A 55,657-nucleotide genomic window follows, 5' to 3' on the forward strand; every position below is an offset into this window, starting at 1 on the left:
CATCTCAATTCTTCCTCTATATTTTAAAAAATTTGCTCAATCTGGACAAAAAAAAAAAGCAAAAATAAGGAGTTAACTTTAAACTATCACTTGTACAAACTGCATTGAGACAGCTGGATTAGGCAATGTCTCAGAATAGGGTATTCTCCTGTAATAACTGAATCATAATTTCACAGTGTGCTACTTAAAAAGGTTTAAGCCCTGATATGTGGGTTACAGTACTCCCTCCCACAGGCCAGATTATGCCATCTGTGAGAAAAAAAACAGTATATCTGTGTGTGTGTGTGTGTGTGTGTGTGTGTGTGTGTGTGTGTGTGTGTGTGTGTGTGTGTGTGTGTGTGTGTGTGTGTGTGTGTGTTGGTGTGTGCGTGTGTGTGTGTGTAGCTTTCAAATAAAATTCTGAGTGTCTCATTTCACTCTTAATCCAGGTCATTCCTACTGTGATGTTAATAGCCTAAAGGGGACCGACACACTCCTGTTTATGCCAAGTAGTTGATCTGAGGTGAAGTGATAACACACACATAACAGACACCCATACACACAAAAACATAAGGAGCAAAAGTTAAAGAATGCACAAAACGAACCCTTAGAATTGAGAATGCTATGCAAATTTTAACCACTGTATATATTTAAATTTTCTGCTAATTAATCACTGTGTTAAAACTGTCAATAAAATTTTTTACTGCTTATCAAAAAGTGATTAATGGCGTACTTGTGTCTGTGTCACACTAAAGTTAAACTTTTCATTCGGTCTTGATTTGATGTCAAAAACTTGAGGTTGGCACACGAATATCCGATTCATAGAAGGTTGACTTGTGGCCCTTAAAAATAGGACTAATACATCCTGAAATAAAATACTGGATGCCATGGCGACTGTGATTGGATGACAGGAGTAATCTGCTGACTAAATCCCCTCATGGCTCAAGCTGTGATTTGGACCGGAGATTTGTTTTCAGAGTGAACTCCGCCCTGCAGAGATGACTGTCAACGTAAAGTACACTACAGAATGCAGCAGGCCAGCAAATAGTCTGTTTAATTTGGAGGAAACAGCTTGGACTCGACTTTGACAGCTTCTTCCCTGCGTGCTGACGTGAACAAAACGAGCCAACCGGCAAGCCAACGCTAAAGCTATTCTATGGTAGGACAATCATGACCAAGTTTTCAGCTGCTGCTAATGTAGGTCTGTTGTTACAGGTTGTGTTTTCTGTATTAGTATAAGAAAAAACTTTTTTTTTCCTGTACAAGTAATTAATAAAATAATTTTAAAAACTGAAACGTCATACTCCCACCCCCCAGATTCTGTGATTGAAAACATTTTTTAAAATACAATGTTATCATAGAATTGAACAGTTTTATATTTTAAGTGATCCGTTTGTTGTTTCAGTGAACTTTTGTTAAATGTTACTTGTCTAAATAGGAAGCCTGGGTTATATGGTTCAGCTAAAGCTAAAGCAGTCTAAGGAGGACAAATTTAAGTTGTATTTTCCAGGGTCACAAACATGAACATGCTACAAAGCAGTCCTTTTGTCCTTTGTCCATTCAGTTATTGGTTATTAATTGATCATAAATAAATACATGAGGCTGAGCTAAAATTAATTGATAATATGCATGATAATAACAAACTAACAGACAGCCCCTTCCTTTACTCTAACCAACAATATAAGCATGTAGTTTTTTGGGAATTGAAGAATGGACCTCTGATGCTACACCAAAATCATTCCCTCAGTGTCAGTCAAGCATTAAATGAGCATCCACTCCATAATTTAACATTTTCTTTGAGCTTCAGAGCTGCAAAAACAGCTGTTAAAATTACATATGGTAGTTTATGTTCTTGTTGTTACCAATATTAACAATGTGCTGGCATGGCCATCCCTTGTTTTCATCTGATATAGATGTGTAAACAGGAATGCAAATTCGCTGAAAAAACAGTCGCACAGTGCCTGTGTTAGCTCCCCTTTTGTCACAATAAGGTTCCTGAATAAAACAGATGTTGCAGCGAGTACGTTAACCTCTTTGCAAAAATGGACAATTACATACAATAGGCGTACCACTTTGACAGGTAGTGATAAACTGGGACATTCAACAGCAAGTGGCCCAATGTACAAAGCAGCAAATATTGAAAAAAAATCCTCAAAGGTGTCATTTTTAATTTGTCTCTCTATTATATGTTCCCCACACACTTTTTTAAATTGTAAAAGCATGGAAAGCTAACAAGCATACTAATGCATTGTGCATTATGCATTACAGGGTTGCTTTTTAAAAATAAAGACACATTCAAAGTGAGATTATTAACTTAATTTGAGAACATTAGTGACTACGTCGACTTTGTGCATTAATATGTTGATTGTTCTAGTCCACAGGTTGCAGTAAGCAGTGAGCTGTCAGCTCTGTCCTCTGACTCCAAGCAGCTGGGGAGATGTGAGAAGGGGTCATGCCTCTGGTGAAGAGGAACATTGAGCCTCGGCACCTGTGCCACAGTGCCGTGCCCGATGGAGTTGGCAACGAGCTGGAATGTGTAACCAACAACACGCTGTCCGCTATAATTCGACAGCTCAGCAGTCTGAGTAAGCTTATAGTTGATCAGATTCAGAATAAAATATCAATGCGTCTTTAACCTGTGCTCATTACATGCAACCAAGGTGTTGCCACTATTAAGCAAATCGAAATTTCAATCATAAGGAAAATTATACAATAAAAAACCTAAACTAACTAAATATTCAGGGCATAATTACTTCAAGTTGTGAAAGATCGTTAGAAGTGATGGGGTGGGAAACTAATTTGCACACAGTGATTTTTAGCTTGATTTATTATGCATTTAACAGATCGATTTGTCACAACTAATACATAATATGGACCAAAGTACTTGGCCTCCTACACCTTACTTCTAGAGGAGCTGCTCAGCCATTGAAACTCAGGCCATGAAGCTCCCAGCACAGTTTTTGTGCTGATGTTAATGCTAGAGGAGCTTTGGAGCTCTGCACTTTCTCCCTGCTCTGTAAATTTACATGCCACTTACAAATGATCGTGGAGTATTTAGGAAAGAAGGCATTTCAAAAACTGACTTTTTGTAACAGTAACATCCTGTTGTAGCACCACACTCAAATTCTTTAGGAGGATTGACACTTTTGAAGACTGCTTAATGCTTGAATTTATACATCGGTGGCAATGGGACTGAAAATACCCAAATTCAAAGATTAAGAGGTGTGACCTAATCCGTTGGCTACATAGTGTATATCAGTCCTGTAACACAACACAATGCGCATTGAGTTTTCTGGGGATAATAATTTGACATATTGACATATACCCTCTATGTCATGGGAGTGCTTATGTTTTCTTAATCCTTTAAAAGGGATTATCAGATAAGAGTGTCACTTAATTGCTGGCTTTGAATGAGGGGAGAAACAAACAAAGAACATATTTTAAGGGTGTCACATTTGTCAGTGTGTGATTTGTTGCAGTCGTTGCAAAAATGCATTTCACTCTGTACACAGGTTTGTGCAGAAGTACAGTGGTTAATGTTAAACATGTTGTTGCAATGTCTATATCCTAGAACATATCCTTTGATAGTTTGTACATCCGTGTGTGTGTGTGTGTGTGTGCGATTAGTAAACTTACCGAAGCTTAGAGCTTAGCGTACAGATTTGTACAACAGCACGATAAGATGGAAAGTAACTGGGCGGAGACACAAACACAGGCAGTCTAATTATAGCTTTTACATTAAGCAGACTAGAGCTGTTTGAAATGTGCCCCTGACTGTGTAATGGAAACAAACATTTTGAGCAGTTTAATTTAGATAGTTGATATCAACACTCTGCCTTTAAGGTGCCATTATCTTTTAAATGTTATTGAGATTTGACACACCTTTCCATTTATTGCTTTTCCTCTATTCTCTCCCACTTTCTTGCTCTGGTTGCAGGTAAGCATGCAGAAAATGTTTTCGGGGAGCTTTTTAATGAAGCCAACACCTTTTACGGGCGCGCAAACTCTCTTCAGGATCGAATTGACCGCTTGGCCGTCAAAGTCACTCAACTAGACTCCAGTGTGGAGGAGGGTTAGTTCATTGGGTATCAGTGAATCTTCTTCTGTTTGTTGCTATGGTTATTCCTACACGCTTTATATCAAACTTTCCTCCTTAATTTTGCTTTTTTAAAGTTTCCCTTCAAGACATAAACACGAGGAAGGGCTTCAGAAGCTCGAGTGTCCAGGACCAGCAGGTTTTATCCAAGAGCAGCCTTCCTAGTGCTGTAGCCGACATGTACAACAGCAGCGACAGACCTCCTCCTCTCAGCAACCTCACTGCTTACAGGTGCTGCACTGTTTTTCTTTCTTTTTTTTTACTGTTCTAAAGTTAGATATCTGTCTTCAGTTAATGTTGGAAATTGGTTTTTAAATACAGAGAGGATTCTACTGATGCAATGAAATACTACTCTGACCCGTCATACTTTTTTGACCTGTGGAAAGAGAAAACGCTTCAGGACACAGAGGAGAAGAGGAAAGAAAGGCGGAGGCATAGGGTCAGAGTGCATTTTACCCATCTTGTTTACGCATTTACGTATTTACTTACTGACTGCTTACTCAAACTCTGTATTCCTGTTGTTTCTACAGGAACAGAAGCGATGTGTGGACAGCAGCACCATTCAGCGTGAGGTGAAGAAGGTCAGAAAGGCACGAAACCGCAGGCAGGAGTGGAACATGATGGCGTTTGATAAAGAGCTCCGTCCAGATCACAGACATCCACAGAGTCTCAGGCGGGGAGCATCATCTGAGGGCTCCCTTTCGCCAGATGGGAGGTTAGAGAAGCTACCAAGATTGTGTTTTGGATAGGTTTTCAATGTATTTTTCTGTATAATACAATGCTACAGAGGGAATTAAAGAATTTCCCAAATTTGGGACTAATGATGTAGATCTTATTTTATCCTAGTTGTATTTTTATGGAGAAATTTGTAAAATTATTGTAGATTTCTGATACTTTTAAAATAAAACTTAGCAGATGGGGGGGGGGGGGGGGGGGGGGGGAGAGACTTTGATAGTTGTACATCCGTGTGTGTGTGTGTGTGTGTGTGTGTGCCCAAAAGGAGGGGTAGATCCGTTTTCACAAATAAGACCTTGTGACCCAAATTGTAATGTCTTTGTTGTGTAAAGCGTCGGCTTTGATATTGTAACAACAAATCTACCATCTGGATCTGCATCTGCATGACAAATTCTCTTTTACTGTTTATCCAGGCCTGACCTCTTAGATTACCCCATCCCTCCAGTGCCTGCCCATGCTGCTTGTAACTCTGCCAAGTCTCACGATTACGTTCCTGGGAACACGCATCCCTCACCACCTGTGGAGCATGAATACCAAAGCATTGATGTCAACTACAAGAGAGTAACCTATGCCGCAGCAGAGCCTCGTGCTGCAGACCGAATGAACGGTTCAATTCGTCTCCCTGCAGATTACAAGTATGTGAGAGAAATTGAAATATAATATACTCTTTTTGAGCATCTGCAACTTAATCCTCTTTCTTTTACTGTCACACAGGTCTATCCCACCACCTCCTGCCCCCGGCCCTCCAATCCCATCAGCCCAGACAGCCTTTGGTTTTCCACTGGGTGCACATCCTCCAGCGCCACATAATGGCGTTGGGCACGCGGGCCCGGGCTGCCCACTCCCACCAATACCTCCTCCAGGGAATCACACGGTCCCTCCACCCCCAGGTCCCCCACCTCCTCCTCTCCCTCCGCCATCTGCACCCTCACACCTAGCGGGACACAGTGAAGGCTGCAGACGTGAGACCAAACCTGTGAGAGACGCAAGAAGTGACCTGCTGTCTGCCATCCGCATGGGTGAGTCAGCGTGCTTAGACGCAGTTGGCATTGCTTCCACCTGGTCAGATGAGCACAGATGTGAGCAGCTAACACTCTGTGCAATACAGACATATAATATTCTGTCCTCTCTCTACATGTGTGTGCCCTCATTAGGCATCCAGTTGAAGAAAGTCCAAGAGCAGCAGGAGCAGCAGAGCAAGCGGGAGCCGGTGGGGAACGACGTAGCCACCATCCTTTCCCGACGCATTGCAGTTGAGTACAGCGACTCTGAGGAGGACTCTGAGCTCGATGAGAATGAGTGGTCGGACTGACAAAACACTGAATTGGTCTTTTCTCCACTGGATCTTCAGCACAGATGAAAGAAAACTGTGAAACACTCCATCTAGCTCCATCTAGTGGAGTCTTTGTACCAAGCCACTGCTGCCAAAATACCTCTACCTTGTGGTTTTTATTTCTACTTTCATAATAAATATTTCATGAGCAACTGAACCACTAATCTAGCACATCTACACAGTTTGCACCATTTTGTTTTGTAACAGGTAAATATCCTCATTTCAAAACAGAGTCAGTGTGTGATAAATCACACAGTTGGAAATGTGACCCATTAGTTTCTTAAGATTGTCTTTGTATACTGCTTGTTCTAGCAAAATGTCCTTACGTGATGACCTCCTATCTTTGTCCAGCAGCATCCCAGCGGAGAGCATTTCAGTGTAAGAAAAGCATAGGTATAAATAATACATGTTACCATTGGCTGACCTCCACATAGCTTCTTCAGTTTCGAGGTCTTTGTATTAGGCACGCTGGCTCATTGGCACACTACCTAACTAGCCAGCTCAAACACTCAAACATACAAGTAGAGCAAGCCTGTGCTTTCCCTACTATGACAAGTTATGTGCTGTGATATAAACAAGCACTGAATCATACCATAATATTGAAAGATTCAAGGGTTTTTGTTTTAATTTAATCTTCCTAATCTCACACTTAATTCTATTAGTTTTGTAATAGCTACCTCAAGTTGTAACAATTTCTCAGTTCTGATTGTGTGTATGAAAGTATCATGTCTGACATTAATTCTATTTGTTGTGATGTGTCTTTACAAATACTGATATATCAATAAACTTTCCAAATTAGCAAGAAAATCATGCTATCATTAAGTCCTTGTCTTTTTTCTTCTTTTTTTTTTTACTTCTTTCTTTTTAACTTAAACTCCACTAGAGAGGTCAAAACCCACTTGAAAATTATTTATGGATTTTTGCACAACCTTAATGGGGACGGGCCAGTGGGTCAAAAATATGTTGCAGAGACATATGATGAATACACATAATGACTTTGAATGACCGTAAAGACAAATATGACCTAAGCAACCCTGCAGACATACAAAGTAGCCAAAAAGAGGCATAGAGTGGCTACAAAGAGATTAAAAACAGGCAAAATCAGACAGAATATCATAGAATTTGAGCAGAGACACGAAAATATGGTCACACAATGACTACAAAATGATGGAAAATTACCTCTATCAGACAAAAAGGAGTAATATAATACACAACAAAATCAAAATTACAAGTAAATGATCACAAAGAGACACGAGATGGCTAAATTCACTGATCAACTGAGAACTAAAGTGATATGTAAATTTAAGTACATAAAAAATGATAATCAAAACAGTCAATGTGCAAATGTGCAAATCATTAAAGGACTTCATATGAACGTATGATTTATATATTTTATCTTATTCTTTCCCAGTTAAATTTACCCTTCATTCTAATTTGTGTTGTACAGTTATTTCATTTTTAACTTTAATTTTTATATTTTATTTTATTTTATTCCTTCCTAGTTAACTTTACCCTTTTTAATTTTTCATATTTATTTCCTATCTTATTCATAGCCTTTTCTTCTTTCTTTTTTTTTCTCTTTAGGTCACGAGCAGTTGTCTAAGCATTTCACTGCATATCGTACTGTGAATTACTGTGTATGTGACAAATAAAATTTGAATTTGAACGCACCAAAACTGGTAACACTGCCTTGCACTCAAATATTTTTTTTTCATTTAATTACCAGTTTTTGAACAATAATTAGGTGATATTTAAATAAGGAATGAAAAAAAATTACTGTGAAAATTTTTCAAGTTACAGTACCTGGAAGGACAATGAGGTGATTCAAAAGTTTGTGCTCTCAAAACTGCAACCAAATCAACTTTACAGCCACTTAAGTTACAGAAACCAAAACCGTTTTTAATTCTACAACCAATTTTTAGCTTTAATTTTATAGGCTATATCATAGTTTCAATAAAAAATATAATATAATATTAAAAATGCTAAATTAATTATGGAATATAACTATTTAATAAAATAAAGAAAACAATGAAACAACGAGGCCTGTAAATTCATTCACACCCAGCAGAGGTCACCCGATGCCAAAGTGTAGCTCAACGGAACCTGAGAAACTGTTAACTGTTAGACGCCATGTTGGCTCTGTAATAACTGCCAGCGTTGCAAGACAGGAAGCGAGTTGAGCCGCAATGGAGATGTTTTCGTCCCGTGACAGTGTGCTGGTTGGCAGGTGATTAGCACAACGAAGCTCCTCCTCAGTCTTCTACAGTAGACACAAACCTGGACAGCTGACCATTGTAATAAGGTATAGTATTTATACAGGCTTTGTAGGGTTTTACATTCCCACCAGCTTGCCTTTCAGTTATGGGGCAAATTTCGAGTGTAAAATTCTTTGTTTAGCTTAAACTGTGAACGATGACGATGAAGATAGCTAGTGTGTGCTAACTAGTCACCTGACTTATACGTGCACACGCTCAAATCAGCTTTACTCTCAGCCTTCCGTATGGAGGAACAAACAAGCTACCATCTGGCCAGGAATGGCAGCGCTGACTCATTTTACCTCATCTTTAGTATCTGATGGAAGGAAAATAAAGCTTTAGCAGAGTTAGCTCACGACCTAACAGTGTTAGATGTGGTCATTCATTCATAAGAGAAACCACCAAGTCACAGTGCTCGCATAATTCTCCCTGTCACATTAGCATCTTAAGTAAGTCTGGAAAAATAATAGTAATACAATAACTCTACACTGGCTAATGATTAAGTATTGCACGATGTCTTAAACTGTGTGTGAGTGTTATAAAATGACTTGAAAGCATATTTTGTCCTCTGTGTGCCCCTCAAGGAATTTAGTAAGATATAAACTATCAAGATGGATACCTCAAAACTTCCCAAGATCCAGGATGAGGACCGAGAAAGCCAGTTTGGATATGTACACGGTGTTTCTGGACCAGGTCTGGTTTATTCTCCTTGTCTTTTAAATGGCTAGAATCTATCAGGTTGAATGTAGTTAAACATAGTATGGTTGCAATGTTTAGCTAAGTAGCTGACAAATTAAGGAAGTTGATCACATGATGACAAAATCATGACATTTTCTGTTATTACCAAGCAGGGGTAACAGGGTATAAACTGGGTATAAAACATGTCTAATCTCACTAAAGAATGCCTCTCTTGCATAGCTGTAGAGTATATAGTTATCCTGAACTGCATGACTTCTGCTTAAGGATATCTTTGGTCTGTCACATATGTTCAAGCTATAACATTTGTCATTTTTGTCTTAATAATCTCTTTGAAATTGTCCCAGTTGAAAATATAAACAAGTAAAACTTTTGATTGTTTCTTAATCGTTTCAGTATCAGTAATTTTCTTTCTTGCTATTGCCATCAGTGGTGACAGCTACCGCCATGGCAGGAGCAGCCATGTATGAGCTGGTTCGAGTCGGTCACAGTGAGCTGGTGGGAGAAATCATCCGTTTAGAAGGGGACATGGCAACTATCCAGGTCTACGAGGAGACATGTATCCTTTCTGCTGCCGTGTTTCGTTCCTTTTTTGTCAAACATTAAAAGTAAAAAAAACAAAAACAAATCAGACTGAATTGCATTAAGAAACGCTGCTTGGCAGATATCACATGTTTCAGACATTTCGTGGTTTGTTTGGTGACCCTAACTTGATCATACAGCTGGCGTGTCTGTCGGGGACCCTGTCCTGCGAACTGGAAAGCCCCTGTCAGTAGAGCTGGGACCGGGTATCATGGGCTCCATCTTTGACGGTATCCAGCGCCCACTAAAAGACATCAATGACCTCACTAACAGTATTTACATCCCAAGAGGAGTAAACATTGGTGCTCTCAACAGAGACAACAAATGGGAATTTACGCCTGGGCAGAACCTTCGGGTAAGGAAGGCGCATTGTTGCAGTGATGAGTCCTTCAAAGTCTTTTCTTCTTAAGTGTGCTGACCAAAAATGTGATCCCCTCGCCAGGTCGGCAGTCACGTAACTGGTGGAGATATCTATGGTATGGTATTTGAAAACTCCTTAATCAAACACAAGCTAATGCTTCCACCTCGTAGCAGAGGCACCATAACCTACCTGGCTCCCCCTGGAAACTACGACATTTCAGTGAGTGTTGCATTTGAAACAAAGTGCTTTTTATTTTGGATAAAAACAAAACTGATTTGGGTTTTTTTCTTGCATTCAGGATGTGGTTCTGGAGCTTGAGTTTGAAGGCATTAAAGAGAAACTCAGCATGGTGCAAGTGTGGCCAGTACGACAAGTCCGCCCCGTCACAGAAAAACTACCAGCTAATCATCCACTGCTGACCGGCCAGAGAGTTCTGGATGCACTTTTCCCGTGAGTATTCATTTGCTGTGCATTATGACATCTTTATTTAATATACGCCGCTTAACAGATTTATTAAACCGCCTGTCATAAAAACAAGAAAACACTAATATTTTTGCAATCTTTCAAAAACATGTTTAAAACAAACTTTTTTATAAATCAGTAAATTTGAAACTATTTTCAGCATTAAAAATATAATTTTGTTTAAAAATTGTGCACATACTGGTGGATTAACCATTACTTAACCATAAAAAAAAGGATTATAGTCATTATCAATAGTGTTAATTTAGGGCAGTCCATAAGCCTTACAGTGGGTGGTGGTACTGCATGTACTGCATATCACATATTATGAAAAGTGGGGTTTTCACTGGTGGATTGTTTAGTTATTTATTACATAGTGAGACCATGTGGCTGTTGTGCTTTACAGCTGTGTGCAGGGTGGCACTACTGCTATACCAGGAGCCTTTGGATGTGGAAAGACTGTGATCTCGCAGTCATTGTCCAAGTACTCCAACAGTGATGTCATCATCTATGTCGGCTGTGGAGAGCGTGGAAACGAAATGTCTGAAGTGCTGCGAGATTTCCCCGAGGTTTGAAGATTACAAAGCTTTCGATTTGTTATCTAAGTTTTTTTCTGTCTACTGTAACAAACGCACTACAGCATCACTTTTGACTCGCTTAACTAAGGCTGTTGTTCACACTGCTCTTCCCACTAGCTCACTATGGAAGTTGACGGCAAAGTTGAGAGCATCATGAAGAGAACAGCGCTGGTTGCTAACACCTCCAACATGCCTGTGGCTGCTAGAGAGGCTTCCATTTACACAGGTATAAGCTGCCTACGTTATAGAGAACTGAGTCATTGTTAACCTTAACTTTTGCTACATACTTAAAAAAAAAAAAAATTCAGAGTAATTGAAAAACTTAAAACACTCTAAAATCCTATACTTTATGAAAGTAGCTAGTAGTGAGCTAGTGTGTATTTTGTTGTTTTTTTCCCCTCTTCCTGCACAGTATTTTGAAAGTGTCATCAAATGTCAAACTTTTGCCTGTGCAGGGATCACACTGTCTGAATACTTCAGAGATATGGGCTACAATGTGAGCATGATGGCTGATTCGACGTCTCGATGGGCCGAAGCTCTGAGAGAAATCTCTGGAAGACTGGCTGAAATGCCTGCTGGTGAGTTCAGTGGTCACAGTCAAAATCTCAAAACATGTTTGTTTGTTTTGTACCTGCTGATCTAGATTAGAGATCAGCAGGTACAAAAGTCACCTCCTACTGTAGTTCAGTAACGTTTATTTCAGGGCTTTTTTTTTTTTTTTTTTTTGTTATATATTTGGTTTGTGTTACTAATTCCATTTTGATTCATGTTCTAAAGCACTTTCTTTTTCATTTAACTAGTGAGGATGTACTATTAATCAGGACTTCATTAGGTAACTTCAGGGTTAGCTCTGGGGTTTCTGTACTATGAAGGTGGTTTATTTCTTACCAGGGTATACTGTCAAGGTAACTTATGTTGTGAATTTAACCTGTTCTGGTTCTAGATTAGAGATCAGCAAGTACAAAAGTCACCTCCTACTGACCATTCAGTTCTCCAGAAAATAGTGTCACTGTTCCTGAAGGATCATTTGGACATCTGTGTGGAGATAGGAGGGTTTGAAGTCTTTCAATAGTGTCTAATGTTTACCAGTTTCCCTGATGAGCATTGGTAATAAATATATATTCTTAGACAAAACATATTTTCCCTTTTATGTAGGCCTGCAATTGTACAGTACTTTTATTGTTCTAGAAGTTTTAATATACAATCCTAAAACAGGATGGCTACACTGTACTTGCAGACCTTCTATCAAATTTGTGTGTAGTCTAAGCCCATGTTTGAGTTATTTAATCTTTACTCTCAGATGTTAAACAACACTGGAGCTGCAGCTGAAGGCAAACGTAAGAACATAATATCGCATAATATCAGGATGTCGAAATTAAAATGGCATATATGAAAATGAGAAGAATTGCAATGAATGAATCGTTTTAAAAACATATAGATGTAAATAATCGCATTGTGTATGGCAATGTTCGTGTTTCCTTCAGATTGGCCCACCTATTAAGAAAGAGATGGGGTGCATATATACATACATACATACACTGCGATTGTTATAGTAAGAAGAAGATTGTGATTGGTTGCCAACACCACCCTTTTCCTGTGAACGTGCAGAGGAAACACTGGGTTAACTTAGCAAGATGATAATTAGCTTTGTCTGACTGCTTATCCTGAGCACCAGTGCTAGTGTAAGTGAGTCCAGATAACAGAACGATACCCTGGGTATGTTGAACTCACTTCATAGTACAGTTCATTCAGATTTTGTTAAGAGCCTGTCACACAGTAGGTAAACTCGTGTGAAGCATTTACCTTTGTGTTGCTGGCTGCAGACAGCGGGTATCCGGCTTACCTGGGCGCCAGACTGGCTTCCTTCTATGAGCGTGCTGGACGTGTGAAGTGCCTGGGAAATCCAGAGAGAGAAGGCAGCGTCAGCATTGTAGGAGCGTGAGTTCACATTTATATAAGCAAGTTTGTGCTTTTTGTTTGTTTGTGCACATTCTGTAGATGGTCATTGACTGCTGCACGTCGTTATATTGAGATTGCTTCGGTGGGAAAATTAGTTAGAAAATGTAAAGTTTTTCATGTGAAACCTTTAAATAGAATCCAGCAGGTGATTATTTTATTAGTAAACTTTACCTTTAATACTGTGAACTCCTTAGTGTGTCGCCTCCTGGTGGAGACTTCTCCGATCCTGTCACTTCAGCCACACTGGGAATCGTTCAGGTAAGTAAAATGTAGAAACTTAATGCAAACATTTGACCGAATTCACCTTAAAGTGAAAGTGTCTCTCTTTTACACTGTCCTGTGTTTTTGTTGTTGTTTGTAGGTGTTCTGGGGGCTGGACAAGAAGCTGGCTCAGAGAAAACACTTCCCGTCTGTAAACTGGCTCATCAGCTACAGCAAGTACACACGAGCTCTGGATGAATATTATGACAAACATTTCCCAGAGTTTGTTCCTCTTCGCACAAAAGCAAAAGAGATTCTACAGGAAGAAGAGGACCTGGCTGAGATTGTGCAGCTTGTTGGCAAAGTGAGTCAGTTTATATTAAATGGTCTAAAACTGTCCCCAGCGGCTCGATGGATCGAACCCAGAATTTCATTACCATAAAGCAACAGTGCTAACCACTGCGTCACTGTGCAGTCTGTGCTCCTTTATGTGTGGAGTTTGTATGCTCAGTCTCTCTGGACACACCATCTCTTTCCTACTGTCCAAACACAAGCATGTTAGGTTACAGTATTGAGCCCTACTCTAAAAGACATTGTCACAAATTAAACTCTGCCTCTGAAGCTGAATTTAAAAAATAAATGTTTAAAGTTGAAGTTTTTAACGTAATTATAGCATTTTCTTGTGAGATACAGAATATGACGTCACAAAGTTGATTATTTTGTGTTTGCTAACTAGTCACATACTGGATAAAACTCAGAGACTAAAACTAAAACAGTTTAAGGGCGTCACTTTTCTGTTGCCCCTGGCTGCTGCGATCACTTTCTTTTTTTTAAGCTACATGCACTCAAATGGGAGAATCCACCTTTTGGTAATGCACTGGTTTATCCATTGTTGTGTTGTGTTTACAGACTGAGTGACATAATCAGCTGGCAGAGCATGTCTCCTCTGTTGAATACTGCCAGGGCGGTGCAAAAGTGACCCTGCTTTTCATTTTAGTTTCCATGTTTTCCACAAAAACTAATAGACTAATGTAAGTCTATTGGCAGCAACCAACAAATTGACTTAGTGAAGTAATATTCTGTACTGCCACATGATGGCGCCACAAATGCTCTACTGCAAACACTCATTTTTTAAAATCCAGCTTCACGGATAGTGTTTAATCTGTGACAGTTTTTTAAGTAGTGTTCAAAGGTGTAAATTAGCGTTAATGCATGTAGTGTTTTATGTCCATTTTAATGACCAATGAATTCATGTTAATCACCACAATTTTTATTCAGTTTGAATGCTTTGGAAGTTCTACGAGCTCTGTTACTATGGACTCTAAATAGGTTTAGATCTGTTGATCAGTTTTACCAGATGAAGGTGGGAGATGGAAGAGAGTGAAGTCTGTACATGAGACTGAAGGAACATGTGTTGGTACAAAAGGCCCAGTGTAACAAATGCAATCTAATTCTTAATCTCCTTTCTTGTATATTTTTTCTAAGCCAAGTTAGTGGATACATTATATGTAAAAAAAAAAAAAAAAAAATGTTCTTCTGTCAGCGCTGTAGAATGCTAAAAAAAAAATATGTGGCAATGACTAAAAAAATATAACAAGAACTCGTCTGGTTTTGTTCCCAGGCTTCACTCGCTGAGACTGATAAAATTACTCTAGAAGTTGCTAAGCTCATTAAGGACGACTACCTGCAGCAGAATGGTTATACTCCCTATGACAGGTGAATACAAAGCACTTACATTTAGACAGATTACATTGAAAGTCTTACAAGAACCTGCTGACTCTTGTAATTGTGCATTTTGGATGTTGTGTTTTATGATATTACTGTAATTCCCATGAAAACAGGAAAGGGTATTAAACAACATGTGTGTAAATATTCTTTTAGGTTTTGCCCCTTCTACAAAACTGTTGGCATCCTCTCAAACATGATAGCGTTTTACGACCTGGCCCGACATGCGGTGGAGTCCACAGCTCAGAGTGACAACAAAATCACCTGGGCCATCATCAGGGAAAACATGGGGGAGATCCTGTACAAAATCAGCTCCATGAAGTTCAAGGTACACATTTGTTTCTCATGTGGCAGGAGATGTTTGGTTTTGTTTTGTTTTTTCTTTGCCATATTGATCATCAACCCCCTTAAAAGATTTTGTGCCTTTCATGTATCGTTCAGGATCCTGTCAAGGATGGTGAAGCAAAGATCAAAGGAGACTACGCCCAACTGTTGGAGGACATGCAGAATGCTTTCCGAACCTTGGAGGAATGAGTTTCCGACCTCTCAGTCCGTCTCTCAGATATCCAGACCCCAGTGCAGTGCAACATAGTAAAGACTGTTTGGCCCATGTTCTGAATGTCTGCCACAGTCACATAGTCTTTTTTTTTCTCCTTGATGTTTACGCCCCTTAAACATTCCATGACGTACACAAATTGTATTTCATTTTGCTGATTTTCGACAAGTTTCCTCATAAAAAAAAACAGTACTGAAATCCCCTTAGGCTGTCTCAGGATATTACTTAAATAAATTCGCCCCAATCAAGTGCTGCACTCGCACTCCACTAGTAGCTGCGAAAAAAGAGTTGATGTCTCTTTACCCCAGATGTAACAGTGATCAATGCAGATATTTAATCAAATGGGAACATGAATGTGGATAAAGGGACAGAGGCAGTGTATTCAGGGGATGTGAGGAGTTCTTCCATGTCTTACCTCTAAAGTGTGATTGTGATGCTGTGGAATATATACTTGATATTATGTGTAAAATGTGAATGAATGAGTTTGTTGGTTTGTGCTGTAAAAGAAGTGTTGCTGTTTTGTCCATGGTACATTATTGTCTCCCTAAATAAATGGGAAATAAATAAAGTAGATGGTTTCAGTAAGATTTTATTTCTCATATTTCTTTTAAAACATAAACCAGCAGTTTGAAATCTTTCAAACTTTCATACACAAATTTTGATAATTGATGTAAGAATCGGTCATTGGTGCAACCTTATAAGCACACCTCAATTCAATAAAGGACTCGTTACTGTAGATGGCGCAGATAGATTTAGACATATGAACAGATTAGCAGCGAATTATTAGCCCTCGTATGAAATTTAAAGTTTTGTCAACATTTTCTCCAGTGTTTTTTTTTTTTTTTTAAATAAAGCAAATTAATTTTCAACATAGCATTTGCAAACATACTAGTTTTCTTTAAAAAGCATTAATTGGGGTCAGTATTATAGCTGAACATTTTGTCACCACAGCACAAATCAGTGTTGTGTAATGATGTGCTGAGTTTTAAACGGGTTGTCTTCCGGTTTACACAAAGTATAAAAACTTCAGCGAGGGTTTGAGCTGTCACTGAAGAAAACGTAATCGTAACAGTAACCAAAGAAATCGGTTTAGACTTGAGAAAAAGAATTGTTGATGCTCACAACGAGGAGTTGTATATGTAAAGTTATTAAGTGTCAAGAACTGGAATTAGAAGCATCATCAAGGAATTCAAAGAGAGCCACACAGTATTGAACAAGTGTGACTCTGGAAAGAAAACTAGTGAGAGACGTGTCTAAAGACCCCAGAACAACCTTAAAAAACGTGAATGACTGAGCCAAGTTGAAAATTGTAGTCTTAAAGAAGACAATCACCAGAGCTGTGTGCAGGAATGGATTTCAAGACTACAGACCAAGAAAAACTCAACTTTTGCACATGAGACACCTTCAAGCCAGACTGAAGTTTGCTAAGAACAACCTGGAGAAAGACTATCTATACTGGAAGCAAGTTCTTTGGTCAGATGAGAAGACACTAGAGCTCTTTGGCCACAGAGATGCTGCTTATATTTTTAGAAAGGCGGGAGAAGCATACAACACAAAGAAGGCCATCCCCACAGTGAAAAGCAGTGGTGGGAGTATTATGCTGTGGGAATGCTTCAGTGCATCTGGAAATGGAGGATATGCCAGTTCCAGATGCCACAAAACTGAGTCACTTAGTCTTCCTATACAACAACAACCCAAAACATACGTCGCTCCTGGTGAGGAACTACCTTCGAAAGACCAAAATGAACATTACTGACTGGCCTGCACAAAGCCCTGACTGGAATCCTGTTGAAAATCTGTGGTAAACTGAAGACCATGACAGGAGATTATCAAATCTAGAGGAACTTGAGAGATTTACCAAAGAAGAATTGGCCGGGATCGCTGTTATCCTCTAAAAAGGATCGAGAATTGACTATAAGCATCAGTGATTTTCCATGATGTTTGCAGCAAACCTGCAAAGTAAAACGAAAAACTGGTTCTTCTTTTCTCTTTGTCAGTTGACAAATAAAGATAATTCATGTTATTCTCTTTGAAAGCATCTTAACTCGATATGTGATGCTTTAGTACATTAGAGCACAAATATACAAAATATACGACAAGGAGATGGACTGATTATTACATTTATTTGTCATACTGCATTATCAGCATCTTAGCAGTTTGCTGATGCACAATCTTCAGCATTCACTGTTGGTTCAGTGTATTTCTCTAGCATTAAACCCTCTAAAATAGATTAGAGTCGCTATCTCAGGTTCCGGGCTCCATTAGGACTAATGGAAGCGTAACCCGCTGGAGAAAGAGCAGCAGCTTTTCTCTGCATTGATTCTGTCCATCCAGTGCAGACACCAGCCTATAGCTCATAATGCACCTGCCCTTCTTTCTCTTATTCTTGAATTAGTAATGATTCATGGGGCAGTGTGTGTAAAGAGGACATTAACAAATCTGTAAATGGATTTGCTTATGTGCAAGCGAAAGTGGCATGGACTTTCAAGGCATGTCTAACTTTTTGTTTTGCCACATTGAAAACAGGATAACCATTATTTCATTATTTAAACTGTTCTTAGTAAAGGTCATACTGGCTATTTTGTCTCTGATAAGATATCTTATGGGTCCTAACGTCTGTCTTTCAGGTTCCAGTGTTTCCTCTTTCACTGAGCTGCAACAACATTTCATTTTAAACTTGGTTTATGCTGCAGAGTGACCCAGATCAAGCTCAAGTTGGATAAACTGTCTGCTAAAGTGTTCATAAGCATGAACATGTGTTGTAACTGATGTGAATAAGGACCTTGGCTCCAGGTGAGAAAAGAGAACTTCCCTGCATGGGTCACTGAGCGCACCGTTAGGGTCGGTATCCAGTGTCGTCGCACGAAGAGTGCAATGTGTCCAGCGCAGGGCTTTATGAGCCTAAACACAGAGGCCTCCTCCTTTGATTGCGCACAAATGCACTCTTCGAGAGTTTTCGGTGGGTGAGCCTCAAGGTCAGGTTGCTTGTGGGAGGAAATATGATGCCAGAGGGTGGGGCTGCCCTGTGGATCATCGCTCAGTCTCTCATCTTTGAGTGCCTGTCATGTTTCTCATACGCACCCTCGTTCGGCTCAGCGTGGATTATCAGGGCTGCTGTTGCAGCTTTTGAATACCTCAACACAGCCTCTCAGCTGTGGGCAGAGGTATGAAAAACTCCTGGCTCTCTCTGGCTCCCTCAACCAAATGAGGGAGGGCCTATATTTGTCGAGCACGCCAGTATTAAAATCTAAAATGATAGCTGATGGAAGCTGTAAGGCAGAAGCAGGCTGAGTATCCCCGAGAACTACTTGTGAACTATTTAATGACATGTGAGAAAGATAGTCTTTGGAAATGTGAGCTGGCAGATGCAACACAATATCAAGCTACTTGTCAGGACTTCAAGTTGCCTTCTGTTGGGACGCTTCCACCATGGGAATGCAAGAAATGAAAACCATCTCACTGCACTGATTCGGTGTCGCCACAGCACCATCGGGGCAGGGACATGCCAATTTCCTTTTTCATCACAAATGACTGATGAGAAACTAGGCTGCGCTTTTCATTTTTTCCCCTTCAGTCACTTGCAGAAGGAGCCTGGTGACAAGGGGTCATCTTCTTAAGCATTTCTCTCCTCATTGTTTGCTGAGGATGGCGTAGCTCTCGTGTAGAAACTGGGGATTTTTTTGAGCCAACGTAGCTTGCTGTTTTTGTGTTTTTGCATTGGAGACAAAAGGTAAGTCAACACAATAAATCTTTTCTTTCTGAGTGTCCCTTATTAACAGTTAACACCTAGAAGTGTTAGATAGTGCTAATTAAGTTATTTCTGAATAATAATGATCTTTAGCAGACAACCTCAGATTGCAATAACTATTTTTGTCCTTAAAATTATTTTTTTCTGGAAATTCCTGTGTAGCTATGTGTCAGATGCCACATAATAAGGCTATAACCACAGATACAAATCACACTAATGTAATAACTCACACAGACAATAACTCAAAGACATCTCAGAGAGTTTAAGTCTTCGGTTTGCTGGCCCAGATAGTTTGTCCCTGCGGACACCGTGGCCTTGTTTCAACAAATTACATTAGAAGCTCTTGGGGACATAATAAGACTGAGAATACTCTGATTATGGAAATTATATGTTTTTTTAAACAGGGATCTTTTAGAGTTACAAGTACAGGTCATGTACGCATTGCTATAATCCGTTTAGTACTGTATTTGTTACTCTAATATATAATCTAAATATAAATGTGCTGTTATAGTATTAATAACATCAACAAGTATGAACACAAATATGCTATATGTGTTGTTCTACATTGCCAGGTGTCTTTTCTGGTATGTATATTGAGAATAAAGAAATAGCCAGAGTATTTGGTCAATAAAGCTGATTCTGATTATATTTTTTGTATTTACTTATCTTTTACACTTGTTTATGCATATTTTTTGTAATAATTAAAACATTTTGTGATTTCTTGTATTAAAAATATAATCTTCAAAACGGATCCTAAATTTGTCAGCACTGTTGCTAATTCTCAAAAGCAACCTACTTAGACCCCAGTAAGCTAGGGTGAGAGCTGTGTGTGAGCATGTTTGCTTTTCTGTGTGCACGGCAAGTTAATTGTGAGGTCTTTCAAGGCCACGTAAGGAAACAAGGAATCAATAAAGGGTCTTTGTTTGGATAGTTTTTATTGATCATGACAGGATTACCTGCTTGTGTTTTTTAAGTCATGTATCATGCAAACGCAGCACACTGTAACTGTGTCATCTGTGGCATGCAATGACTTTTTTTTTTTGTTAAATCTCCATCTTTAGCAGGCCATTATGCAATGGCAGAAGTTAAAGCCGCCGGAGCCAGATGATCCTATTTGTTGCTGTGAATGCAATCTCTACCAGTACGGATGTTGCTGTGACTGCGAGGATCTGGATGAAGCCTTTAACAGGTATGAAGGTGTGAAGAAATGGGTGAATAAACTAATAATCAAGGAGTGTGTGCTGTATGTGTAGTACTGTTGTTAGAAAGCTACACAAGTAGCCGTTGTTTGTGGTCACTAAGAAAGGTTGGACACAAACCAGATACAAAGGAAACAGAAAATAGTGTGAGATTTTATGCTATTAGTTTATTGGCTTTCTAAAGAAAGCGAGAGGAGGTGATACCATTCTCATGTCTGTCAATGAAACATGAAACGAATGCCAACAGCTGGATAACAAGCTTAGCTTTAAGACTGGAAATAGTCCACGCACCCACACTGGTTTACTGGCAATGTCTCGCGGCCAAGAAACAGATGAAGTTTCTTTCTTTCTTTTTCTTCTTCTTTGTTTTGCACAGATAAATAAGATCAAGATGAGCCTTAGCTGTGCTGGTAGGGAGTCTACTGACTTCTAATAAAATGAATCAAACTTTCAAAGAGAAAAGCAAAGATGCAAATTTACCATATATTTATTGTGATACCTGAATTATCATGTTAAGTCTTGTAGCAGGATGCTGTTATTTTTTTATTTAGATCTTTGAATTATGTAAATTCTTAATAATTTGCCACAAACAATTAACTTTACTTCCTAAAATGTGCCAAAATTCACTTTCTTTCTTTTTTTTATTCCTTTTTTATTTGGCAGGCCCCTCTTATCGGTTAGAGCGGCTCTAAAGGTTTTCTCTGAGATTACCTGAGAATGCAAAAGTCATATCTTTCCTATTATTCTAGAGTCAAAGCAAACTCTCGTGTATGTCTCAAACCTGAAAAAGCCAACTATGAAATAATTTTACCTTGCATGCAGCTCAAGAAGTTGAAAATAAATTCCATCAGTGAAAAGGGAAATGATTAGACACATGAATAAACATTTGTCTAATTATAACTCTATGACCACTGTTCTCTGTAGGTGGCTGAAACTACCATCTAAAAGTACATTTCAGTCTCCTGTATTTGGTACCATGGCTGAAAATATGGAAATTTCCCTGATCCCGGCCCTGCTGATGCTGCCTCTCCTGCTGAAGGTTGCAGCGTTGCACTACCTGCTGGGTATAACCGTCCTGACAGCTCTGCCTGGCCTGGTGCTGTGGTACTACTATGCAACGCACCGAAAGAAGAGACGCACCCTCTTCTTCCTCACCCTCGCATTGTACTCTCTGGCCTACATGTATTACCTCTTCATCACAGAGATTTTACCGCGTGGGGACGTCAGCCAGCTGCAGGTGTGCACCGTGACCTCTGGGATGATCTTCACTATAGTCTCTCTTATTCACACCAAGAAAGGCCCAGGATTTGTGACTGCTGCCCTTCACGACTCTCACAGTCACAGTCAGGAGGATAAAAAGGAGTCGACACAAGTAAATGATGGATCTATCCAATCAGCAGCCTCTCCCTCAGGGACACCAGCAGAGCTGCAAACCCCAAAGGAGGGCCTCGGAGCCAAGTGGAGCAGGTGTCCTTTGTGCAAAATAATGCGACCACCGCGGGCTGGTCATTGTCGAACCTGTGGCTCATGTGTCCAGCGTTTGGACCACCATTGTATCTGGTGGGTCTGACTTCACGTCATATTTATATATTTCCTTTGTAAGCAAAGCATTGTGTGTTTAATATTCAGTTTAGGTTTATTCAGTTGCCTCAAGGTGTTTTATACTGTAAGGTAGATTTTCTCTCGAAAAACCCTCATAATCAAATAGTCCCTGCTGAGTAAGCACTATGCAATGGTGGGAAAGAAAAACTCCCCTCTGAGAGGAGGAAACCCCTGGCAAATCGGGCCCGGGGGCACAGACATCTGTCATGACTGGTTTTGAAGGTATTGGAAAGAGAAAAGATGTAAAACAAGAGAAAAGGGAAAACAGAGGGAACATGGAGCCTGGAAAAGCCACAAACTAAGGGAAAGATAAAGCAAAAATGACTTTTTCATCCCTGTCGGTACTGTCACTGCAGTGTTTTTTGGAATAATGGAGGCAGGTAAGGAATTTATAGAATAACATGATAATAATTAATTACAATAGCCCAGCCAAGAAGTAATGAATGTATGAACTAGTTTTGTGGCATCATTCTGAGACTGTATGGTTCTAATTTTATATATTAATGTGCACATGCAAAAAAGTGTTACTATATATTTGTGTCATATGCGCATTGAAGGACACATCCTGGTCAAAAGCAACTTCCAGGCTTCTCATAGTGTTGCTAAAGGCCCTGATAATGCCATCCAGAGTAAGTGTCTGGTTAACATCATATTTCTAAGATTTATTAGGGCCGAGTGCATAACTTTAGTTTTATCTGAATGTAGTTTTAGAAAATTACAGGACATCCACGTCTTTATGTCTTAAACTATTAGTTTCATTTTTAGGTTGTTTGGCAGCATAATTGGTGGTCGGGGCCTTTCTGCTGAAATAAACAACGAAATTAAAATGAGCTGTTGAATTTGTGGGTCCACACATCTTGTGTTGTAATTAGATTAGGGGAACGAACCTGAGCAGAAGCTTGGACCAGGGGGACGTCACATTCACAGCTGATCAGCAGATGAAAACTGAACTCTCTTTTATATTTCCCCACACTAGAAAAAAATAGAGCTTAATTTTACCATTAGATCATAATTTAGTAAACACACGATGGGCCTCATCAGGCCATAAACGCATCACATGTCATCAAGTTTTTCATAATCAGTTCCTTTTGACAGATTTTGATAAACATACTCCAAAACTCATGCAGATGGATTTCGATTTTCTTATTAATATTATTATTTTGTTTTGGGGACATCTGCAAATTAGATTTTTTTTTCTGTCACACTGAAAGTCCTCTTGCAGAGCGCTCTGCCAAGAGGAAAAACGAATGGGCTTATAATGATAGAATAATGTAACAAGATAAATAAGGTCACTCAGTCACTTCTAAACTAATTAAAATCCATAAATGTAGCAGTTCTGTCATTTTATATACAGCGTGATAGTGAGATACACATGTAACCTGGTCTCTCTGGTGTTGTGTGTCCCTGTTGAGATGTTGTAGGATAAACAGCTGTGTAGGACAGGCAAACCACCGCAGTTTCCTGCTGACCCTCTCTGTGTTTGTGTTGACCTCTCTGTACGGGATCAGTTTGGTGCTTTGCAGCCTCTGTCCTCATCAGTATCTAATGACAGCGCTCTTCTACTGCCCTGGCGTCTACACTCAGTCTAGGTACAGCACTCTATATGTTTTTTTTTCTGCTGCAGCCTTGAAATTGAATCACTTTAATCGTTAAATAATTATTTTAATTCATCAATGACATTTTTGATTACTGTTTTTGGCGTGTTTTTCTTGAATTTGTCCTGCCAGTATGAGAAGAAAAGGTGGGTTATGTTGCAGTAATGACTTGTTCTCTTTACTTTTACAGCACAGCACTTTGCTTTACCTGTGCGTGGTACAGCAGCATTGTCGCAGGTGGACTGCTTTACCTCTTGGTGGCACAAGTTCTCAATATCAGCTTTAACGTGACGGAGCGAGAGGCTCAGCTGGCTCTGAGGAACAAAACGGGCCAGAGCCGCCTGTGGGGACTCGTTGTTGACACAGGAGAGTATTCTCGTGGCTTCTATCAGAACTGGGTTGAGTTCCTCACCATGACAGATGCTTCAGTTTCTCCTCGGTCCAGCCTTACTGACTTGGTCTAGTTGTACTTAATACACGGTGACATCGTGGTAATAGACTGTTCGTGCTGCATGCATGAAGAAGTCGATTTCATATTTCTTTTTCAATACATTCCAGGACTGCGGTACTAATATGAACATGTTTTTAATGACTGTTTAAAGATGCATACATGTGTTTGGGGTTTGGATTTTTAGCACCATTTTCTGTTGAAGCTTTTGACCTGGACACATGCAAGACAGTCTGTGGATTTTGTGCCTTTTATAAAATTTAATCAAAGACTGCAGACATTAAAGCCTGCCTTTTTATACACCTGCAGAAAGTAAGAAGGAAATATGTTGTCTTTATAAAAAAATAATAATCTCACTGCATGCAAGTCAAAAAAATCTAATAAACTTCAAAATGATACAAAAAAAAACATTGAGTGATTCTGGAGTTCAAATCAAAGAAGATAAACCAGAAACAAAACTGCTGGATTCAAGACTAGATAGCTGTCCTTTACTAATTTAATATCCAGTAGCAACGTGGTTTGGCCTTAAGATGGCATCAGAGGGAAAGCCAAAGAAAAGCAAATGGTCACTTTTGCCCCGTTCTGCAGACATGCACTCAGTAAATACTGACACCACTGTACTGGTCAAGTTGGAAATTTAAAAAGAAACATCCATCCATCCATCCATTCGCTTCCGCTTATCTTTTTTCAGGGTCGCGGGGGGCACTGGAGCCTATCCCAGCTGTCATAGGGCGAGAGGCAGGGTACACCCTTGACAGGTCGCCAGTCTGTCGCAGGGCTAACACACAGGGACAGACAACCATTCACACTCACATTCATTCGCACATTCACACCTAGTGACAATTTGGATTATCCAATTAACCTATCCCCACAAGCTGCATGTCTTTGGACGGTGGGAGGAAGCCGGAGTACCCGGAGGGAACCCACGCAAACACGGGGAGAACATGCAAACTCCACACAGAAAGACCCCGGCCTGATGGTGGAATTGAACTCAGGACCTTCTTGCTGTGCGGCAACAGTGCTAACCACCGTGCCGCCGTGCTGCCGTAAAAAGAAACAAATATATATAAAAAATAATATAAAAAAAATAATAAGAAGGCAAGAAAAACGAGTTATAGAAGGATCTGCATCTGTGAGAAGAGGCCTAACTAACACAGAACAAAGAGGCGAGCTTAGCTCAGTGTAAGATGTTAAAATAATGTCTAAAATATGTTGCATGTGATGGTTAGAGCAAGAACAAAGTTCATCACCTTGGACACAATAAAATGTGTGTTTTGTGCCTTTCTTCTCTGCAGTGTGCTGCATTATTGTGTTTTTTAACAAATGTTTTTTGGTCATGACTGTCTCACGATGCCTTCAACACTGATCTACAAATATAAACACACATGCCAATCCTTTCTCTAATTATTCTGTTATAGATAATAATAATAATAATAATAATAATAATAATAATAATAATAATAATAATAATAATAATAATAATAATTTATGTAAAATTCTGGAATGTCAAACTGTTAAATCACTGTTCTCAGTCATATAGTGTGAATTGAAAATGAAACCCCATCTATTCTACTGTAATCTCTAGTCTCAATTTTCATTTCACACTGTTCACTAATTAGCATTATTTCTCATAATCCACATTTTGGGTGGAGCACATCAATAAATATTCTTATACCGATACATTTCTTCCATTTGAAGGCATATTTTTCATCCCTATAACTTCAGTGCCAGCACTTTCAGTCAGTCACCATGAACAGCTTTTCCTCTGCTGCCACCCTCAGGCCACTCTGTGCTTAACATTAACAAAAACACCCAATAACATTTATATTAAGTCTGTTGCTCGGTCAGTTTGTGATGTGTATCAATGTCTTAATTCTAGGTTTAAGCAACCAGTCTCAGCAAGGGGTTAAAGTAAGTTTAAAAATACAGTTTCCTTAAAACAAATAGAATTCAAACATGGGGGGGAAATCTAATCACAAAGAAAAAATATCTGTGTTCCTCACAAAAGAGATGAGTTGGTGGGCTGGGGACAGTTGTGGTTGCTTCCTTAATGGCAGTCCTCCCACAGCTACCAATATGGGTTGAGTTGGTATCACACTTCATCCTCAGTCAGCACTGCCTTGAGATTTGGGCCACAGGAAACATGTCTGCACCAGAAACACAGAGGAATGAAATCTGTTTGCTCCTTTCAGTCGGTTCACAGCATGTTTAAGACATTTGAGGGAAGTCATTATATCACTAGAAGACTTACCAATATTAAACCTATTCAGCCTAAAATGAGGGAACAAAAACACATAAAAGAAGATTGTGTTGGTGTGTCCATCACTAGTGCCAAGTGCACATAAAGAGATGAAAAAGGGGGACAACATAATTTATGCATCATTTATAGCACTGTACAAAGTGTTAAAGGGGGGCGGAGCAGATGTCCATCAAAATCTGGCATTTTAAAAACAGGATAATTTAAAATACAATTTTAAAAAATGTCAGCAAACAAACACAAACTAACGCTTTCTTAAGACGACTAAATTAGGACAACGTCTTTATTGTGAGCATTTCCCAGGGAGAGAAAACAATGTCAGACACTTTCACTCAAAGTAGGCAACATCACCCACTGCCTACAGTGGGTTGCCATGCAGGCAACAGCAAATGGAGCTTTTGTACAGCACAGGAGTTACATTTACCACCTCCTGCATCTTCCATGTGAAGTATGGGAAACTGCTGCAGCCTTCTCACCACCAAAGCATTCACAAAGTGATTTGTAATCCTTTGTAATCTTTGGGAATGATTTCATCCAGCAGCGAGCACACTAACTTGCTGGGCTAGTGTTTCCCTAGCAGTCAGAGGTTACCAGGGGGGTCACTGACTGGCATCTGGCTTAAATGCAACAGTAATTAGGTCACAAGAAGGTAACCCTTGTGTTTTAACCAAATTACCAGAAGGCCACAATCTGTGGGTAGTGATCAAACAAGCAAGTTCACTCTGGACCCAGATAGATGGTGGATGGATGGTGTGACACTTTCATTCTTGTCACATAAAAGGTTGTTATTTCAAGAACCATTGATTACCTTTTACAAGAACAGAGTGAACTTTGAGATTCTTCATCACTCAACAGCAGTGGAAAAAAGATTCCACAAACGTATTTACTTATTATTGTTAGCTTATCCAGGGAATCATTTCAGGTTACTACACAGGGAAGCGTGATTAGGAATCCAGTTTGCGAGCCATGTGTTTTGTCTGTGCGCGTTACTGTCACATCTGCTGACAGCTACATTTGATTCTGTGGTCTCAGTCGCGGAAAGCGCTGGAGTTTAGCCGCAGCCTTGTTTACCACTGTGGATACAGTGCATTTTGTTTCAAAACAGATTTTTTTTTTTGTCTCCACTCAAGCTGAAATTTAATTACTACTTTATTTGCTTTCCAAACATGGAAATTGACATCCCAGCTGATTTGTTATTCAAATTTTTGATTTGTTTTTGTGTGTTTCTCCTGCCTGCTGTTTGCTATATACCTCTCATATGGTTCACTGAATTCTGCCTTTGCGTGGCTAAACTTTTTGGTTGCGAAACCATGCATGCAGGTTCATGTGTTTGAACCTGCATTGTGTAGGTGTGTGTGTGTGTGCTGGCCTCGAGGGAAGAGGTAATCTACCTCGGCTATATAAAGGGAGTCAGGCAGAACCTCAACAGCACACCTCCAGATCTTCATCCACACTCTCCCACATCATCATTTCTTTACTCATCATCAGCAGCCATGCATTTACTTCTCACTCTGCTGGGAGCTGTGCTATCCTCTCTGATGGTTTCTTCTGAAGTCCAACCTCAGGCAGACTTCAATGTACAGGCGGTAAGACAAATGGCTACATTAGTGTGTTTTATTTTACAATATTTATTTCTATGATCGTTGTATTTATTTAATTCCCTATATCGTTTGTAAGTCCAGCAGCAATGCATATTCAACTTGTTTATATGGTTTTGGCTTTTCACTTTTTGACTTTTGTGTTTTATGCTGTGATAAATCTTTTGTTCACTGCCTTCATAAACAAAAGCAATGTAGCTGTCTTCAAAAACAAAGAAAAAGAAGAAGGCACACATGAAGTGTTTTCTCTGTCTTCCAAAGCTTACGCGAGTTATTAAAACACACTTTATTGTAAAGGTGGTCACAGAAAGTGTTTCAAAAACGCTTCAGTAAAGTTTTCAACTCCTGATGCTTTCCTCTTGTGTGCCCACAGATGGCAGGTAAGTGGTACCTGATTGGAATTGCCACTGATGCCCAGTGGTTTGTCAGTCACAGAGCCAGCATGAAGATGGGCACGGCCATGATTACCCCAACTGCTGACGGGGATCTGGAGATGTCATATTCCAGTCTTAGGTAAGTGTGAGGGCATGAGGACAATGGACATTTAAATAAATAGGAATATATATCTATATATCTGTATATAAATATATATGAAAGACAACATGTGAAAGAATTAATGTTTTAGTGATCTCTTTGCAGCCCTAATGGCTCGTGTTGGAGAATGAACAATCTGGCCAAAAAAACTGAGATACCGGGAAAGTTCACATACACAAGTCGACGTGAGTGCACCCACACACAGAGAAAAGCACGATTTAACGATCTAGTATGTTTGCCTTTTCTGCTTTCATAATTTCATGACCCCTTTTCTGCTGCATTCCCTTTGTCAGGCTGGGGGTATCTCAGTGACTTGCGCATGGTCGACGTGAAGTATGACGAGTATGCCCTGATTCATTCCATCAAAACAAAGGGGAAAGAAAGCTATGTTGTTAACAAACTATATGGTAATATGGCATTTAGCTCTGATTCTACACTCTGCTCAGTCCATTTTAACCTGTTCTGCTGGTCGGTAAAGCCTTACCCGCTGCAGCAGATTTACATCATCTGTTTTCACAGGGCGTGGTGTGGACCTCAGCGCTGAGGTGCAGGAGAAGTTCATTCAGTTCTCCCTGCAAACCAGCATCCAGCCTGAAAATATTGTCATCCTTCCCAAAAACGGTACTTTTACCTCTAAGATGTTTTATTTAAAATAACTGCAATCAAGAGTGATGTTATGCACTGATCACTTTTCCATTTTCTTTACATTTTCCTCTCTATAGAGGAGTGCCCAGCTGCCTAACCTTGTGTCCAGGTGATCATCTCACCGAGGAGCTTTCACTGTTCTGAAAATCTCACATCGATGACCTGAGACAGTTTGCTTTTTACTTTACTATCTCTGCTCTTTCGTTATTAAGAGGGCTCATAATATCACAAAATTATATTCATCACTTTGCATTTATCCACCTGCTGTTATAACCACAGAAATAAAAAGTATGAAATGGCCAAAATCTTTTGATTTACTCTATTTTTAAACAAATACCTTGAAGTACATCCATAACAGCACAGCAAAAACCTTCTTTTTTATCAAGTCTTTGTATCTACACACTTTGCAAAGATTTATATACAAAAAATAATAGTATAAAATATACATAATCACAGAAGATGACCAAAACAATGCACCAGTGTTCTGAATTTGTATCTACAAACATGCAAATTTCCCTTTCTACAGGCAAAAGTACGTAAGTAAGTCGAGAAAACAAGGAGTTCAGCCCTTAATTTTAAAACAGCAGCAGCAGATATACTGTTCATCTCTCATTTAGACAAAACAACAGGGATGACAGACTTTATTTATTTATTTATTTTATTTTTTGTTTCACACACGGTACAGCAGTAATTCATTTCCCATACACAACCTTCCTTTCAATTAAAGTAACACTGTTTCCATGCATGAAAAGGAGAAGGAAGAAGAATAAATTCTTTGACCGCTTTGTCACAGCACACAGTGTTTATTTGAATCCAAACAAAAATACCTACCAAGTCTGAAGTAGATCAGATGAACTGTTGACCAGACAGACTGACAGACAAACATACAGATTGCTTGAGCCATTAGTGCGATAAAATATATTTCTTTGACAGCATCACTTCATATATTTGTTTTTCAGGATTAAAGATCTATTATAACTGGCACGGAATGCAGGCAGGAGAAATCATTAACAGCAAAACACGTTACTAGTACATCTCCTCAGCACTAGTGGTGTCATGGTCTCAAAGCTGTGCAGTAGACAAAAGAATCTGAGGGATGATACAAAGGTGACCAAAGTTACAAACAAATCCAGCTGTACTGGAAATGTTTTCAGAGGTCCAAACTCTTTGGCTTTCTGCAGAGCAAGTATGTAAGAAGTATCCGAGCTAACTTAACTTTAGACAACATGAGGAAAAATGCCTCTTCCCAAAGTTTCCTACAAGTATTTGGTTTATACTTAGAGAAGCTCTTCATCCTGACAGATGTTCCCTGGTGGATCTCTGTCCTGTGACAGTGGCACAGTACAGTGTATTAGTATAATCAAAGCCACTTCCCTAACCAATTTTTAAAGCTATTTAGCAGATGGACCACGTGGATGTAGACTCTGTCTGCTGTGTACAAAAGGTTATATGATTAACCACACAGCAGATACTGCACTACAATAGTAGCAGCAGTTCACACAAAGTAACACAGTGCTCAGTGTACTATAATATTGAAACATTTGACAGTCTCGACCTTAAGATTTCTATTTGCTGTAGACTAAGCGGGGACAATTAACTTGCCAAAGGACCACTAATTAAAGTTTACTCTTAATAACAGTAGCAGTTTATATGAATATATTGTTTATGTGTGTTTTGCCTACTAGTGCAGCAACAGTCCAGTGCTCCTTAGAAAAATGAACTGCTCGTACCTAAGCTAACAATTTCAGTCAGACCGATGTCTTTTATTTACAGAGTTAGCTTAGCGACTTAGCTTAGCAAGACTTTATTTGAAAGTTCAAGTTTTTTTGTTCACACTGGCAGCACATTCGGCCAATGAGGTTCAGTTTGGTTCAATGCCCTTTTTGACCCATGAAACAGCAGAAAATGAAACATTCTCATTTCAACACCCATTTGTTAGCGTTAGCTATTCTGCTGTTTTTCATCATGTCACAGGTGAAATGTAATGGTAGTACATTTACTTTGCTTCCTGTAGGAGTGATCATGTCATGTCTGACTGAGACCGTGTATTACTTATGAGGAAAGCCAACTTTGGGATTCCTAATCAGTCAGCTTTGGAAAAAAAATGTTTGAACTGTGTGTGAACAAAGCTCTTCTTTTTACTCTGGGGATGGTACACAATGCACAGTAGTTTTTAGACAAATGAGGGTAAAATGAGACATTAAAGCCTTAAAAGACAAACAACATTTTCGAAGAAAGCATCTCAGGTTACTATCTCTGTCAGGGCATGTGTTTTGTCTCTGCGACTGTCACACATGCTGATAGGTGCATTTGATTTTGTGATCTCCGCCACAGAGAGTACTGGAAGGCAACTACTGCGTTGTTAAAAGTAGAAACGTAGTTTATAAATGAATCATGTAACTATAACTTTACTACTTTGCAGCTCCTTAGTTTGTGATTGCTATGATATGAACTTAGATATCCTGTTATTCAAGGTTTTTTGTTTAGTTTGTGTGTTTTTTACTGTTTTTCTTGGTATCTTTCTGACATTCACCTCTCACACAGTGGATACAATTCTGCCCCTGCAGGAATAAACTTTGTGGTTATGAAACTGACCAAGTGTTTGCATAAAATGTCACATGTTCAAAGCCGTCACAGAACCTGGGGTTTGTATAAGTGCAGCTGTTGTTGGGGAGATAATCTCACTCTTCTATATAAAGAATCACCAGGCAGCAACTTCCAGATCTTCATTTGCGATCTCCTCCATCATCATTTCTCCACTTATCAGCAGCTATGGCTTCACTTCGCACCCTTCTGGGAGTGGTACTGTGCTCCTTCATGGTTTCTTCTTCTGAAATCCTACCTCAGGCAGACTTTGATTTACAGGCGGTAAGAATCATTGATAATCATTTTTATTTTACCACCCATCTATTTTCATAACCATGTCTCTATCTTAGGGCCATGGAAAGGGGGTACTGGAGGTTATCTAACAGGGATAAGCAGGGACCCCCCCAAGACAGTTTAGCAGTCTACACGGGAGGCTAACCTTTGCACAATTTACTTTTATAATGACTTCACCATTTATGTTATGTGGTTATGTTTCACGCTGGATTTTGTGTGATAATACATATTCTGTGTTACAATAAACAGCTTGTGCTTCTGTCTAATTCTCAATGCTTTCCATTTGTGTGTCCACAGATGGCAGGTAAGTGGTACCGCACTGGAATTTGCTCTAATGGCCAGTGGTTTGTCAGTCACAAAGCCAATATGAAGACCGGCACAGCCATCATTAAACCAACTGAAGATGGAGGTCTTGAGTTCTCGTTCTCCAGTCTTATGTGAGTGCGAGAGGACAGACAAAGCAAATATCATTTGAATAGCATTAAAATATTTACACTGGAGATTAATGTGATGTCTTTGCGACAGTAATGATACATGTCAGAAAATGGAGAATTTAGCCAACAAGACCGAGGTGCCTGGAAAATTCACATTCGAGAGTCTGTGTGAGTACGCCCACAAAGAGAGGAAACAAATCATTTTCCATCATCATCATCCAGTATTGTTTTTTCACATATTCTCTTCTGCTTTTTTCCTTTTTTGTCAGACTGGGGGGTGAGTGACATGCGTATGGTTGATGTGAAGTATGATGAGTACGCCCTGACCTATTCCTTCAACACCAGAGGGAATGAAACCTTTGTCATTAACAGACTATTTGGTAAAGTTGCATTTAGCTGTGTTCAGTAAACTGTTTAGCAAAGTTACACCCACTGCAGCAGATTTACATCACGTGGTTTCACAGGACGTAGTTTGGACCTCAGCGATGAGGTGCAGGAGAAGTTCAGGCAGTTCTGCTTGCAGACCGGCATCCTTCCTGAAAATACTGTCCTTCTTCCTAAAAGCGGTACTTTTACATTGGTGGTGAAGTTCTATATAAAAACAGCTTGGAATACAGAGTGATGTTGTGCACTGATCACCTTACACTTTCCATTTTTCCTTCTACAGAGGAGTGTCCACTTGCCTAACCTTCTGTCCCACCGATCGTCTCACCGGTACTGCATGAAGATCTTACACCCTCTGTTATGGAAATGTGCCTGAGCGCCATCTTGAGATGTTTTTAACAATAAAAATGCAAACATCGAGAATATTTTTCTTCATTATTCATCCTTTGTATGAAATAAACTGAAGAACACCCATAACAACACAACCGAAATGTATTTTTCCCCCCCATTCACACACTTTATAGTATTCAAACAATCACTCAATCAATCAATCAATCAATCAATCAATCAGTTTATTTATAAGCACATTTAAAAACAACACAGGTTGACCAAAGTGCTATACAAAGCAAAAAGTAAAACAAACACACCTAAAGAGAACAAAACAAAAACTCAGTCACAATTAAAAGCTAGGGAGTAGAAATGTGCTTTCAGACGGGATTTAAAAATGTGGTGGAGACGTCCTAATTTGAAGAGGCAGACTGTTCCAAAGTTTCAGGCAAACGCTTTAGTTTGCTTTTAGGAACAATCAGAAGCAATGTATCAGCTGACTGAAAAGTTCTATTTGCAGTGTTTTTAGTTAAAAGATCAGAGAGCTACGAGGGAGCTAATCCATTTAGAGACTTAAAAAAAAAAAGGTGATACAGCCTGTTAAATATACATGTGTCTTTCAACATTACTAATACTAATAAATGACAATAATTAATATCTTTTACCACATTTGGCTACTCTACAGTGGGCTATATGATTATTTGGTACTTGGCATGGTGGTAAAGGGCACAAAGATCCACAGCCCATCTGTTCCCTTTTCTTTATGTAGGTTCTCTCTCAGTACTCTGGTTTCCTTCCACATCCACAGACATATGTGTTAGGTTAACTGGTTATTCTAAACTTGCTCTCTGAGTCAGCCTTGCAGCAGAGCGATCATCCTTTCAGGGCGACGTCTCTGCTTTGAAAGGCAGTGCCTCCAACATTCAGCAATAAAAAGAAATTCTGCTGACCATAATGAATCTCAGTTACATCATATTATCAGAAGGCTCAATTTGAGGTGGTTAGGTAGAGAGCATTGAGAGAGTTATACAATTTAACAACTGTCCCAAATTTCTTTATTAACGATTCCAGACATTTTCGCAGTTATTTATTGTCAGAAGATTAGACATGTGACCCTCCAGACAGCTGACAACGACCTGGCTTAATAACAACAACACCAGCTGGTTATAAGCTAACATTTTGCCAGCTAATATTATCACTGAGTCTCCTAAGAAAATTACACTTTACCTCTGGTAAACAGTGTGATACCCGCACATCGTTTGAGGATTTATTCTCTAAGCGTCCAACAATGAAAGTTTTACTAACACCAGGTAACAGAGGCTTACAGTGACAAAAACAGCAGCACTTACCAACAAAATAAGTTCAGGCCAAACTCAGCAACTCAGCTCAGTATCACTGTCATTTGACAGAAATGGCCTTCAGTAACTCACAAAGTTCTATTCAGAGCTCAGGTAAAGAGCAGACTGACAGGCTGCACTCCATATGGATCAACCAGTCACAGTTTTTCGTCCTCCTGCAGCCACCATTGCTAGGATTATGCACTTTAGAGGGGGTAAGACAACAGAACTCAGCTGACTGCAGTCTGTACTCTACTGACATCTTGTGGTGAGGCCGTCTCTCCTGCATGAAGTCCAGGTGCTGGTTTTCCAGTGTGTGCGTCTGATGGCCCAAAGCTGACTCAGAGCCATAACACCATCAATGGCTGCAGTATGGAACAGGTGTGGGTGTGTCCTCATCTCCCAGAGGAGTCCAAATTGTCATCAAACAGCCCTACAGACACAAAAATGTGAAAATATAAACAACCAGACTATCAGCAGTGATTTAAGTACTTTAAGACCTCTGTGAAAAACATTTACAGTATATATCACAGAATTTAAGGCCTTTATAATCACAGAGCATACAGAGAAAAGTACTAAACTGAATCAATTTCAGCTTTCGTTTCTCATGATGTATATTGTATTAATAATTAAATTTCATTATCTGTAGCTTTACCACACATTTGCCACACAGGTGTAGATACTGTAGGTTCAGTGAATGCTTAGATTGCACTGATTAGAATATACTGGACATTCAAAGCTAAGATTCAGCGCACTGTGTTAGAGGCTGGGATTTGATGAATTCATCATATATACAACCTTTGATCATCGTTTATGTCCAGTTGAGAATGAATCTGTGCACTCACATATTAAATGAACTGAAATCAGTAGTATGATCTCCAGTCTTTATATGCTGAATGAGAGAACTGAAAGCTGTTATTTTAATCAGCCTGTTTCAGTTGTTTTAACTCACAAGTATCACAAAGTAATGTGGTAACATCTGGACTGACGAGTTTACTGTCAGCATTTTAATCGCTAGTTTAAAGGCTGTAGGCTGCAGCCGTTGCTCTAACGCTGTATAAATGTAACGGGCCTCAGTGCTGGTTCTAATAGTCTGAGCTGCTTCCAGCTTTATTTGTGAAGAGCACAGCATACAAAACACGTAGCTAGCTCGTACAGCTGCGACGTAAAACTTTCATAAGCTAAGATGACCTTAAAATAATGGGGCTACATGCGGTGATGCTAGCGTTAGCCACGTTAGCACGTTAGCTTCACAGGTGGTCACACTTTGTAAACAGGCACTCAGTCAGAGGTTGAGCTCTCCCTTTCGCTGCAGGGTCCCTTCATTCTTCACATATCCGTGTCGAGCCGAGTGTAAATCCCGAGGCCGAACGACCTTTGTACAAGCACACAGGCTTCTTAGCAGGGCGAAGCTATGAGCTACAAACATCCAGGCTGGCAGACAGCCTGTGTCTGACCAACCAATCAGAGAGCTCCTTACATCCCACGGTGTGGCTCATTTGAATAGCAGCAGGATTTTTAAAATGAAGTTGTTAATCCAACTGCTAATCCAAATGCTAATCCACATGTTAATCCCTGAGCGAACAGGAAAGGGAAATGGATTTTGAAATGCAGTTTTTTAAAGTGCAATTCGAAAAAGGTTTTTGAAATGCAGTTTATTAAAGTGCAATTCGAAAAAGGTTTTTGAAATGCACTTTATTAAAGTGCAATTTGAAAAAGGTTTTTGAAATGCAGTTTATTAAAGTGCAATTTGAAAAAGGTTTTTGAAATGAAGTTTATTAAAGTGCAATTCGAAAAAGGTTTTTGAAATGAAGTTTATTAAAGTGCAATTCGAAAAAGGTTTTTGAAATGCAGTTTATTAAAGTGCAATTCGAAAAAGGTTTTTGAAATGCAGTTTATTAAAGTGCAATTTGAAAAAGGTTTTTGAAATGCAGTTTATTAAAGTGCAATTCGAAAAAGGTTTTTGAAATGAAGTTTATTAAAGTGCAATTCGAAAAAGGTTTTTGAAATGCACTTTATTAAAGTGCAATTCGAAAAAGGTTTTTGAAATGAAGACTTAAAAAGCATTTTAAAAATCAGTTTATTAAATTGGAATTCAAAAATGAATTTACAAATGCAGATTTTATTCTACAATTCATTAATTAAGCACAGGATTTTTTATTTCGATGCACGTGGCTCTTGTGGTCCTCCATAGTAGTCAGCAGTGTTGGGCAAGTTACTTTGAAAAAGTAATTAATTATAGTTACTAGTTACTTCTTCAAACGTTTAACCCTCTGGGGTCCAGGGTATAATTGGCCTTTTTTTTAACTACTTTTGATTTTCCCTCCACATTTTACCTTTAAAAACTATTTTGCCTTGTTTGGTATCATTCTTTTCGGCACAGCCTCACGTGTCTGAATTTACAGTTATGTTTTCATTTTGACATACTGTTAAGGGTAGGCGATATAAGCGATATACGATAGAAACTATATAAATTTGGCCAACAATAGAGATTTTGACTATATAGCTCTATCGCGATAGCGCATGTTGATGATGTCATCAAGCTGCGCCTGTTTTGGTCGAAAGCATCGCAGCGGCTAAAACCCTTATCATCTGCAAATTATAGCGGGCGACAGTCATAGCATAGATGAAGCACTTTTGAAATATGGGGAAAGCCAAAAACTGCGCTTCCTCCACTTCCGTAACATTGATTCATTAATGTTGAATTCTCTCGCAGCTGCTCTATTCCCATGTTGTTGCAGTATATTAATAACTAACTTCGTATTGTGGATGAATAACCTCAGTTGTTCTCCTGACTGAAGTTTGGCCCGTGTATAGCATCCTGCTATGCGATTACATTTGTCCCTGACCACCAGAATCCCTCATGTTAACTTTTATCGAGTGGAAAAAAAGTTGGCGTTCATCCTCCAGCTTCACTGTGCTAATGTTATGCTTATATAGCTGTGTCGCTAGCAATCACGTAGCACAACATTATATACCAGGTAGTCCAACTTCAGTAACCCTGCAAACGCCACTGCTGTTTAGTTTTCTGTCTTCATTTATGTTGGAAATGGTAGCAGAGCTGTACGTTTTAATTAGTTTCAAAAATCTCTCAGTCAGAACATGGTATGAAATGTTTAGGTGTAAACTAGCGAGCTAACTTCCTGTTAACTTCTAACTCCGTTATATTTTAATAAATTCTATTTTCATGGATGCAAAACTTAATTGTTACACCCGATAAAGCAGCAATGCTGATGATTTAATTAAAGGTGAAAGAATTTAGACCGTTTTTAACTCTTAGTGTTCGTTTGACTTTGCGACCTGAAGGGACGGCGATTTGGACCCAGATTACTCCGCAAAGCTCCTCACTACTAGTGATGTGTCGGTCGCGAACGAAATGGCTCTTAGAGCCAGATCTTTGACGTGAACGATGTGAGCCGGCTCCTTATCGCAAGCCGTGTTTTTTTTTTTTTTTGTCTCACCCTCTCTCTCGCACTTTTTTCCCGCTTCATGCGAGCCTTGTGCTTTGCACTGGGCAGAGGGGGGAGGGGCGGTAGTTACACTGACAGTAGCACATGAACAGTGCAGGAGGGAGAGAGAAAGAAAGGAAGCCAGGAACAACAACGTCACATTAGAAAGGTATAGTAATCATCCACAACTATTTTCAGTTGCGGATGATAAAGGATTCAGAAAGTTTATTCATGCAGGCCCATATGACAGAGAATATGCATGTTCTTTTTGTTTTCATATTGTAATTTATATTTAATTGTGTTGTGGTTTGCAGTGTTTTGTGTTGTTTCACTTTAAATTTGTTTAAAAGGAAAAACCTGAAAATTTAAATAGTTAAAAGTTGAACTTTGACTAGTTGGTTTTTGTATTATATGATTTATTTATTACATTTTATGTGGAGTGAATAAATAAAAGTATATTTACGGTGGCCCATAGAGACAAAGCACGTACAAACTCCAAAACACGTAAAAACTCCAAAACATGTACAAAACACAACAGAAGTGCTCCAGGACGCTAGGCGCAGTGTTGAGCTTTTGTTACATAGTGGCTACACAAGCCAGCAAGTACCAACGACTGGATTTGGTGTAAACTTTCGACTGGATACTGAGCTGACTATACCTGTCTTACGCGTGTAGCACAAGCGTTTTCCGGCTCTTTTTAGAGAACCGGCTCTTCAGGTTGTTTTGTTGCTTTAATTAATTTATTATTAACAATAATATAAAATTATGCACAAAAGGAATTACTAATGTACAAAATGTGGCCCCTAGAGACAAAACACGTACAAACTCCAAAACACATTTCTAGCATGAACTGAACTTCCAAAAAAGAGCTACCTAGATCACTTAAATTACACAATTGAAAGCATGAAAGCATATGTGTATTGTTTATGTATTTATACACAAGCATTCATATATAATCAAATAATTTAAAAAAATGTTCATTTACACGTTATTACCACACACTTCTGTGCTTCTGAGTTTTTACGTGTTTTGGAGTTTGTACGTGCTTTGGAGTTTGTACGTGTTTTGGAGTTTGTACGTGCTTCAGAGTTTGTACGTGATTTGAAGTTCGTATGTGCTTTGTCTGTAGGGGCCACCGTAAATATACTTTTATTTATTCACTCCACATAAAATGTAATAAATAAATCATATAATACAAAAATCAACTATTCACATTTCAACTTTTAACTATTTAAATTTTCAAATTTTTCCTTTTACAAATTTAAAGTGAAACAACACAAAACACTGCAAACCACAACACAATTAAATAAATTTCATATAAAAATATGAAAGCAAAAAGAACATGCATATTCTCTGTCATATGGGCTTGCATGAATAAATTTTCTGAATCCTTTATCATCTGCAACTGAAAATAGTTGTGGATGATTACTATATCTTTCTAATGTGACGTTGTTGTCCCTGGCTCTCTTTCTGTCTCTCCCTCCTGCTCTGTTCCTGTGCTACTGAGTGTAAACTACTGCCCTTCCCCCCTCTTCCCAGCTTAAAGCACAAGGCTCACATGCTGAGTGAAGCGGAAAAAAAGTGTGAGAGAAAGAAATAAAAAAAGCCCACGTCTCGCGATAAGGAGCTGGCTCGCGTCGTTCACGTCAAAGACCCGGCTCTAAGAGCCATTTCGTTCGCGACCGACCTATCACTACAGTAGATATCATTCACAGAACAATGTTTTCAAGCAGCATGTAAACATTTTTATTTCTGCTGTTAGATTGTTCTATTTGACATTTTTATATGTTTTAAATGAGACAAAATGAAAGGTTCAGACAACAGATGTTTTGGTTAATGCAATTTTTTATTTTTATGGGTAAGATGTTATAATACCCTGGTTCCCTCTGTGACTTACTTTGTCTCCTATAAATCTTCTTTAATTCAGTTCAATTCAATTCAACAGTATTTACATACAAATGAATTGAACTGAACTGAATTAAAGAAAAAACCCAACAATCCCCTATGAGCAAGCACTTGGCGACAGTGGGGAGGAAAAACTACCTTTAAAAAGGTAGAAACCTCCGGCAGAACCAGGCTCAGGGAGGGGCGGCCATCTGCCGCGACCGGTTGGGCGGGGTGGAGCCGATGACAAATGTATACACAACTAAATATTAAAGCAAATATGCTTTAAAATTGATGTTTAGGGACTTGAAGTAACTGTTCATATTTAGTTGTATATAACTTTGATTTCATAGGAGACAGAGTTGAAGTCACTTAAGTGAACAGTCTCAGAAACCAGTTGTGCTTCTTTTTCTTTTTTGGCTTTTCTCTCGGCATGTTGTCATCTCGGGCCTCTGGATTTTCTGGTTTGGTAGTAGTGGCCTCCTCTTTTTCTTGCTTATTCTCCTGGAGTGTCTCGACTTGGGCTGGAGAATTTTCTGCTTTGTTAACCCTGGTCTCTTTTTGATCTATTGTCTCTTTTTGGGCTGGAGAATGATTGCCAACGTTGGACTCGGGTTCTTCCTTTTTTATTGTCTCTTGTAGAGACCGCAAAGACTCCTGAAGAATGATCTTTTCATCTTCTGTTTGCTTGAGTTGTTTGCGGATTGTTGTGTTCTCCTGGTTTTTCCTCGTTACAATCTCCAGGTAGAAAGCTCTGGTTTTTTCCAGCTCTTCTTTTAAGTTTTGGACCTCCAAATTATTTTTGTCACAAAGAGCCTCACTGATACAGAGTTTGGCTTTGAGTTTGACAAACTCACAGGGGGCTCTTTCTTCCTGTTCTTTGCGCTTTGCAACTTCCTCTTCTAGGTTTTTCTGTGTTTTGAGGAGCTGCTCGCGGAGTTGTTCGATCTCTTCCTGCTGTTTTTTACATTGGACCTCCAACTCAGCTTCCCGAACAGTTTTCACCTGTGTAGAGTCTGGGTGCGGAGCTTCTGTAGTTTGTGTTGAAGCGTCCACACTCAGCTCTGCAGCTGTGACAACTGTGTTGCTGTCTTGAACAGGAGCCTCACTCACATCAGGGGTGAGATTCTCCTCGGTTCTGCTTCTGCGAGCCTGTTCCAGTTGTTTTTGGAGCTCAAGAATGGTTTTCTCAGCATTTTCTCTGCAGCACTTTAGCTGCAGGTGAAGCCAATCATTTTGGGTTTTAGTCGCAGAGGCTCTGTCGTTTACAGCTGACATTTTGTGGAGATTGATTTTCCACATGTGCTGAGCCTTCTGCAGGTGGAATCTCAGTGCAGGCAGTTCATCGGTCTCACTATATGGATGTGTGCCATCATTTGGCATTAAGTGAGGATTAGGCTGTGGTTGAGATGGTCCATCATTGGTTCTAAAGTCAGGCTGATGATGCACAGGCCCTCGGTTCGGTAGAAACTGTGGATTGTACCAATGCTGCCCAGGCCCATTATTAGGGTTAAAGTGGGGATTGGGCTGATGTGGCACAGGCCCTCGGTTCGGTAAAAAGTGTGGATTGTACCAATGCTGCCCAGGCCCATTATTGGGGTTAAAGTGGGGATTGGGCTGATGTGGCACAGGCCCTCGGTTCGGTAAAAAGTGTGGATTGTAGCAATGCTGCCCAGGCCCATTATTGGGTTTAAAGTGGGGATTGAGCTGTTGTGGCACAGGCCCTCGATTGGGTCCAGGGTTTCTGGCTCTGGGGTTTGGGTTTGCATTTTTTTGCTTTTTATTCTTGTTTTTACCCTTTGGTTTGGTAGATGAAGTCACCTCATTTGGTGCCTGGTTTTTCCCTCTTTGCTTTGGGTTTGGCTGCTTCGCTTTTGTGTTAGGGCGAACAGCGGCCGATGAGGTTCCTTCCTGGGGATCAAGGTTTTGCTGCATACTCTGCATTCTTCTTGTCTTTGCTCTTACAATGTATAATGAAGATTTTTTCTATTCGATAAGGGTTTGGACTTGTGTTCGTGGCATACACTGAACGTTTCAAATCTTTTTCCTAAAGGTTGGCTCGTGGTGTGTTCCTAAAGAGTCGCACAGTTCTGAGATATACTGAGAGCACGCTGTGGTCCTATTTAAGGACTTTTGAGATGATGTCATGTGTTCCTTTGATCTGTTTCCTTTGATCTGATAGAGCAAATTGAGTGTGATGTCATCTGCTTAGAATGTAGAATGTGATGTCATTAACCTAGCAGAGAATCTTGTTTTTCTTTGAAATAGAATTCTACCAAACTTAAATTAAAAACTTTAATTTTGTACGAGATGTTAAATTCCCAATCTAAAGGCCAAATCTATCTGATATCTTTAGGAGAAGATTACACAAATAGCTCAGAAGCTTCAATAAATGTTTCTGCATCAACATGTTTTCCATATACATCTTTAAAAATATTTTCTATTCGCCTAAACAAATTTGAAAAGAGTCTTTGTCATATTAATTTTTGTCCTAATGTAAAAGGAGAGATTTTCAAAGCTTCAAGTTTAAAAGAAAATCATTTTATTTAACACTATCAAGTTGCAGATTTGCTATATTGTATAGTATTAAACATTACGCACACACACACACATTCATCTGTCACCTTCTTGTGCCCTCCGGGTGGCTCTTCTGTGTTTCCTACTATGAACACATCCTCATCCTTCCATCCTGTAACAACAACAAAGCTGGCACTCAAACAGCACAGGACACGACTCCTTCATGAACAGCACACGCAGTCTCAGTTTTGCTGTTGTGTTCACACACAGGCTTTGCACATAACCCTAACATTAAAATATGAATGCTGAAAATTCCTCTGGTGCTATCCAGTGGTATGTTCAGTGCACTTCACTATTCCTGTTGAAAAGGAAAGAAGTAAATAGTCATGCTGTCATAGTAAAAGAAGTTCTTCTTAAACTCAGAAAAATCATCATTTGAACCAAATAACAAAAATATTTTAAAGATCTGGCCTCAGATTTATTATTTTAGTGTTTAGAAATCCCCTCTACACATATCTGAGCAGCTTAGTAATTTTCTTTTTAGTTTGATGAAGAAATTGTGTCCCCAACTAAGCACAGCGGGGTAAAATAAGCCGAATAACACGCTGTATTGTAAGCATTTTTCCAGTGATATGGGTGAAGAAAGAAACATATTTATATACATAAAATTACCAACTGCAGGCAGTCTTTACTAGAGATGGCACGATACCACCTTTTTATGTCTGATACCTATACCGATATCATAAATTTGGATATCTGCCGATACCGATATGAATCCGATATAGTGTTTTTTAATCAATAAAACTGTTTTTTTAATATATTGCTGCATTTTGTATAAGTTCATACTCAAGTTTAAATAAACAACAACACTAAAGCTATTCTGTTATACCTGTATGTAAAAAATACACTGCACCCAAAATATTTCATAATTCAGCAATACTGATCAATCTAATAAACTTAAACCTACTCCATCCTTCTTATTCTGGTATTTTAAAGAGTACTTAGCAGAAATATTAAGCAACCTAACTACCGTAATAGGGTTGCAAACTCTCAGAAAAAAAGAAAAAAGGGACCCACCCTCCACCTCATGATGCTTAATCGATGTAATCAACTTTAATTTGATGCAGTGTGGGAAAAAATGCACAGAAATAAAAAGAAATTCAAGAATAATTAAGATTCAACATCTTTCTTCAACAGAATTGCAGACTGCACAGATGGTACCTTCCCAAAGGAGAAAGTAGTATAGCTTACTAGGGTATATTAGACTTAACAGTTACTATATACAGTAATGGACTTATATATATTTTACATAAGATTAAAACTTTGGGTGTAAGATTCAGAAAATTATTTATTAAAAGCTAGACATTTTAAATGAGAATAAGAAAAAAAAGTATGTTTTTGTGCCCCCCTTTCCCTGTTCATGCCCTATCGGCCCCCCTGGCTAAACTTTGCTAGATCCGCCCCTGCACAGTTACCAGCTGTCAGCTGCATAGAAAAGGATCCTGATGTAGAAAGTAATATTAAATAAATTCTAACAACAGCTTATCAAGGTTAAACGTGCTGCTGTTGTTCAGCCGCTGGTTTCCTCTTTCTGGCGCGAAGTGGGCCAAAAACAAAGAAGAGAGACGGACTCGCGACAGAAAAGCCGATCAGCTGATCATTAATCAGTTTCATGATTGAAGCAGCAGCAAGAAGAGGGAGAGAGAGAGAGAGAAGAGGCAGTCGCTCCATATATCGGTTGTTAAGCTTAACGTGGGAATGCTTTACAAATATTCACAGATGAACTTACACACTTCCTTTACTTCTCTCTGGGATAACTTCATCGGAGATGAAATGCTGGTTTGGTAGTGAGGCTACAAATACACACAGCTGCTTTATCACGTGAGCACACTGCTCCTACGTGCTAAGGCTATGAGCCGAGTTACGCCATGTCGCAAGTTTTGTGAGTTGCTTTTTTTGATATTTAATGGATCGAATTACATTTTTTATTTCTCTCCGATCCAGTAATTTACGTCAGTATCGGACCAATACGTATTATTGGATCGGTCCATCTCTACTAGATACTGAGCTGACTATACCTGTCTTACGCGTGTAGCACAAGCGTTTACTAGTGTAAGGCTGTAGAATTTCAATTTACAAAGCCAGTTACCAAAACTGTTAATACTTCCATGAACCATTGAGCAAGGCATATTACTTGATAGATGCTATTAGGAATGCTTTCAAAAGGCATCAACAGCACAGATACAGTAGATATCATTCACAGAACAATGTTTTCAAGCAGCGTGTAAACATTTTTATCTCTGCTGTTAGATTGTTCTAATTTGACATTTTTATATGTTTTAAATGAGACAAAATTACAGGTTCAGACAACAGATGTTTTGGTTAATGCAATTTTTTATTTTTATGGGTAAGATGTTATAATACCCTGGTTCACTCTGTGACTTACTTTGTCTCCTATAAATCTTCTTTAATTCAGTTCAATTCAATTCAACAGTATTTACATACAAATGAATTGAACTGAACTGAATTAAAGAAAAAAACCCAACAATCCCCTATGAGCAAGCACTTGGCGACAGTGGGGAGGAAAAACTACCTTTAAAAAGGTAGAAACCTCCGGCAGAACCAGGCTCAGGGAGGGGCGGCCATCTGCCGCGACCGGTTGGGCGGGGTGGAGCCGATGACAAATGTATACACAACTAAATATTAAAGCAAATATGCTTTAAATTGATGTTTAGGGACTTGAAGTAACTGTTAATATTTAGTTGTATATAACTTTGATTTCATAGGAGACAGAGTTGAAGTCACTTAAGTGAACAGTCTCAGAAACCAGTTGTGCTTCTTTTTCTTTTTTGGCTTTTCTCTCGGCATGTTGTCATCTCGGGCCTCTGGATTTTCTGGTTTGGTAGTAGTGGCCTCCTCTTTTTCTTGCTTATTCTCCTGGAGTGTCTCGACTTGGGCTGGAGAATTTTCTGCTTTGTTAACCCTGGTCTCTTTTTGATCTATTGTCTCTTTTTTGGCTGGAGAATGATCCTGATTGCCAACGTTGGACTCGGGTTCTTCCTTCTTTATTGTCTCTTGCAGAGACCGCAAAGACTCCTGAAGAATGATCTTTTCATCTTCTGTTTGCTTGAGTTGTTTGCGGATTGTTGTGTTCTCCTGGTTTTTCCTCGTTACAATCTCCAGGTAGAAAGCTCTGGTTTTTTCCAGCTCTTCTTTTAAGTTTTGGACCTCCAAATTATTTTTGTCACAAAGAGCCTCACTGATACAGAGTTTGGCTTTGAGTTTGACAAACTCACAGGGGGCTCTTTCTTCCTGTTCTTTGCGCTTTGCAACTTCCTCTTCTAGGTTTTTCTGTGTTTTGAGGAGCTGCTCGCGGAGTTGTTCGATCTCTTCCTGCTGTTTTTTACATTGGACCTCCAACTCAGCTTCCCGAACAGTTTTCACCTCTGTAGAGTCTGGGTGCGGAGCTTCTGTAGTTTGTGTTGAAGCATCCACACTCAGCTCTGCAGCTGTGACAGCTGTGTTGCTGTCTTGAACAGGAGCCTCACTCACATCAGGGGTGAGATTCTCCTCGGGTCTGCTTCTGCGAGCCTGTTCCAGTTGTTTTTGGAGCTCAAGAATGGTTTTCTCAGCATTTTCTCTGCAGCACTTTAGCTGCAGGTGAAGCCAATCATTTTGGGTTTTAGTCGCAGAGGCTCTGTCGTTTACAGCTGACATTTTGTGGAGATTGATTTTCCACATGTGCTGAGCCTTCTGCAGGTGGAATCTCAGTGCAGGCAGTTCATCGGTCTCACTATATGGACGTGTGCCATCATTTTGCATTAAGTAAGGATTAGGCTGTGGTTGAGATGGTCCATCATTGGTTCTAAAGTCAGGCTGATGATGCACAGGCCCTCGGTTCGGTAGAAACTGTGGATTGTACCAATGCTGCCCAGGCCCATTATTGGGGTTAAAGTGGGGATTGGGCTGATGTGGCACAGGCCCTCGGTTCGGTAGAAACTGTGGATTGTACCAATGCTGCCCAGGCCCATTATTGGGGTTAAAGTGGGGATTGGGCTGATGTGGCACAGGCCCTCGGTTTGGTAAAAAGTGTGGATTGTACCAATGCTGCCCAGGCCCATTATTGGGTATAAAGTCGGGATTGGGCTGATGTGGCACAGGCCCTTGATTGGGTCCAGGGTTTCTGGCTCTGGGGTTTGGGTTTGGATTTTTTTGCTTTTTATTCTTGTTTTTACCCTTTGGTTTGGCAGATGAAGTCACCTCATTTGGTGCCTGGTTTTTCCCTCTTTGCTTTGGGTTTGGCTGCTTCGCTTTTGTGTTAGGGCGAACAGCGGCCGATGAGGTTCCTTCCTGGGGATCAAGGTTTTCCTGCACACTCTGCATTCTTCTTGTCTTTGCTCTTACAATGTACAATGAAGATTTTTTTCTATTCGATAAGGGTTTGGACTTGTGTTCGTGGCATACACTGAACGTTTCAAATCTTTTTCCTAAAGGTTGGCTCGTGGTGTGTTCCTAAAGAGTCGCACAGTTCTGAGATATACTGAGAGCACGCTGTGGTCCTATTTAAGGACTTTTGAGATGATGTCATGTGTTCCTTTGATCTGATAGAGCAAATTGAGTGTGATGTCATCTGTTTAGAATGTAGAATGTGATGTCATTAACCTAGCAGAGAATCTTGTTTTTCTTTGAAATAGAATTCTACCAAACTTAAATTAAAAACTTTAATTTTGTACGAGATGTTAAATTCCCAATCTAAAGGCCAAATCTATCTTAATTCTTTAGGAGAAGATTACACAAATAGCTCAGAAGCTTCAATAAATGTTTCTGCATCAACATGTTTTCCATATACATCTTTAAAAATATTTTCTATTCGCCTAAACAAATTTGAAAAGAGTCTTTGTCATATTAATTTCTGTCCTAATGCAAAAGGAGAGTTTTTCAAAGCTTCAAGTTTAAAAGAAAATCATTTTATTTAACACTATCAAGTTGCAGATTTGCTATATTGTATAGTATTAAACATTACGCACACACACACACACACACACACACACATTCATCTGTCACCTTCTTGTGCCCTCCTGGTGGCTCTTCTGTGTTTCCTACTGTGAACACATCCTCATCCTTCCATCTTGTAACAACAACAAAGCTGGCACTCAAACAGCACAGGACACGACTCCTTCATGAACAGCACACGCAGTCTCAGTTTTGCTGTTGTGTTCACACACAGGCTTTGCACATAACCCTAACATTAAAATATGAATGCTGAAAATTCCTCTGGTGCTATCCAGTGGTATGTTCAGTGCACTTCACTATTCCTGTTGAAAAGGAAAGAAGTAAATAGTCATGCTGTCATAGTAAAAGAAGTTCTTCTTAAACTCAGAAAAATCATCATTTGAACCAAATAACAAAAATATTTTAAAGATCTGGCCTCAGATTTATTATTTTAGTGTTTAGAAATCCCCTCTACACATATCTGAGCAGCTTAGTAATTTTCTTTTTAGTTTGATGAAGAAATTGTGTCCCCAACTAAGCACAGCGGGGTAAAATAAGCCGAATAACACGCTGTATTGTAAGCATTTTTCCAGTGATATGGGTGAAGAAAGAAACATATTTATATACATAAAATTACCAACTGCAGGCAGTCTTTACTAGAGATGGCACGATACCACCTTTTTATGTCTGATACCTATACCGATATCACAAATTTGGATATCTGCCGATACCGATATGAATCCCATATAGTGTTTTTTAATCAATAAAACTGTTTTTTTATATATATTGCTGCATTTTGTATAAGTTCATACTCAAGTTTAAATAAACAACAACACTAAAGCTATTCTGTTATACCTGTATGTAAAAAATACACTGCACCCAAAATATTTCATAGTTCAGCAAAACTGATCAATCTAATAAACTACTCCATCCTCCCATCCTCCCTATTCTGGTGTTTTAAAGAGTACTTAGAGAAATATTAAGCAACCTAACTAACCTAACTAATAAGAGGTTTTCTTCCAAGATTGCCTTGTATTTGGCTCCATCCATCTTCCCATCAACTCTGACCAGCTTCCCTGTCCCTGTTGAAGAGAAGCAGCCCCAGAGCATGATGCTGCCACCACCATATTTGACAGTGGGGATGGTGTGTTCAGAGTGATGTGCAGTGTTAGTTTCCCACCACACATAGCGTTTTGCATTTTGGTCTCATCTGACCAGAGCACCTTCTTCCACATGTTTGCTGTGTCCCCCCACATGGCTTGTGGCAAACTGCAAACGGGACTTCTTATGGTTTTCTGTTAACAATGGCTTTCTTCTTGCCACTCTTCCACAAAGTCCAACTTTGTGCAGTGCACGACTTATAGTTGTACTTTGGACAAATTCCCCCACCTGAGCTGTAGATCTCTGCAGCTCGTCCAGAGTCACCATGGGCCTCTTGGCTGCATTTCATTAATATTTTTCAACACACAGATGGTTGAATCTGTCTTCAGTTTACCAGGAGTTGGGGCAATTGCACAAGTGCTGCTTATTACTTGCAAATGTGCCACAATTTTAATGGAAATAAACAGGCTTTCCAATGGTGTAAGGTTTATTACCACATAGCATTGTTACAAAAAAGAAATTTTCAACCAAAAGCTAATTTTCTACTTGTTTACATAACACTGTTCTCTTCAGGACTTTCAGATATGAAAAGTATATTTACGTGGATTCACCTGTGTTTGCACCATTTAGTTATGAGCTGTTGCACCTGTGGATGCCAAAGAGAAAACTTTCCACTGGATACTAGAGATGGCACGATACCACTTTTTTATGTCCGATACCGATACTGATATCATAAATTTGAATATTTGCCGATACCGATATGAATCCGATATAGTGTGTTTTTTAATCAATAAAACTGTTTTTTTAAATATATTGCTGCATTTTGTATGAGTTCATACATAGGTTCATACTCAAGTTTAAATAAACAACAACACTAAAGCTATTCTGTTATACCTGTATGTAAAAAATACACTGCACCCAAAATATTTCATAATTCAGCAATACTGATCAGTCTAATAAACTTAAACCTACTCCATCCTTCCTATTCTGGTATTTTAAAGAGTACTTAGCAGAAATATTAAGCAACCTTGCTGGGAGGGCTCCAACTCCCAGCAAAAAAAAAAAAAAATAGGGAACCACCCCCCACCCTCCACCTCATGATGCTTAATCGATGTAATCAACTTTAATTTGATGCAGTGTGGGAAAAAATGCACAGAAATTAAAAAAAATTCAAGAATAATTAAGATTCAACATCTTTCTTCAACAGAATTGCAGACTGCACAGATGGTACCTTCCCAAAGGAGAAAGTAGTATAGCTTACTAGGGTATATTAGACTTAACAGTTACTATATACAGTAATGGACTTATATATATTTTACATAAGATTAAAACTTTGGGTGTAAGATTCAGATAATTATTTATTAAAAGCTAGACATTTTAAATGAGAATAAGAAAGAAAAGTATGTTTTTGTGCCCCCCTTTCCCTGTTCATGCCCTATCGGCCCCCCTGGCTAAACTTTGCTAGATCCGCCCCTGCACAGTGTTACGGATTCAAATATTGGGAATGGATACAAGAGGAAAACCAAAATAACAACACTGGTCCGGCCGGGTCAAGTCAAACGATGATTTAATGAACACACGCGTGGGAGATGGACACCATACACAGACAGCATCAGATCTCAAAATGGTGGAGCCTTGATCAAACTCTTATAGCCTCTAGTGGCCCCCACCTAATCATCAGAGCCTAAACATTCTTTCTCACACAGCGCCTAAGCTACGACCTTGGCTCCCTGTTTATCTGCTCCTGCTGAGATGGGGCAGTATGCTCTGTTCTCTTCTAATCAGACAAATGAGACGATGACTTTCTGTGAACAGTATTTCTTATAACTCAGCAGTATAATGCATCATAAAACAATATCATTCATTCACAATAAATCAACAGTCTAATGTAATGCAAATCAGTTTACCAAATGTAATAATTATCACCTTCTTCTAGTTCAGGAGCATAATGCAAACTGAAACTACATAATAATTCACAATCTTTAATTAGGGGTCTAACATGGCATAAAATAATATCATAATCCCACAATTGTTACCAGCCGTCAGCTGCATAGAAAAGGATCTTGGTGTAGAAAGTAATATTAAATAAATTCTAACAACAGCTTATCAAGGTTAAACGTGCTGCTGTTGTTCAGCTGCTGGTTTCCTCTTTCTGGCGTGAAGTGGGCCAAAAACAAAGAAGAGAGACGGACTTGCAAGCCGATCAGCTGATCATTAAGCAGTTTCATGATTGAAGTAGCAACAGGAGAGGGAGAGAGAAGAGGCAGTCGCTCCATATATCGGTTGTTAAGCTTAACGTGGGAATGCTTTACAAACATTCAGAGATGAACTTACACACTTGCTTTACTTCTCTCTGGGATAACTTCATCGGAGATGAAATGCTGGTTTGGTAGTGAGGCTACAAATACACACAGCCGCTCTATCACGTGAGCACACTGCTCCTACGTGCTACGGTTATGAGCCGAGTTACGCCGTGTCGCAAGTTTTGTGAGGTGCTTTTTTTGATATTTAATGGATCGGATTACATTTTTTATTTCTCTCCAATATCCAATCCAGTAATTTACGTCAGTATCGGACTGATACCGATATGTAATATCGGATCGGTCCATCTCTACTAGATACTGAGCTGACTGTACCTGTCTTACGCGTGTAGCACAAGCGTTTACTAGTGTAAGGCTGTAGAATTTCAATTTACAAAGCCAGTTACTAAAACTGTTAATACTTCCATGAACCATTGAGCAAGGCATATTACTTGATAGATGCTATTAGGAATGCTTTCAAAAGGCATCAACAGCACAGATACAGTAGATATCATTCACAGAACAATGTTTTCAAGCAGCGTGTAAACATTTTTATTTCTGCTGTTAGATTGTTCTAATTTGACATTTTTATATGTTTTAAATGAGACAAAATTACAGGTTCCGACAACAGATGTTTTGGTTAATGCAATTTTTTATTTTTATGGGTAAGATGTTATAATACCCTGGTTCCCTCTGTGACTTACTTTGTCTCCTATAAATCTTCTTTAATTCAGTTCAATTCAATTCAACAGTATTTACATACAAATGAATTGAACTGAACTGAATTAAAGAAAAAACCCAACAATCCCCTATGAGCAAGCACTTGGCGACAGTGGGGAGGAAAAACTACCTTTAAAAAGGTAGAAACCTCCGGCAGAACCAGGCTCAGGGAGGGGCGGCCATCTGCCGCGACCGGTTGGGAGGGGTGGAGCCCATGACAAATGTATACACAACTAAATATTAAAGCAAATATGCTTTAAAATTGATGTTTAGGGACTTGAAGTAACTGCTAATAGTTAGTTGTATATAACTTTGATTTTATAGGAGACAGAGTTGAAGTCACTTAAGTGAACAGTCTCAGAAACCAGTTGTGCTTCTTTTTCTTTTTTGGCTTTTCTCTCGGCATGTTGTCATCTCGGGCCTCTGGATTTTCTGGTTTGGTAGTACTGGCCTCCTCTATTTCTTGCTTATTCTCCTGGAGTGTCTCGACTTGGGCTGGAGAATTTTCTGCTTTGTTAACCCTGGCCTCTTTTTGATGTATTGTCTCTTTTTGGGCTGGAGAATGATCCTGATTGCCAACGTTGGACTCGGGTTCTTCCTTTTTTATTGTCTCTTGCAGAGACCGCAAAGACTCCTGAAGAATGATCTTTTCATCTTCTGTTTGCTTGAGTTGTTTGCGGATTGTTGTGTTCTCCTGGTTTTTCCTCGTTACAATCTCCAGGTAGAAAGCTCTGGTTTTTTCCAGCTCTTCTTTTAAGTTTTGGACCTCCAAATTATTTTTGTCACAAAGAGCCTCACTGATACAGAGTTTGGCTTTGAGTTTGACAAACTCACAGGGGGCTCTTTCTTCCTGTTCTTTGTGCTTTGCAACTTCCTCTTCTAGGTTTTTCTGTGTTTTGAGGAGCTGCTCGCGGAGTTGTTCGATCTCTTCCTGCTGTTTTTTACATTGGACCTCCAACTCAGCTTCCCGAACAGTTTTCACCTGTGTAGAGTCTGGGTGCGGAGCTTCTGTAGTTTGTGTTGAAGCGTCCACACTCAGCTCTGCAGCTGTGACAGCTGTGTTGCTGTCTTGAACAGGAGCCTCACTCACATCAGGGGTGAGATTCTCCTCGGGTCTGCTTCTGCGAGCCTGTTCCAGTTGTTTTTGGAGCTCAAGAATGGTTTTCTCAGCATTTTCTCTGCAGCACTTTAGCTGCAGGTGAAGCCAATCATTTTGGGTTTTAGTCGCAGAGGCTCTGTCGTTTACAGCTGACATTTTGTGGAGATTGATTTTCCACATATGCTGAGCCTTCTGCAGGTGGAATCTCAGTGCAGGCAGTTCATCGGTCTCACTATATGGACGTGTGCCATCATTTGGCATTAAGTGAGGATTAGGCTGTGGTTGAGATGGTCCATCATTGGTTCTAAAGTCAGGCTGATGATGCACAGGCCCTCGGTTCGGTAGAAACTGTGGATTGTACCAATGCTGCCCAGGCCCATTATTAGGGTTAAAGTGGGGATTGGGCTGATGTGGCACAGGCCCTCGGTTCGGTAAAAAGTGTGGATTGTACCAATGCTGCCCAGGCCCATTATTGGGGTTAAAGTGGGGATTGGGCTGATGTGGCACAGGCCCTCGGTTCGGTAAAAAGTGTGGATTGTACCAATGATGCCCAGGCCCATTATTGGGTATAAAGTGGGGATTGGGCTGATGTGGCACAGGCCCTCGATTGGGTCCAGGGTTTCTGGCTCTGGGGTTTGGGTTTGCATTTTTTTGCTTTTTATTCTTGTTTTTGCCCTTTGGTTTGGCAGATGAAGTCACCTCATTTGGTGCCTGGTTTTTCCCTCTTTGCTTTGGGTTTGGCTGCTTCGCTTTTGTGTTAGGGCGAACAGCGGCCGATGAGGTTCCTTCCTGGGGATCAAGGTTTTGCTGCATACTCTGCATTCTTCTTGTCTTTGCTCTTACAATGTACAATGAAGATTTTTTCTATTTGATAAGGGTTTGGACTTGTGTTCGTGGCATACACTGAACGTTTCAAATCTTTTTCCTAAAGGTTGGCTCGTGGTGTGTTCCTAAAGAGTCGCACAGTTCTGAGATATACTGAGAGCACGCTGTGGTCCTATTTAAGGACTTTTGAGATGATGTCATGTGCTCCTTTGATCTGTTTCCTTTGATCTGATAGAGCAAATTGAGTGTGATGTCATCTGCTTAGAATGTAGAATGTGATGTCATTAACCTAGCAGAGAATCTTGTTTTTCTTTGAAATAGAATTCTACCAAACTTAAATTAAAAACTTTAATTTTGTACGAGATGTTAAATTCCCAATCTAAAGGCCAAATCTATCTTAATTCTTTAGGAGAAGATTTCACAAATAGCTCAGAAGCTTCAATAAATGTTTCTGCATCAACATGTTTTCCATATACATCTTTAAAAATATTTTCTATTCGCCTAAACAAATTTGAAAAGAGTCTTTGTCATATTAATTTCTGTCCTAATGCAAAAGGAGAGTTTTTCAAAGCTTCAAGTTTAAAAGAAAATCATTTTATTTAACACTATCAAGTTGCAGATTTGCTATATTGTATAGTATTAAACATTACGCACACACACACACACACACACACACACACACACACACATTCATCTGTCACCTTCTTGTGCCCTCCTGGTGGCTCTTCTGTGTTTCCTACTGTGAACACATCCTCATCCTTCCATCTTGTAACAACAACAAAGCTGGCACTCAAACAGCACAGGACACGACTCCTTCATGAACAGCACACGCAGTCTCAGTTTTGCTGTTGTGTTCACACACAGGCTTTGCACATAACCCTAACATTAAAATATGAATGCTGAAATTTCCTCTGGTGCTATCCAGTGGTATGTTCAGTGCACTTCACTATTCCTGTTGAAAAGGAAAGAAGTAAATAGTCATGCTGTCATAGTAAAAGAAGTTCTTCTTAAACTCAGAAAAATCATCATTTGAACCAAATAACAAAAATATTTTAAAGATCTGGCCTCAGATTTATTATTTTAGTGTTTAGAAATCCCCTCTACACATATCTGAGCAGCTTAGTAATTTTCTTTTTAGTTTGATGAAGAAATTGTGTCCCCAACTAAGCACAGCGGGGTAAAATAAGCCGAATAACACGCTGTATTGTAAGCATTTTTCCAGTGATATGGGTGAAGAAAGAAACATATTTATATACATAAAATTACCAACTGCAGGCAGTCTTTACTAGAGATGGCACAATACCACCTTTTTATGTCCGATACCTATACCGATATCATAAATTTGGATATCTGCCGATACCGATATTAATCCCATATAGTGTTTTTTAATCAATAAAACTGTTTTTTTTTTAATATATTGCTGCATTTTGTATAAGTTCATACTCAAGTTTAAATAAACAACAACACTAAAGCTATTCTGTTATACCTGTATGTAAAAAATAAACTGCACCCAAAATATTTCATAGTTCAGCAAAACTGATCAATCTAATAAACTACTCCATCCTCCCATCCTCCCTATTCTGGTGTTTTAAAGAGTACTTAGAGAAATATTAAGCAACCTAACTAACCTAACTAATAAGAGGTTTTCTTCCAAGATTGCCTTGTATTTGGCTCCATCCATCTTCCCATCAACTCTGACCAGCTTCCCTGTCCCTGTTGAAGAGAAGCACCCCCAGAGCATGATGCTGCCACCACCATATTTGACAGTGGGGATGGTGTGTTCAGAGTGATGTGCAGTGTTAGTTTCCCACCACACATAGCGTTTTGCATTTTGGCCAAAAAGTTCCATTTTGGTCTCATCTGACCAGAGCACCTTCTTCCACATGTTTGCTGTGTCCCCCCACATGGCTTGTGGCAAACTGCAAACGGGACTTCTTATGGTTTTCTGTTAACAATGGCTTTCTTCTTGCCACTCTTCCACAAAGTCCAACTTTGTGCAGTGCACGACTTATAGTTGTCCTTTGGACAAATTCCCCCACCTGAGCTGTAGATCTCTGCAGCTCGTCCAGAGTCACCATGGGCCTCTTGGCTGCATTTCATTAATATTTTTCAACACACAGATGGTTGAATCTGTCTTCAGTTTACCAGGAGTTGGGGCAATTGCACAAGTGCTGCTTATTACTTGCAAATGTGCCACAATTTCAATGGAAATAAACAGGCTTTCCAATGGTGTAAGGTTTATTGCCACAGAGCATTGTTACAAAAAA

The 55,657-nt window shown here is 39.4% G+C and overlaps 8 protein-coding genes across 10 annotated transcripts; 5 read left to right on the forward strand and 3 right to left on the reverse strand.

The window, feature by feature from the left end:
• Positions 1-982: 982 nt before the first annotated feature.
• On the forward strand, positions 983-6,950 carry wasf3a (WASP family member 3a). Of its 2 annotated transcripts, none has more exons than XM_006802278.3 (9): positions 983-1,138; positions 2,354-2,564; positions 3,917-4,051; positions 4,153-4,306; positions 4,397-4,514; positions 4,606-4,790; positions 5,224-5,445; positions 5,525-5,829; positions 5,965-6,950. In XM_006802278.3, the coding sequence occupies exons 2-9, from the start codon at positions 2,432-2,434 to the stop codon at positions 6,120-6,122; spliced, it is 1,410 nt and encodes a 469-aa protein (XP_006802341.2). In that variant the 5' UTR covers positions 983-1,138; positions 2,354-2,431; the 3' UTR covers positions 6,123-6,950. The 2 variants fall into 2 exon arrangements, with proteins under 2 accessions (XP_006802341.2, XP_035768614.2); XM_035912721.2 differs by having other exon boundaries at positions 2,361-2,564.
• Positions 6,951-8,289: 1,339 nt separating this feature from the next.
• On the forward strand, positions 8,290-16,085 carry LOC102781495 (V-type proton ATPase catalytic subunit A-like). The gene is made up of 15 exons (XM_006802279.3): positions 8,290-8,445; positions 8,983-9,091; positions 9,525-9,653; positions 9,817-10,031; positions 10,119-10,256; positions 10,336-10,487; positions 10,903-11,065; positions 11,192-11,300; positions 11,530-11,652; positions 12,898-13,012; positions 13,228-13,291; positions 13,395-13,598; positions 14,856-14,950; positions 15,116-15,287; positions 15,401-16,085. Exons 2-15 carry the CDS (start codon positions 9,010-9,012, stop codon positions 15,491-15,493), a joined length of 1,854 nt encoding a protein of 617 aa, XP_006802342.2. The 5' UTR covers positions 8,290-8,445; positions 8,983-9,009; the 3' UTR covers positions 15,494-16,085.
• A 3,055-nt stretch (positions 16,086-19,140) lies between these two features.
• Positions 19,141-24,498, forward strand: LOC148100872 (palmitoyltransferase ZDHHC23-A-like). The gene is made up of 5 exons (XM_087846820.1): positions 19,141-19,245; positions 20,325-20,452; positions 21,387-22,022; positions 23,486-23,653; positions 23,850-24,498. Exons 2-5 carry the CDS (start codon positions 20,334-20,336, stop codon positions 24,121-24,123), a joined length of 1,197 nt encoding a protein of 398 aa, XP_087702946.1. The 5' UTR covers positions 19,141-19,245; positions 20,325-20,333; the 3' UTR covers positions 24,124-24,498.
• Positions 24,499-27,752: 3,254 nt separating this feature from the next.
• LOC102782073 (lipocalin-like) lies at positions 27,753-29,446 on the forward strand. 2 transcript variants are annotated; one of them, XM_087846822.1, is made up of 6 exons: positions 27,756-27,950; positions 28,336-28,475; positions 28,602-28,681; positions 28,790-28,903; positions 29,016-29,117; positions 29,219-29,446. In XM_087846822.1, the coding sequence occupies exons 1-6, from the start codon at positions 27,858-27,860 to the stop codon at positions 29,236-29,238; spliced, it is 549 nt and encodes a 182-aa protein (XP_087702948.1). In that variant the 5' UTR covers positions 27,756-27,857; the 3' UTR covers positions 29,239-29,446. The 2 variants fall into 2 exon arrangements, with proteins under 2 accessions (XP_087702947.1, XP_087702948.1); XM_087846821.1 differs by lacking the exon at positions 29,219-29,446 and having other exon boundaries at positions 27,753-27,950; positions 29,016-29,152.
• Positions 29,447-31,800: 2,354 nt separating this feature from the next.
• LOC102782373 (lipocalin-like) lies at positions 31,801-33,262 on the forward strand. Its single transcript, XM_035912717.1, has 6 exons — positions 31,801-32,009; positions 32,319-32,458; positions 32,547-32,623; positions 32,725-32,835; positions 32,920-33,021; positions 33,123-33,262. The coding sequence occupies exons 1-6, from the start codon at positions 31,914-31,916 to the stop codon at positions 33,140-33,142; spliced, it is 546 nt and encodes a 181-aa protein (XP_035768610.1). The 5' UTR covers positions 31,801-31,913; the 3' UTR covers positions 33,143-33,262.
• Positions 33,263-39,779: 6,517 nt separating this feature from the next.
• On the reverse strand, positions 39,780-42,288 carry LOC148100873 (uncharacterized). The gene has a single exon (XM_087846824.1). The coding sequence runs from the start codon at positions 41,778-41,780 to the stop codon at positions 40,209-40,211; it is 1,572 nt and encodes a 523-aa protein (XP_087702950.1). The 5' UTR covers positions 41,781-42,288; the 3' UTR covers positions 39,780-40,208.
• Positions 42,289-44,735: 2,447 nt separating this feature from the next.
• LOC148100874 (uncharacterized) lies at positions 44,736-46,968 on the reverse strand. The gene has a single exon (XM_087847248.1). It carries the CDS (start codon positions 46,734-46,736, stop codon positions 45,159-45,161), a length of 1,578 nt encoding a protein of 525 aa, XP_087703374.1. The 5' UTR covers positions 46,737-46,968; the 3' UTR covers positions 44,736-45,158.
• A 4,412-nt stretch (positions 46,969-51,380) lies between these two features.
• LOC148100875 (uncharacterized) lies at positions 51,381-53,706 on the reverse strand. Its single transcript, XM_087847249.1, has one exon. The coding sequence runs from the start codon at positions 53,385-53,387 to the stop codon at positions 51,810-51,812; it is 1,578 nt and encodes a 525-aa protein (XP_087703375.1). The 5' UTR covers positions 53,388-53,706; the 3' UTR covers positions 51,381-51,809.
• Between the last annotated feature and the right edge of the window lie 1,951 nt (positions 53,707-55,657).

Source organism: Neolamprologus brichardi, chromosome 10 (genome assembly GCF_056152115.1).
Source record: "Neolamprologus brichardi isolate AB-2024 chromosome 10, ASM5615211v1, whole genome shotgun sequence".
Taxonomy (NCBI): Eukaryota; Metazoa; Chordata; class Actinopteri; order Cichliformes; family Cichlidae; genus Neolamprologus; species Neolamprologus brichardi.

Bases quoted from the DNA above. Each gene is read 5' to 3' on its own strand.
- wasf3a (XM_006802278.3), top strand. From the start codon at position 2,432: ATGCCTCTGGTGAAGAGGAACATTGAGCCTCGGCACCTGTGCCACAGT. The intron at 4,307-4,396 runs GTGCTGCACTGT...TTTTAAATACAG, and splicing joins AGCAACCTCACTGCTTACAG to AGAGGATTCTACTGATGCAA. The intron at 5,830-5,964 runs GTGAGTCAGCGT...TGCCCTCATTAG, and splicing joins GCTGTCTGCCATCCGCATGG to GCATCCAGTTGAAGAAAGTC.
- LOC102781495 (XM_006802279.3), top strand. From the start codon at position 9,010: ATGGATACCTCAAAACTTCCCAAGATCCAGGATGAGGACCGAGAAAGC. The intron at 9,654-9,816 runs GTATCCTTTCTG...TTGATCATACAG, and splicing joins CCAGGTCTACGAGGAGACAT to CTGGCGTGTCTGTCGGGGAC. The intron at 11,066-11,191 runs GTTTGAAGATTA...TCTTCCCACTAG, and splicing joins TGCTGCGAGATTTCCCCGAG to CTCACTATGGAAGTTGACGG.
- LOC148100872 (XM_087846820.1), top strand. From the start codon at position 20,334: ATGCAATGGCAGAAGTTAAAGCCGCCGGAGCCAGATGATCCTATTTGT. The intron at 20,453-21,386 runs GTATGAAGGTGT...TGTTCTCTGTAG, and splicing joins CTGGATGAAGCCTTTAACAG to GTGGCTGAAACTACCATCTA. The intron at 23,654-23,849 runs GTACAGCACTCT...TTACTTTTACAG, and splicing joins GGCGTCTACACTCAGTCTAG to CACAGCACTTTGCTTTACCT.
- LOC102782073 (XM_087846821.1), top strand. From the start codon at position 27,858: ATGCATTTACTTCTCACTCTGCTGGGAGCTGTGCTATCCTCTCTGATG. The intron at 28,476-28,601 runs GTAAGTGTGAGG...ATCTCTTTGCAG, and splicing joins ATGTCATATTCCAGTCTTAG to CCCTAATGGCTCGTGTTGGA. The intron at 28,682-28,789 runs GTGAGTGCACCC...TCCCTTTGTCAG, and splicing joins GTTCACATACACAAGTCGAC to GCTGGGGGTATCTCAGTGAC.
- LOC102782373 (XM_035912717.1), top strand. From the start codon at position 31,914: ATGGCTTCACTTCGCACCCTTCTGGGAGTGGTACTGTGCTCCTTCATG. The intron at 32,624-32,724 runs GTGAGTACGCCC...CTTTTTTGTCAG, and splicing joins ATTCACATTCGAGAGTCTGT to ACTGGGGGGTGAGTGACATG. The intron at 33,022-33,122 runs GTACTTTTACAT...TTCCTTCTACAG, and splicing joins TGTCCTTCTTCCTAAAAGCG to AGGAGTGTCCACTTGCCTAA.
- LOC148100873 (XM_087846824.1), bottom strand. From the start codon at position 41,780: ATGCAGAGTATGCAGCAAAACCTTGATCCCCAGGAAGGAACCTCATCG.
- LOC148100874 (XM_087847248.1), bottom strand. From the start codon at position 46,736: ATGCAGAGTGTGCAGGAAAACCTTGATCCCCAGGAAGGAACCTCATCG.
- LOC148100875 (XM_087847249.1), bottom strand. From the start codon at position 53,387: ATGCAGAGTATGCAGCAAAACCTTGATCCCCAGGAAGGAACCTCATCG.